At 39.6% G+C, this 72089-nt stretch overlaps 3 protein-coding genes, 1 long non-coding RNA gene and 1 pseudogene across 6 annotated transcripts in view; all 5 read left to right on the forward strand.

Moving 5' to 3' along the window:
- The window catches only part of LOC115991143, a 1296-nt gene extending 438 nt beyond the window's left edge, over positions 1–858 (forward strand). The window contains exon 1 of the mRNA XM_031114886.1: positions 1–858. This exon is cut by the window's left edge and continues 438 nt beyond it. Coding sequence (XP_030970746.1) covers positions 1–858 — 858 coding nt within the window.
- Positions 859–1905: 1047 nt separating this feature from the next.
- LOC115991144 lies at positions 1906–4431 on the forward strand. Its single transcript, XM_031114887.1, has 2 exons — positions 1906–3381; positions 3685–4431. The coding sequence occupies exons 1-2, from the start codon at positions 1906–1908 to the stop codon at positions 4429–4431; spliced, it is 2223 nt and encodes a 740-aa protein (XP_030970747.1).
- Positions 4432–10074: 5643 nt separating this feature from the next.
- Positions 10075–11228, forward strand: LOC115988951. Its single transcript, XR_004091720.1, has 3 exons — positions 10075–10101; positions 10281–10451; positions 10592–11228. It is a non-coding gene; the product is annotated as an uncharacterized LOC115988951 (long non-coding RNA).
- A 6178-nt stretch (positions 11229–17406) lies between these two features.
- Positions 17407–44065, forward strand: LOC115991145 (annotated as a pseudogene).
- Positions 44066–63847: 19782 nt separating this feature from the next.
- Positions 63848–68916, forward strand: LOC115988918 (cysteine-rich receptor-like protein kinase 10). Of its 3 annotated transcripts, none has more exons than XM_031112552.1 (7): positions 63848–64762; positions 66209–66379; positions 66752–66873; positions 67739–67949; positions 68067–68304; positions 68382–68532; positions 68630–68916. In XM_031112552.1, the coding sequence occupies exons 1-7, from the start codon at positions 63904–63906 to the stop codon at positions 68912–68914; spliced, it is 2037 nt and encodes a 678-aa protein (XP_030968412.1). In that variant the 5' UTR covers positions 63848–63903; the 3' UTR covers positions 68915–68916. The 3 variants fall into 3 exon arrangements, with proteins under 3 accessions (XP_030968412.1, XP_030968413.1, XP_030968414.1); XM_031112553.1 differs by lacking the exon at positions 63848–64762 and adding an exon at positions 66083–66133; XM_031112554.1 differs by lacking the exons at positions 63848–64762; positions 66209–66379; positions 66752–66873 and adding an exon at positions 67564–67664.
- Positions 68917–72089: the final 3173 nt, after the last annotated feature.

A 72089-nucleotide genomic window follows, 5' to 3' on the forward strand; every position in this document is an offset into this window, starting at 1 on the left:
GCAGGGTTGAGATCCAGAGACCTTGTGGCCTCTCTTGCAAAAAACCCCCCGAAGACAATGGCTGAGATGCTCCTGAAGGCACAAAACTACATGAACGCGGAAGATGCTCTAGCTGCCATAAAAAATGCTGAGAGACTAGGGGACAAGTCCAAAGGAGAAGACGACCGCAGAGGGCAAAAGAGAGACAAGCCAGAACGTCGGAACAACGACGGGAATAGAAGGAGAGACGACAAAAATCCTCGTCAGGTAAAATTTACTCCATGGGTTATGTCTGTTGACAAGATTTTCACGCAGATCAAGGATGAGCATTATCTCAAATGGCCCAAGCCATTACACTCGTCCCCCAACGCACGTGACAAGAACAAGTATTGCCGGTTCCATAGAGACCACGGCCACAACACAGAAGACTGCAGAGACCTGAAGGAACAAATAGAGGAATTAATACGGAAAGGAAAGTTACAGAAATATGTGAAGAAAGGAGAATATAGCAAGTTCAGAGACGACAACAGGACCCAACATGAATCCTTTACTCGGGATGACGACCATTCGTCCCAGCCTCCACGCAAAGTGATCGGGGAGATAAACACGATCGCGGGCGGACCATCCTCAGGAGGATTATTTAGATCACTCAAAAAAGCATGCCACAGACAGGTGAACAGCGTCCACACCATGCCTCCGTCCAAGCACCGACGAACATACCAAGACATGTCCTTTAATGAAGGAGACGCCAGGGGAGTAAAGCAGCCTCACAACAATCCCCTGGTCATAGTGCTGAATATTGAAGGGTTCAATACCAGAAGGATCCTTATTGATAACGGGAGCTCAGCGGATATCATCTACCTCCCAGCCTTCCAGTAGTTGAGATTAGATCCAAAAAGGCTCCGTCCTTTTGACTCTCCGCTCGTCAGCTTCAGTGGAGACAGGGTCTACCCCAGGGGAATAGTGACTCTGACGGTGACGGCAGGGACCTACCCATTGCAGTTGACCAAACAATTAGACTTCCTGGTGGTAGATTGCCCCTCGTCCTACAATGTCATCATTGGGAGGCCCACCCTAAACAAGTGGAAGGCAGCGACGTCAACCTACTGTTTGAAGGTAAAATTCCCAATAGACAGCGGCGTGGGTGAAGTGAAGGGTGACCAAGTCCTGGCAAGGGAATGCTATCAGGCCGTACTGGCAAAAAAGGAGAACCACACGTGGACGATTGAAGAAAAAGAGGAGGACGGGATGGAGACCCTGGAAGCAGTAGAGCTGGTAGAAGGAAATGCGGACAAGACGACCAGGATAGGGACGATGCTAAGCCCCGAGATGAGAATGAAACTCATAAAATTCCTTAAGGGGAATCTAGATGTCTTTTCATGGAGTCACGAGGACATGCCAGGCATATCTCCAGAAGTCATCCAGCATAGGCTGAATGTGGACCCCAGCAGGAAGCCCGTTCAGCAATGACGAATAACCTTCGCTCCAGAACGAGATCAGGCAGTAGCAGAGGAAGTAACCAAACTCTTGACAGCTGGATTCATCCGGGAGGTATATTATCCAGAATGGCTCGCCAACGTCGTCCTGGTAAAGAAAGCAAACGGAAAGTGGAGAATGTGTGTAGACTTCACCGACCTGAACAAAGCATGCCCAAAGGACAACTTCCCTCTACCAAGGATAGACCAGCTCGTGGACTCCACCGCCGGACACAAGCTACTGACGTTCATGGACGCCTTCTCAGGGTACAACTAGATAAAGATGGCTGAAGAAGACCAGGAGAAGACTGCCTTCATCACAAGCCAAGGACTCTACTGCTACAAGGTGATGCCGTTTGGGTTGAAAAATGCTGGAGCTACGTACCAAAGATTGGTAAACAAAATGTTCAGCCAACAGATTGGCAGGAACATGGAAGTATACGTGGACGATATGCTCGTCAAGAGCAAGGAGGAGCTCGCTCACCTGGACGACCTGGAGGAGACTTTTGCAACCCTGAGAAAACACCAAATGAAGCTGAATCCAAGCAAATGTGTTTTTGGAGTAGCCTCGGGAAAGTTCTTGGGATTCATGGTTTCCCAGAGAGGAATAGAAGCAAATCCAGAGAAAGTACGAGCTATCATCGACATGGCTTCACCCAAGACCGTCAAGGACGTACAAAAACTTACAGGAAGGATAGCAGCCCTGAATAGGTTCGTCTCTAGGGCCACAGACAAATGCCTGCCCTTCTTCAAAACCCTCAAGCAGGCTTTTGCTTGGACTGACGAATGCGAAGCTGCGTTCCAAGAGCTGAAGCAATACCTGAGCAGTCCACCTCTCCTGAGCCCGTCCAAAGGAGGGGAGAACTTATACTTATACCTGGCAGTGTCAGCCTCGGCAGTAAGCGCAGCCTTGATTAGAGAAGAAGGCAAGAAGCAACTCCCGGTGTACTACGTCAGCCAAGCCTTTCAAGGAGCTGAGTTCAGGTACCCAAGGATCGAAAAGATCGTGTTTGCACTTATAGTAGCCTCGCGCAAGCTTAGGCCGTATTTCCAGTCAAATCCTATCCTTGTGATGACGGATCAACCAATTAAGAAATCAATGAACAAACCAGAAGCAGCAGGGAGAATGGTCCAATGGGCAGTCGAACTCAGCCAATTTGATATCGAGTACCATCCAAGAGCAGCTATCAAGGCGCAAGCTCTGGCTGACTTCATCGCTGAATTCACTCTGCCAGACGAAGATGGAATTACAGACGAAGTTGATAGATGGACAATACAGACAGATAGTTCGTCAGCCCAAAAGAGAGGGGGAGTAGGGGTCGTCATAACCACCCCCGACGGAGAAGTGATGAAATATGGGGTTCAACTGAAGTTCCCAGCCACCAATAACGAAGCGGAGTATGAAGGAATATTGACGGGCTTGAGGCTTGGGAAAGCTCTTGGTGCCAAAAACTTGCTGATCCAGAGTGATTCAAGGCTGGTAATCGGACAGATCAGTGGAGAGTACGAGGCAAAGGAAGAAAGGATGCAGAAATACCTTAAACTGACAAGGCAACTAACTCAAGAGTTCGACACAGTGGAGTTCGTCCAAATACCAAGAAGTCAGAATATTGGAGCCGACAAAGTATCAAAACTAGCATCATCAGAAGAAGGGGAGACAAGCACAGATATGGCAATAGATATCCAGAAACACCCGAGTATTGAAGAGGTGGCGGTGTTCTCCATCCAAAGCACAGACACCTGGATGACGCCCATAATATCCTTCCTCCAGGACGGGCACCTACCTCAAGACACTGAAGAAGCCAGAAAGATCAAGAAGAGGGCAGCCGGATTCACGATCCTGAATGATGTCTTGTACAAGAGGGACTTCTCGATGCCCTACTTGAAGTGCGTCGACGAGGAAGAGGCCAGATACATCTTGGAGGAGGTACACGGAAGAATTTGTGGCGACCATGCCGGCTCCAAATCCCTAGTAAACAAAGTGGTAAGAGCAGGATACTTTTGGCCAACCATGTAGGCGGACGCTGCTAACATCGTCAGAAGGTGCGACAAATGCCAACGATACGGGAATGTGCAGCGGCTTCCAGCAGAGAGAATGACGACCATAACTTCCCCATGGCCATTTGCACAATGAGGAATTGACATCGTCGGTCCTCTGCCCCAAGGTAAAGGTCAGGTAAAATTCCTTCTTGTTGCTATTGACTATTTTACAAAATGGGTTGAAGCAGAGGCCCTAGCAACGATCACTGAGGCTCGGATCCAGAACTTTGTGTGGAAAAACATAGTATGCAGGTTCGGGATTCCCTCGACGATCATATCAGACAATGGAAGGCAGTTCGACAGTCAAGGCTTTAGGGGATTCTGCTCAAGCCTTGGGATCAAGAATCAGTTCTCATCCCCAGGGCATCCTCAAGCAAACGGACAGACGAAAGTGACGAACCAGACGCTGCTCAAGATTATCAAGACCAGACTGGACGATGCGAAAGGTGCCTGGCCAGAAGAACTACCAAATGTCCTATGGGCTTACAGAACCACCGCCAGAACCCCAACGAGAGAAACCCCCTTCAGGCTTACCTATGGTACAGAAGTAGTAATCCCAGTCGAAGTAGGGGTCACAAGTATCAGGCGTGGAACCTTCAACAAAGAGATCAATGACGACGAACTACGACTGAACCTAGATTGTCTAGACGAAGTAAGAGTCAACGCATCCAGCAAGATGACGAGGTATCAAAGGAAAATGGCCGAATACTATGAAAAACGGGTCAAACTGAGACGCCTGGACATAGGGGACCTCGTCCTACGCAGGACCACCATGGCAACTAAAGACCCTACCCAGGGAAAGCTAGGTCCTACGTGGGAAGGTCCCTACCGAGTCATTCACTACTCAAGACAAGGAAGTTATCACCTGGAAACCATGGACGGACAAAGGCTCCCTCGACCATGGAATATTGAGCATTTAAAAAAGTACCACCAGTAAATGTAATAGACAAAGGCAGTCGCTCTTGAATTCAATAAAAATTTCTTATCCCTTGATGTCTTTATGCAGACAGGTCCAGTCAATTGTGAGTCAAACTAACAAGAGTCCACCTTGACGAGTGTATGTCACTGACGACAACACCAACGAATAAGATAAAAAAGGCTAAGTGATAAGATTCCGCCAAGACGGATGTAAATCACTGACGAGTCCCGGAGTGACGAAATTCCTTAATAGGATGTAAGTCACCATAAAAAAGGCTAAGTGATAAGATTCCGCCAAGACGGATGTAAATCACTGACGAAGCCCTAAGTGACGAGATTCCTTAATAGGATGTAAGTCACCATAAAAAAGGCTAAGTGATAAGATTCCGCCAAGACGGATGTAAATCACTGACGAAGCCCTAAGTGACGAGATTCCTTAATAGGATGTAAGTCACCATAAAAAAGGCTAAGTGATAAGATTCCGCCAAGACGGATGTAAATCACAGACGAGGGACACGCGAATAGCAAAGTCCCACTGAACGAACCAAGGACACTGGCGAACCAGCAAGGAAAAGAGCAAAAAGAAAAAGAAGAAGGATAGACATCTACAACAAAAGATAAAGGGTGACGAGCAAATCACAAGAAATTTGCACTAAGTACCAGCTCAATACAAGGTACGCTAAGAAGTTTATACTAAATCACGCACATATGCACAAACATAGATAACAGTGTAACAACTGAAGCAGATAAACGTTAAATCATAGAAAGGCCCAAAAACATAGGGCAATTATCCTTGTTCTCATAACAGGACCAAAAAGTATTGTTCTGAAAATGGAAATAAAAACAAAAAATTGTATACATCACCAAAAAAGGGCCTAAAACATAATAGGCAAATATAAGTGATAAATTTCCTAAGGATCAGGCTCGGGCTGCGGGGGCGTCAGTAACAGTATCAGCAGCAGCCGGAGTGTTCTCAGCAATAGGAGCGTCGTCAGCAGCAGGGGCATCACTGTTAGGAGCAGAAGGTTGGGCAGCCTCGTCAGCAGCCATCACTTGATCCACCACTTCTAGATCCAGACTTGGCAGATCAACCCCTGTGGGTTACTTGACGAGGTACCGGCGGAGGAGTTCGAATCCCTTGAAATACCAACTGAAAAGTATAGTGGAATACTCCTCCATCTGCTGAAAGGCCTCGACGGACCTGGCAGCAACTGTCTTCAATTTCTCCTTGGTCGCCTAAAGCTGGTCATCCTTCTCCAGATTCAGCTGACGCTCAACCCTTAAGTCAGAGTTAAGAGCCTTGACCTTCTCCTTCAAGGTAGCAGACTCGTCCATCGACTGTATAAGGTCCTTCTTCAAAGCTGAATTCTCCTTCTCCAGAGCCTCCATCCTAGAGGTCAAGGAGGCCACCCTAGCCTCCTGAGTAAGACACTCAGAAGCCAGATGGAGGCTCTCCCCCAGCACCTGACGAAGCAAGATAAGAACGTCAGTAAAAAAAAAAAAAAAATGAAAGAAAAGACCAAGGAAAAAGATGTGAACAGCCTTACCTGCATTATCTTGTGGACGTGCTGACTCGCGACGACATTGACAGGAACCCCAGAAAAGACCTTCAGGTCCTCAGCTTTCACAATGTTGTGTGCCCGCTCTACAGCCACACCCTCGTCATCAAATATGGACGAGCCTGTTTTCTCCTTCTCTTTGTCCTTGGCTGGCATCCTCGGCCTCTTTGATGATGGAGTGGGGATTTCCTCGACGGAGGTGGCAGGCGAAGCTACTCGGACACCCTCTACCCCCGGGACAATCGGAGTAGCATCCACGGCGGATGAACCCTTCCCCGTCACGTGAACTACTTTCTTGTCGATGCTAGCCAAGGGTTCGTCCTTCTTGGCTCTCATTTTGGCATACATGTCCTTGTTGAATTTGGTAGTCATCTCTAAAAAAAAAAAAAAAAAAAAAAAAAAAAAAAGGAGTTAAGAAATCCAAAAATACGCGATTAAAGGTTGGACGAAGCAAAACGCTTACTCTTCTTCTCCTCGATGCTGATGCTGCGCAAAACGTAGGGAGACGGATCCGGGCCCAAACAATAGAAAGCAAGTGTCCGTGGGTCCAGGAGGTCGTCCCAACTCTCAATCGATTGGGAGTATTTGATTGCCTTTTGAAGACGTTCCTGGTATTTGCTCTTCAACTTGGGACGCCTTTTTGCTGCACACAGAAACGAATAAGTGGTTAATGACGACCAAACATGCAAGACAAAAAATAAACAGACGAGAAGGAACATAGACGCACCTAAATTTGGGGTTCCCCACTGACGAAGTAACCTTGGGATATCACCCCAAGCCTCGCTGGAAGGGGTCTCAAAGTCATCCCCTGACACGAAAACGAAACGGGACTTCCAGTACCTGAATGACGAGGCTAGACCCTTAACGATTCTAGTCCTCCTCGTCCAAGGGACTAGTTCGTAATACCCGAACTCCTTTGATTCTTTCAAACGATAGATATGGACGAGCTCACTCACTTTGATCAAATCCTCGTTGGCAGCCAGCCAAATCTCCATACAATTAATGACTATCCTCCAGGAGTTCGGCATGAGTTGCCCGGGGGCAATGCCAAAGTAATCCAATAGCTCCATCACCAAGGGATGGACGGGAAACCTAAGCTCGGAGGTAAAAGCAGCCTCGTAGAAGCACACTTCACCTGGGAAGAAATGGCAAGCCCGATCCTCAGGACCAGGCCGACGAACCCGGACCCGTGCAGGGAATTGGAACCTATCTCTAAACCTGGCCACTGTATCAACGTCCAGCCCACACTCTTCGTTGAGAGCATAAAAAGCCCTAACTTGACGAGGGGTAGAGACGGCTGTATCACCCTTGATCGGACCACCGCTAGACGACAACCCGGTGTCTAACTCACTAGATCTCACTTCCGACATTCTCCTCGTCTCTCTTTCAAACCAAGCCAATGACCGGCCTAAAATTGGAGACAGCTCCCCCAGAACCACACTCAACCCACTACCTTCGAAAAGAAAATCCCCTATCAAAGGAAAAAAGTCCCCGGAGACACCCAAGGCCGCCCCTAAGCGAGCAAAAAAGAAAGAAACTAAGGGGCAAGCTACCCAAACCTCAGAAGAACTAACCATGAAAAAGGAACCCAATCCTAAAACGCCCAAACCCAAAAACAGCAAAAGTAAAAGACAAAAGAAAAATCAGGAATTTATAAAGAGCTCGTGAAGAAAATAAACCGAGGGATCGAAGAAACAACGTACCTTGGAAAAAGGAACAGTCGAGGGCGAAAAAAATGTGTCACCGGAGAAATTTGTCGCCGGAGCAAAGTCAAAGTCACCGGAAGGAGATCGGAGCGATAGCAGAAACAAAACAAAAGGGAAAAATCAGAATGAAGGAAAGGAAAAGTTTTTTAAAACCCAAAAACCCAAGGATACTGAAAAGCAGCGGGAAACCCAAGAGGCATGCCATTAATACCCCCAATTAGCAGATGCCATGTGGCCACGTTCCATACCACGCCGCCATCCCTCATTAAATTCGAAGCGGAACCCCAAGCGTCACAGACAACTCAATGAACGAAACTTTTCACCTTCTGTGGTCCTCACGACACGTCATTGACGACCACAGAACCTGGGGGGCAATTGATGGGATCGACGAGAACACGTTGTAGTGACGAGGACACAGTAATGACGAGGATATCCCCTGATGACGAACAAACCATCAACGACGAGGAAATGAAAGTCATTCAATGATGCTAGTAAATAACTTGGGCAGTTACGAAACCAGTAAAGCAGACCGTTGAGGACTAATAAAAGCCCCATAATTGGGCTTGAGGCGTTATGAAAGAAGAGCATTTACACTCCAACGGCTAGCAGTCTAGCTCACAGGTATAAAACTCTCACATTTCGCAGCATAAGGTACGAGACTACAATTCTGAAAAGATACTTCTTACTGCTAGTTCTATAAACATCTTGATTGCTCTAACTTTGGCATCGGAGACGTTGTGGCAGGCACCACACCGGTGACCATCCTTCTTGAAGAGAACCAGACGCTAACGGGAAGTTCCATCTGCCTCCTGAGACTGACGAGTTTGCACCTCATCAGGCTTAAATTAAAAAGAAAAAAAAAATCATAAGCCACAAGATTAATAAATAGAAATTGAACTGAACTATATATAAATAAAATAAAATAAAGAAAAATTTTGTACTCTTTATAGCCATTATCCCTAAACTTGAAGTAAGAAAACTCTTTATTAAGAAAAAAAGAAAGCAATTGAATGAGAATGTGAATGTGACTATGAGATCACTAAATGGATAGAAGTCAATGATGAGTGAGACTAAGAGCCCGTTTGGGATGTGATGCAAGTTTTAGTTTATTTGAGTTTTTAGCTTCTTTTTGGTACTATTTATGGGTCTCATTTTACTATTCAGCTAAGTTTTAACCTTTTTTTTTTCCCTACACTTTCAGCAAAAAAAAATTTCAGTTTTAGCTAAATAAGTTATTTCCAAACGAATAAATGTCTGTTTGGGAACAACTTATCTAGCTTTTTATTGAAAACTTTTTATTGAAAGTGTGTTGAAATATACTTATACTTTGAAAAAATTTGAAAAAGTGAGAAAATACGAGAAAAAAATGAGGTTTTAAAAAAATGTACATAAAAATTAAAAGTTAAAAGTCAAAAGTTAAAACTGATGTCGGCCAAACACACCCTTAGAGAGAAATTGCACCAAGATAAGAAACAATTAGAATTGAGTAGTTCATGGCTAGAAAGTAGAGTAATGGTAAGTAGAAATTACTAGAAAGTTGAATGAGAGCTTCAAAAACAAAAACAAAAACAAAAAAAGAACGAATGAAAGAAAGAAAGAAACAAAGAAAGAAAAGGAAGAAGCATTGATTGGCCAGTAGCTAGGGCTTGTTTGGTTTAAGTGATTTTCATCAATCATCACTCGATTCTCATCATTCATAACTCACTTTTTGTGAGTCCCACATCAACTCTATCTGTTTGGCTTGATTTCTTTTCTCAGTTTTAATCACTCATAGCTCAAAAAAATGAGTTAGAGTGATGAGAATTGAGAACAAATTTTGTGTGTTTTCATATTTCAAGTTATGAGTTAAATAACATTTTGGCATGGTTTTAAAAACCGGGGGCAAAATTGGATTTTCCTCTGGTTCCAGTTTAACCCTGTTTTTTATTAGTTTTTGACCCGTTAATGGAGTTTTTTAAAACCGAATTGTGGCCGATTCTAGGTTCAATCAGGACCGGCATGATGAATGTGTGTTACGCTACTCAAATCGATCCTTCTTCTCCGTCATGGAAGACGAGCCGAAAGCGGTTCTGTGGAACTTGTTGGATATAACAGAGACAGAGAGAGATCGCTTCCTTCAGCTAGTGGAAAAAGCATTGAGTGACTTGGTGCCAGTGGCCGCAAATGCTTTGTCCGGTGCTAAAAAGTTCGCTACCAAAGAAACCAAATTTTCTGAATCGCAATCGCTATACAGCCTTGTGGAGTGTACCCCTGACCTATCCAGCTTTGATTGCAATAGGTGTCCTCAGGAAGCCATAGCTAAGTTGTCCAAATCCTATGATGGAAAGGGACCGGGGCGAGTTCTGTCTCCTAGTTGTAACATTAGGTATGAAGTTTTCACGTTTTACCATGTACAAGCTCAAGCTGTTGCCCCACAACCAAAAGGTACATATCCTATCAAGATCATGTTTATTTGAGAGGATCCATTTTATAATTCAAACTAAATATTACTGATTCAAGTTTCAACCCTCATCTTTACTGATGAGATTTAATTACTTTATTAGGATTTAGGCCGCACTTCTTGTAACTGACTATTAACATTGTACATGATACTGTTTTTGCAGGAAAAGGCAAAATCTCAATGGTAATAGCTATCATTATTGGTGTTACAATTGCTGCGTCTGTGGTTCTAGTCATTCTGCTTTACTGTTTCCAAAGGAGGAAAGCAAGAAAGAAGTCCAATGCTACAAACGAAAAGAATTCTGGGAAATCTGACGGCCTCCTAAGTTATCATGGTATGCAAGTGGTTTTAAGTTCACATCATATATTCATGTCACACTCTCCTCGTTTTCATTAAGAATGTGTTTTAAGCCACACGTGAGGGAGTGTTAAAAACTATATAAATTAGAAATAATAAATTCCTTATTATTTGTAGGTTAAAATTCTAGTAGAATTTGGAGGAAGGTCAAGTGTTGGTTCTGCCAAGATTGCTTAAGGCATGATTGGGATGACGTTGTTCGTGGGCAGTAAAACAATGGAAAGGAAAATCCTTGAAATCTTAGTAAATTGGGGGTTAGTGCTGCTGTTTACCACATTTGGAGTCTGTAGAAATGCAATTATAATTCAAGGATTGATTTAAACAAAAGATTAGATTGTGGAGCTTATCAGAAAGTAAGTCAAGATTTGAATAAGGAAGGATATTAATCAGATGCTCTGCTGTAGATGGGGATTCATAGATTCTGTTCTTCAGAGAGCCTCTACTTAGCTTAAGGATGCAGCCTAGGCCTTCCTTCTAGCTTTATAAAGTTGTTTGTTTTTTGGTTTGCTGGCTATCTGTTGTTGAATATTGGTTGCATTTTGTCTTGGTTGTGCTTTAATTTGTTTGTTGGTTTATTCATTTTGGTATTGTAGTTCTGTTATGGTTCAGCAGGTTTGTAGGTGGTGTTGCTTTGAGTGGCTGGAGCTTAGTTGAGGTTCTTGTTGGTTTGTTGTTATTGGCATTGCTTTTTGGGAACCCTGTCTGATTTGTTGCTGGTTTGGGTCGTTTGTGGTTCTGTGTTGTTGCTGGTTCTCCAACTATTTCAATGAAGATTATTGATTAAAAAAAAACTTCTAGTATGGTTGGTAGTTTATCAGAAATGATGAAGATTATATTGATTATGTACAAAGTCTTCACCAAATCATATCTGCAAACAATGCTCTTCGAAGTGTAATCTCTGACGCTTATTTATTTTTTGAAGATTAGCAGATGCAATTGAAATAACGAATGTAGAATCCTTGCAATTTGATTTTGAGACAATTGAAGCTGCCACAAACAAATTCTCAGATGACAACATGATTGGAGAAGGTGGATTTGGTAAAGTTTACAAGGTACGTAGAATCCATATAATCTTTATTATTTGTGACTAGAGCATGAATTTGTGATGGAAAATTAAAGGAAATGTTATAAACTGAGAAATAGTAAAAGATAGTGTAATTAATTCGAGATGATCAATTTTCTGAACTTGAGAGAGAAAATAGACAATTGTATTTAATTTTATAGAGAAGTATTACGTTCACAACGTTTTTACAATATTTTCACAACAAATTACAAGTGGTTAGTTGTTATTAGTTCAAATTTAAATTTAGTACTGAGATTACTTTTTTAACCCAACAATAACAACCAGTAACAACCGGCCACTTAGGATTTGTTATAAAAATCTTGTGAACATATCATTTCTCAATTTTATACTTATTAATTCTCATTAATGCATTCAAAAAAATCCTAAAACATATGGATCAATTTAAATACAAGCAAATAACAATACTAATCTACTACTACCTTATTCAAATAAATATCTATCACCAAGCCTAAATTTGAATACTTCTAAAGCAAATAAAAATTTATCTAGCTTATCTCGGGTCATAACAGGAAAACCTTTCGAAAGGAAAAAGCACTGCATAGAAAACCGTTGAAAACAATGTAAAAACTAAAAAGAAGGATTACATAGTTAGAGACTTACAAAACCTTGGCCTCGTCTAGACCTATGCAACCTTTGCAAACACTCAGCTTGCCTTTTTACCATGGTAATCCCAGAACATTCAGAATTCTAATATAGTGATCTCCTCTAAACCAAAACCTTTGCCACTTCAAGAATCTTGATCTTGACACTTTACTCAGTGAACCTCATTGAATTTTGGCTATGTGGTTTCAACCTCACTCTTGCTTACAATGTTATTAAAATAGAAGCGGAGTAGATAAAGTTGTTTATATGATATTGCCTTAATCAATGTATTGTAAAAGCAAAGCAACATCAAGAACTCAATACAACGATGGTGAGGAGATTTTTCCAGTTTGCTCTTAAATGCTCTTTCTCTCTCACATAAAAATGGCTAGGGGTTGTGTTTTTTTATTATCAAAAATAGCAAACCAAACAATATATACATATAGCAGACCGAACAATATGTATATTAAAAACAATTTAAGTTGGCCAGGATCCTTTGTTATGTTGAATTCCAAAACTGAGTGGTGAAAAAGCTTCCAAGTGCGCTTGGCTTGTACTTATTTGTTTATTAATTTTTCCTTTTTATCACAACTTTTAGGAAAATAACCTAACCTTTAGTTTTTTTTTTTTTTGGGTGGAAATAATTTAGCTTTTAGCTTCTTGTCACACATTTAACATAAAATTTACTAAAAATTATATCTTTCAATAAAAACTACGCAAATAAGATACCACAATAAATAAGCTGTTCCCAAACCCATAAATCAAAGTGGGCTAATATTATTTTTGTTCATGCACACAAAAGGCTTCTAATGGTAATCTAATGCAATCCATACCATTTAACAACTAGGTCCTAAATTTGCCTGTTTAGAGATTATTTCATTTAGGGTGTGCTACTTGAAGGGAAGGAAGTAGCCGTTAAAAGGTTCTCAATGAAGTCATTACAAGGCTTAGAGGAAATCAAAAATGAGGTCCTACTTATTGCAAAACTTCAACACAAAAATCTTGTGAGGCTATTGGGATGTGGCATAGAGGGAGAGGAAAAGCTGCTTATATGAGTTCATGCCTAACAAAAGCCTAGATTTTTTTTTTTTTTTGGTTTGTTTCTTCCTACATTCTATTTTATAAGCTTGATAGGATTTTGGATTTCTTGAAGATTTCTAGAATTCAAATTTATACATGATGTCATAACTTAAAATTAATATTGAATTTTAGATTCAAAAAGACACTCACATCTTGATTGGAAGACTTGCAATAATATTGTTAGTGGGATTGCCAGAGGACTTCTATATCTTCATGAGGACTCCCGACTTAAAATCATTCATAGGGACTTGAAGCCTAGCAATGTGTTGTTGGACCATGACATGGTTGCCAAAATATTGGATTTTGGAATGGCAAGGATCTTTTGTGAAAACTAGAATATAGCTAGCACCAAAAGAGAGCCGTGGGACCTAGAAATGCATGGTTATATGTGTTTTTGCGTTTTTGGCTGGGTCATGAACAGTGCCGTGGGACCTAACCAAAAACACAAACACAAAATAATTTGCACACAAACGCACGCTAAGTATTAAGAACTTTTCCAGCTTAGGTAAGGCTCTCAAAGTGGAAGAAAGCTCCAAGTATATGCCAACAAATATTTTTAAAATAATGATAAAATCCAAAAATATTAGTTGGTACATTCTCTCAAAAAGAAATCCTATGTATTTTTCTAAAAAACAATAAGAGAAAATTTTGGACTATTAATTATCTTCTAGAGTATTAATTTTGGCCCAAAATTTAGCCAATGCATGAAAATCTCCATCTTAATAGGTGTGCAATTTCTCTAACTCTTTTTCAACGGTTGGAATTCCTCTATACATGTGCCACATAATATATACCGAAAACATTTGACTTTTGGTTGACCAAATAAATATTGTGCCTTATAAAAAATTTTGAGATCTCAAAAATTGTACACTTCATTATTTTAATATATATTTTTAATTAAACTTAAATTCTATTTTATATTTAAACTCTCCATTAAAATCTTGATTTCTATAAATGTTAGAATATATAATTCTATATATAAACACAATCATAATTAATGCATAATAAGTATATAGTTTCATATACCAAGACAATCATAATAATAATCTTCTAAAAAAAAACAATCATAATAAATAACTATTAATAACTACCATATTTATTATATTTTATATTTTGAGAATTAAAAAAATTATATAATATTACATTTTTATGCATTTCACGCGTTACATACTAATATTATAATTTGTAAGTCTAAGATTCAAGTGATTGTCGAACACTCAGGGGCAGAACTATGTGTATAACAAATGGGTGTCATGCCCCCATGAAAATTTTACAAAACATTTTATTGTAGGTAAAAACTAGGTAGAAATGTGAAACGATGCCTTTTTTCTTGTATGAACTGACCCCCCACAAGGAAATTTATTGGTCTCCCCACGAGGTGCCCCACCTGTCCATATCCCTTTTATGCCTCAAATTGTTTTCCCAAACACGTTAGGCAATAGCCAATGCCCAATCAACACTTCTTCAATTCTAAATGATTCCTTGGTGCAGTTTCCCTCACGGTCGCATTCTTGATTGACATTCCATCCATTTAGGGGTCTCATTGTCACATTCTTATTCTTTTTTTCTCCTTTCTTACTTGAAGTTAAAGGAAAATGGCTTAAAAATTTTGAGAGGTACAAAATTTTTCTTCTCCTTTTCATTTATATTTCCGTTCAATTTCTATTTATTTATCTTGTTGCTGAATTTCAGTTCAATTTCTATTTATTTGTTTAAGTTCATTATAGCTCTAAAGTGTGAAGATTAGTCCTTTGCATCATTTAGACATCTTATTTTAGAATCAGAGGTCAAATTTTATGCAAAGTTCTTTCAAAGTTTTAGTTTTTCTCATATATGTAGACCAGGGAATTCTGTAGCTCAAAATCTTACTAGATATCCAAGACATATTAGCAGTTTATTAGTGTGGATAAATGATGTTTCTCCAACCCTCAATAATGTTTTGTTAGCCGATTGTGACTGAAATTTTTTTATTGAAAGTTAAGTTTCCTTATCTATATATATAAATAAATATATATATATATATATATCTTGTGCCTTATTATTTTCATTTTTCATAAAGTCCATTGATGAAAAAATTTTCTTGTTAGGTTTGTATGTTTAGTTATTGGATTATTTAAACAGGAGCTAAATATGATCCCAAGTGTTTTAACTTTTATAGCATAATGCCACATGTTTATTATTAAAAAAAAAAGATAATAATGAACATGTAAATTTATAATTCATGAATCACCAATCATGAAAAAGAAGTCTTCAAAGGGTCTGTTTGGATACTGCTTATTGCTAAAAATTGAAAACTTATTGCTAAAACACTGTAGCAAAATAATTTTTAAATGTGTGAATAGTGCCGTAGGATTTAGTTTTAAAGTTATATTTACTAAATTTCATACTTGTGGGTCCTATGAACAATGCACAGGACCCACAGAAATGAAACGCAAAAACACAATGCCAGGAGAAAAACGCTATCCAAACTCACACTTCATTGACAAACTTTAATTTTCCGTACCATATCATTTTGAAAATTGTGCAAGTGTGAGAGTGGCTTGGCTTTATATTCACTTGTCACTTCAACTCAATTTCCAGTTCTTATCATCATTTCATTTCATATTTGTTTTAAGTGTACCACAAAACAACTCATCCTAATTATAGCATTTACACTAGGCATTGTAAATGGTATATTTAGGAAAATTTTAGCATCAAAGCACAAAACAATCTCATTATCTAGTCTTGTACTTGTAAAAAGTTTTACAATTGTGCTTCTACTTGTAAAAAGTTTTACAATAGTGTTATAGCGAATTTCTACATATACAAGTTACTGTTCACTCACATTACTTGTCACTTCAGCTCAATTTTTAGTTCTTATCATCATTTCATTTCGCATTTGCATTAGGTGGACCATACAAAAACTCATCTTTATAGCATTCACATTTGGCATTGTAAATGGTATATGTAGGAAAATTTTAGCATCAAAGTACAAAACAACCCCATTACCTGGTCTTGTACTTGTAAAAAGTTTTACAATAGTGCTATAGTGGACTTCTACATATACAAGATATTGTTCACCCACGTTACTTGTTACTTTAGCTCAATTTCTAGTTCTTATCATCATTTCATTTCACATTTGCATTAGGTGGACCACACAACAACTCATCCTTAGGGCATTCACACTAGGCATTGTAAATGGTATATGTAGAAAAACTTTAGCATCAAAGCACAAAACAACCCCATTACCCAGTCTTGTACTTGTAAAAAGTTTTACAATAGTGCTATAGTGGACTTCTACATATACAAGTTACTGTTCACCCATTGTAAACTTAAATTTTATTTTTTTATTGGGTAGTATATATTATTTTATTGAGAGAGAAATTGGATTATATTATTTTATTGGGTAGTATATATTATTTTAATGAGTTGAGTAGGAAAATAAAATTTGGGATGTTCGGTGTGTTGTAAAATAGTATAGTATAATTGATAAAGTAACTTTTAAAATGGTAAAATAGAATAATACAAAAATTGCCGATGTGAATGCTACCATAAGGTTCTTGCTAACATTTTCTAGTTTATTATTCACGAATTAGAAATTGTGAAAAAAGATGTTGTGGTATTGACAGAATTTAATTTTCCATTACTGTATCACTTGAAAAATAAAAATTCTAGAGTTACAACTATAATCACAATTTTGGTCATAATTTAAAAATAAAAATGCTAGAACTATAGTTATAGTTACAATTTTTGTTACAACTTGTTCATGTGACAAGTTAAGTCGTGGAGCAAGAGTGAGTAACTTGGCTTTTTTTTCATTCGATCTTTGTATAAACAAAATTGTTGTAAAAATAAACTCACTTATGCATAATTAAAGAAGAGAGAAGAAAAATAAACGTAAGGATATTACAATAATAACACATAAACACTCACAAAGCACCCTATTGTATTTGCACTAGTCTTGTAGCTTTCCTCTGTTGTCTATTCAATTCAATTCACAAAGCCATAGCACACATCTAATATATATATATATATATATATATATATATATGATAGGCCGGCTACGAGTCTTAATCAACTAGGACTTGCATTCCTATATTACTATGCAACCAAAACCATTGGTTTTCTACTGCCACTAGGATGAAGCCAAACCGACTTTGGCAATACAAATACAAGCCACATGCACAACAAAAACCTTTTCCATGTTCCCGACTCCTGAGACTTCTGAGTTTGAGCAGGCTGAGCACAACACTGATCATATAAATATGGGCATCCCTTCTTTCAGTGTCTCCATGTACCTAGTGCTCCTTTCCATACTCATCTCCCTAAGCATTAGCGGTGAAGCAGCCGAATACCGCTACCATTTCTGTTCAAACCAAACCACTTTCTTCCCCAACAGCACCTACCAGTCTAACCTCAACAACCTCCTCTCTTTCCTTAACGCAAATTCCACTCGTGAAACCGGTTTCTACAACACCACCGTGGGTCAAACTCAAACCCCAGAGAACACAGTTTACGGCCTCTTCCTCTGCCGCGGTGACCTCGCCACCAATGAGTGCCAAGAGTGCGTGTCAACAGCAACCAAAGAGATTGTTCAGCAGTACTGCCCAGAAGAAAAAGTGGCCGTGGTATGGTATGATGAATGCATGTTACGCTACTCAAATCGATCATTCTTCTCAGTCATGGAGGACGAGCCCAGAATGATTCTGTGGAACTTGTTGGATATAACAGAGCGAGATCGCTTCCTTCAGCTAGTGGAAAAATCATTGAGTGACTTGGTGCCAGTGGCCGCAAATGCTTTGTCTGGTGCTAAAAAGTTTGGTACCAAAGAAACCAAATTTACGGAAATGCAAACGCTATACAGCCTTGTACAGTGCGTCCCTGACCTATCCAGCTTTGCTTGCAATAGGTGTCTTCGCGAAGCAATAACAAACTTGTCCACATCTTACGGTGGAAAGAGAGGGGGTCGAGTTCTGTCTCCTGGTTGTAACATTAGATATGAAGTTTTCGCGTTTTACCATGTACAAGCTTCTGCCGCACCAGGACCTGGACCAAAAGGTACATATCCTATCAAGAAGATGTTTATTTGAAAGGATTTATTTATTTATTTAATTTTTTATTTAGTTCATGAGGCAAATTCTTAATTTTTATTGTATTAAAAATATAAATCTTACAATTATAGACTAAACAATTGTGTCCAATATACAGTGTACAATATGTAGTGTACATTACGCTTTTTGCAAGGGTATACTTTTATTTAGTGTACAATGTAATTAGTGTACAATGTAAGATTTACACCGTTAGTATAATGTAAACCTATTAATGTCCTAAAGGTATTTATTAATGAAACATTTATTATTTATTAATGAAACATTTATTGTTATATCATCTAAACTTTTTATTAATTTTGTATTTTGAAAATTCTATAGTTAGACTATATGTTACAAATGTCGTTAAGAATCACATCAAATTTTGTGTTAATAAGATATTATTTACTATTCAATATATAAACTAATCTTTTATGTATAATTTTAAAATACAAAAACATTAATTTCAAACATTTTATAGATGAGATCGTTATTGGTCTCCAATCACTTAAAAATTTCTCAAACATAGAGGATATTATAATAAAATGTAATTCAACAATGAATTTTTCAAAATGTACATCAAATACTACACTCACAAAAATTTAAAACTCATAAAAATTAATTAAAAATTTATTTGAATGCATTAAATTAAAATTCATAAAACATTTTAAAAAACAAATTCTAACATATCCTATCAAGAAGATGTTTATTTGAAAGGACTTTAAAATTTTTTTATTTTTATTTTTTATTTAGTTCATGAGGCAAATTCTTAATTTTTATTGTATTAAAAATATAAATCGTATAATTATAGACTAAACAATTGTGTCCAATATACAGTGTACAATATGTAGTGTACATTACACTTTTTGCAAGGGTATACTTTTATTTAGTGTACAATGTAATTAGTGTACAATGTAAGATTTACACCGTTAGTATAATGTAAACCTATTAATGTCCTAAAGGTATTTATTAATGAAACATTTATTGTTATATCATCTGAACTTTTTATTAATTTTGTATTTTGAAAATTCTATAGTTAGACTATATGTTACAAATGTCGTTAAGAATCACATCAAATTTTGTGTTAATAAGGTATTATTTACTATTCAATATATAAACTAATCTTTTATGTATAATTTTAAAATACAAAAACATTAATTTCAAACATTTTATAGATGAGATCGTTATTGGTCTCCAATCACTTAAAAATTTCTCAAACATAGAGGATATTATAATAAAATGTAATTCAACAATGAATTTTTCAAAATGTACATCAAATACTAAACTCACAAAAATTTAAAACTCATAAAAATTAATTAAAAATTTATTTGAATGCATTAAATTAAAATTCATAAAACATTTTAAAAAACAAATTCTAACATATCCTATCAAGAAGATGTTTATTTGAAAGGATTTTAAATTTATTTTTATTTTTATTTTTTATTTAGTTCATGAGGCAAATTCTTAATTTTTATTGTATTAAAAATATAAATCGTATAATTATAGACTAAACAATTGTGTCCAATATACAGTGTACAATATGTAGTGTACATTATGCTTTTTGTAAGGGTATACTTTTATTTAGTGTACAATGTAAGATTTACACTGTCAGCATAATGTAAGAAAAAACATACGGTCAAGAGGTGGCGTAAAAGTGTTGATTTACGCCACCAATCAGTGTTTGCCACGTCACACATTTAAAGAAAAACCAATACACTCTAATTCACACAATTTAACTTACTCCGCACACACATATCAGAGAGCAAAACTGGAGAAACAGCACCAACGCCTAACCCATTCCACCTCCTGTTCTCATTGACCACGCAACCCGCCTCACCGCAGCGCCATTGTTAAACCCACCATCCATTTCTGTATACACCATCGGAAGCTCTCGCTCCCCAATTCTCCCTCTCGGCCCAGAAAACTCCCCACCGCAAACCCACTTCTGGAAAGCCTCCAAATCGTCAACCCAATATTCTCAAACCCATTCTGAACCACCGCCGCCGCAGTTGTAGACTCCACCAGCGCTGCCGCTATGGTTTCGGTAACAGTGGGAAGCTTGTGGCGACAAACTGGGCAAGAATTCCAAATTAAAAGCCGAGGGAGTATACAATCAGAGTGGTAAGTATGCTTACACGGCATTTCTCAAGCTTCGGATCTGAATTCGAATTGCTCTTTGATCCTTTTTTATTCTTTGTTTGATCAGTGGGTTTTGGGAATTTTGTGTGGCTTGTTTGGGTTTTGGGATTGTTTGATCAGTGGTGTTGATCTTCTGTGGTTTTGATCAGTAGGCTTCATTGATGGTGGCTGGGTTGTTTTGTGGCTGGGTTGGTTGTGTTGGGTCTGTGAGGGAGAGATGATAGTGTTAAAGAATGAATATTTGATTGAATAAAAAAGGAGCAGAACAAACCTTGAACTTCGGTGCGGTGGCGCCAGCTCTAGAACGACGCCGCGGCGGGGTGGAGCTCCGGTGGTCAGATGAGAGTAGGAGGTGGAATGGGTTAGGCGTTGGTGCTATTTCTCTAGCTTTGCTCTCTAATACGTGTGTGGAGTAAGTTAAAATTGTGTGTGATAGGATGTATTGGTTTTTCTTTAAATGTGTGACATGGCAAACACTGATTGGTGGCGTAAATCAACACTTTTACGCCACCTCCTGACCGTATGTTTTCTCATAATGTAAACCTATTAATGTCCTAAAGGTATTTATTAATGAAACATTTATTGTTATATCATCTAAGCTTTTTATTAATTTTGTATTTTGAAAATTCTATAGTTAGACTATATGTTTCAAATGTCGTTAAGAATCACATCAAATTTTGTGTTAATAAGATATTATTTACTATTCAATATATAAACTAATCTTTTATGTATAATTTTAAAATACAAAAACATTAATTTCAAACATTTTATAGATGAGATCGTTATTGGTCTCCAATCACTTAAAAATTTCTCAAACATAGAAGATATTATAATAAAATGTAATTCAACAATGAATTTTTCAAAATTTACATCAAATACAACACTCACAAAAATTCAAAACTCATAAAAATTAATTAAAAATTTATTTGAATGCATTAAATTAAAATTCATAAAACATTTTAAAAAATAAATTCTAACATTACAAAACCTTTTCAAGCATAACAATACAACAATTCAAGTTATAAGAAGTATAAAAACAATTCAAACATAGCAATACAACAATTAAAAAATATAAACAACATAAATATTAAAACATAAAAGTATAAATTCAATAATATGATAAAAAAATATCATAAATTTATAGTTAGAAGGCTAAAAACATTTATTTATTGTCTTATAAAAAACTTGAAAAAATATTTTTTTAATTATTTAAATATAAACGGACAGGTGCAGGGAAAAATGTTAACCTCCATCCTCACCTCATTTGTTATGCAGGCGGGTAAAACCTTTCCATTTGTTAACTCTGGGATTTCTCGATGGCGTCATTTATTTATTCTTCAGCTTTCTACTTTTCTTCTCTAACTTGTACGATACGCACAAGACGATAGATACATCCTTCAGAAATATGGCTTGACACTTTCGCACATAAAAGCTGACTTCATTTACTTCTGGATAAACATCTCTCACAAACTCATCTAAGGAACTTTGACAAAGAGTGTGGGCTGGACTTGTGGGTATCGGCACCCAACAGTTTTTGTGGGTGTTTAATCATATTCTTAGTAGGTAGTTTGACCAGCTAGACGAGAATGCTCTAAAAAGTCAAGTATACTAGCGAAGCCAATATGGTCCTATGGTATAATAGTGCTTTAAGCACTTCTTATAACTATTCTCAATAAAACATGATATTGTTTTTGCAGGGAAAGGCAAAAGCTCAAAGGTAATAGCTATCGTAATTGCTGTTACAATTGCTGCCTCTGTGCTGCTAGTCATTCTGCTTTACTGTTTCCGAAGGAGGAGAGCAAGAATGAAGTCCAATGATATAAAAGAAGAGAATACTCAAAAATCTGATGGCCTCCTCAATTATCATGGTATGCAAGTTGAATCCTTTCATTAACGATGTATTTCAAGCCGCACGTGAGGGAGTGTTAAAAGTTATATAAATTAGAATGTGAAAAGTTAATAAATATCTTAAGAAAATTGGCTAATGAACTTTTTTTTATATAAAAAAATTATGAAAAAAAAAAAAAAAACTAACATTTTAAAGAGCTTTTATATAAACTAACTTTTTTTTTTTTTAAATAAAAGTGATTTTAAAACTTTTTAAAAATGATCTATTAACAAATATTCTAAGAATATCCATTAACAAAACTCTTTTCCTTGTATAAAGATTATATTGAATATGTATAAACACTCACCTCTGTCATGTCTGCCAACAATGCTCTTTGTAGTGTAATTTCTTACGTTTATTTATTTTTGGATCTTTAGCTGCAAGTGAAATAACAACTGTAGAATCCTTGCAATTTGATTTTGGGACAATTGAAGTTGCAACAAATAAATTCTCAGATGACAACAAGATTGGTGAAGGTGGATTTGGTAAAGTTTACAAGGTACGTAGAATCAAAATTCATTTCTTGCGTTTTTTAGTACTCAAAATTAGCAAACATAGCAAATTTACAGCATATAAATATGAAAAAAAATTTAGAATTTGAAAAGCTTTCAAAGTTGGGATTTTATAAATTCTGCGAAGGGGCTATTCTACAGCCAATCTAAGCATTGGACACATCGTCAAAATTTACTCGAAAGTCTAAACCCCTTGGCGATCAACAATTTAGAAATACTTAATTGAAACAATTAATCACACAATATTGAAAATAATACAGATATAACACAGTAGTATACATATATATATATATATATATATTTTTCACAATATACTCAACATATCATCCAAATATATATATATATATATATATATATATATATATGGGGGTAAGCTACAACAAAGAGGTGCCGTTCAGAGGGCACTGGGGGCGGAAGCATAAATAGGTTACAAATGTAGTTCTGGTACAAGTGTAAACTAAGGGGAAGAAGAGAGCCATTTAGGTTACAAAGTATTTCTGAGTACTAAGTAAGGAGCTCTGGAGGAAGAGAGAAGTGAGGTCTAGTAATTTAGCCTGCTGAAGACTGAGGCCAAGGATGCCTTATATAGAAGGAGAGAGCCTTGGAAGCATTCAGGAGGAGGAGGAAATCACGGAAGGTAATTTGCTTTTACTTCAGGTGAATATCTTTTCAGCCGAAAGCAACAGTAACTTCAATGATTCTGCTGGGGTACTGTTGAGTGAACTGGTCACTGTTTATGAACAGTATCTTGTCCCCTTGCTTTTGCAAATAGTAACTCTGCATAGTGTTCTGGACTGTGCAGTAAATAGTGCTCTGTCGGTCAGCCTTGCAGTGCGGGTACTGTTCTGAATAGTATCCGGATTTGCAAAGGTGGTTCTTGAGCTAATCTGGGGGTCCTGGAGCTGTTCTGGAGCTTCCTGGAGATTCCTTAATCAGTATCATAGCCAGAGGGATACCCTTCGTATGGATCAAATTCAGGGGGATCATCGTCATAGCCATGCTCATGGTATTTTGTTATCCTTAATCTCTTTTGTTGCATTGAGATGAGAATTAACCATCCTTAGGCTGAGCCTCCCGTTCATTCAAACTGTTTATTATCTTGTGATTATCTGTTTAAGCTAATCCTTTGCTTCCCAGTTATCTTCTTTTTCCATTCTTTGCTTCTTCCCCACAATTTGTTGCAGATGAGTATTTTCTCCAGTATTGTGTCAAGCAGTTGCCCAGTAAACCTAGGGATAAGTCCGGTTTTGTGTTAAGTTCTGCTAATCAGTAAGTCTAAGTACCGAAGGTTGAGAAGGAAGCCCGAGTCAATCTGTAATGCCCGTTGAGCCGTTAGCCAGGAAAGCGTTAGGCGTTAGGGTCGGAAACGATAGGGAAAGTACACTCATACTAAGGGAACAGTGTCAGAAGTAGCAGAAGGCACGAAAGGCACCTTAGTCGTAAGTCAGGTAACAAAGATACAGTAGGAGTTCATACACACCCTGTTTCAGATCTAAGGTTAGATCAAGAAATTGGAAGATAAAGGTAGTCTAGGTTGTAATTGATTTCTTAGGCTTATAATCCAGAATGATAAATAGGATGTTTAGAAGGAGTGCCTCTTCCACTTCAATTAGATCTAGCAGTACAAACCCACCTGAGATTCCACAAGAAGATGGAACAATCAACTCAGAGTCGTACCAGCTTTCAGATCTAGATCAGAAGTTAGGAGATTGGAACATACCTAAAGTTCCCACAACCCAGATCTATAAGTCTTCGTCATGGTCCTTGAAAAAGTCTTTCAGAACAGACTACCATGTTAGGACTATAGAACAAGTCTACAGCATTAACAAGGAATATGAAACCTGTTATTTGCTATCCCCTGCAGCCATAAAAGCGCATAGGGAATCTGGTCACAAATACCTCCACATAGGACTTGTCCAAGTCGGAGTTAAACCATTGATCAGAGAAGGTTTGAACAACTCGGTCCTTATGGCCCTCAGAGATACCCGTCTTATCAGATTCAAAGACAGTCTCCTAGGCACCATAGAATCCAGTTTGAGTAACGGTCCAATTCATTTCGACTGTTTTCCAAACCTCACAGTTGCACTTGACGACCCTCATATCTTGAAGGTCCTCACCCTCAACATCAGAACCCATGGAATCTTTGTATTACATGGCACCAAACAGCTTGCTCTTATATACCGAGTGTATTATAAGTGCATGAGGACAAACATGTCCATCCAAGCTTTCGATAAGAGAAAGGCAGGTGAAACCACTCTTATCCAAACATCAGATGTTAGATCCACCGTTCAGGTACCAAGAACCCTGAATTGGTCTGATATAACATTCCCGGCACAGTGGTCTTTAGAGAATGAAAATTATCCTCTACAGATCCAGAATCCTGTTAGGAACCCAGATCCAGATTATGTCCAGCAGTTAGCCGATGGGTCGGTTAGACTAAGCTTTGACCAGTCTAGGTTCAGGTCACCCTTAGAGTATGATGAACCCTTGCCCAGATCCTCATTCGATCTGCACCAGGACACATACCAGGAACCAAGGTCTAGATCCGTAGATCTAAGACAACCCTTTAGGCAGCCAACTATCCTCTTGAAAGATAGACCTGCATCCCAGAGTAGTTCGTCTAGAACACGAGCTCCTACATCTAGAAGAGACTTAGGTCCACAGTTTCAAGGCGTCAAAGACCACTCTCAGGTTAGTACCCCTTGTTACACAGCCAAACAAGACTCAGTTGCTGATCAAGAAGAAGACAGCAACAGTCAGGACAGTCTTAAACCTCCCTCACCATCAGGATCTGATTTCAAAAATCCTATTCAGCAAGAATCTGAATATGACCATCAGCTCCTCGTGTTGACAAAAGAGTTCATTCCTGATATGGACTACCTCGAAAAGGATTTTAATTCCGAAAAGAACCGGATTAAAAGAGAAACCTATCGAGCAAACCATACCAGAGAACAAAAGGTTGAAGTTTTGGAGAAATGGAAGTTGTTCATGAAAGAGGTAAAAGCAGATTATCCTTTCTTTGAATACTTTGAGAAACATTTCAATTGGCATAAAAAGAACTGTGTCATATCCAAAACCAACTGGAAGTTACTCCCCAAGAAGGATGCTCCAAGCTCTAGCAAACCAGAAATTGTTAGGTCTAGCCATCCTCCCCAAGAAGCCATACTCCTTAACCACCGTAGTACAGATGTTATTGCTTCACCCTTCAAGTGTCCAACCCCAGAAGAAAAGGTTGTCAGGAAGGTAATAGAGCAAAACAACTATACCAACCAGTGTTTAGGAGTCATAGGACAACAGCTTGATAGGATAGAAGATAGGATTGAAAACAAAGTTCTCCTCCAACCAGGAAACCTTTCTAAACCAGTCCAACCTCTAGAAAATCCTTTAGTCAAGCTTCCCACAACCAGACAAGCTAGCCTCAAACCAAAGGAGCAAACAGCCCTAAAGGAAATGGCTCAAAAGCTTGATGATCTCGTGAAAAAGGAACCAGTCTCCCCTTCACCAGACCACACCACAACCGGTAGGGACCCTAGGCTTGAACCCCAGGCAAACACCCTACATGCACATACAGCTTCTAGCAGTTCTAGCAGAACCTCCTCAGAAACTGAAAATGAGATAGAACAAATAGAAGACCAATTTCGAGGTTTACAGGTAAATAAGCTTTACCAACCCAAAGTAACGCCAACCAGCCTTACCAAGAATTGGTATCCCAGACCAACACCCCCTGACCTCCAATTTGAGGAAAGGACCATGCAATTCACAGTGTCCAGTGGTAAACTCTATGAATGGAACATAGATGGTTTATCCGAACAAGAAATCCAAAACAAAATCCAGCATATAACCATGGTAGCCAACAACTATCTAAATGATGGTATTCCAAACACCGAGGTTGTAGAGCTCATTGTTTTAGGATTTACTGGAAAGTTGTTGAATTGGTGGAACCACTGTATGACAACCACTTCTAAGGAAGACATTAAGCATGCTGTTCAAAAAGATGAGGATGAGAACCCTATCTTTGACGAACGCATAGGCAGAGGGATTCCCGATGGAGTCAATACCTTGATCTATACGATCATGAAACACTTCATAGGAAAACCCAGCAATGTCACATCTAGGATTTACGATCAGTTGAGTAATCTTAGATGCAAAAACCTTGGAGAATACCGGTGGTATGAAGATGTGTTCACCACCCGTGTCATGCATAGAAGCGATTGTAACTCTCCATTTTGGAAGGAGAAGTTTATCAATGGCTTACCCACACTGTTTGGACAGAAGGTTAAAGAAACTCTTGCTAGCTCTTTAGGTATCATAGATTATGATAACCTGACCTATGGAGACATCTCTAGCACAATCCGAAATGAAGGGATGAAGATGTGCAGGGATCTCAAAATCCAGAGCCAAGCCAGTAAGAGCAAAGCCAAGTACGAAATAGGGAATTTCTGTACCCAGTATGGCTTACCTTCCATCATTTCCAAAAGGAAATCCAAACACAGAGGCGAAGAACCCTCTGAGAAACCCCATAGGAAGAAACCTACCTCCAAACATTATAGAAAGCAGAAGTTCAAAACTAATGATTTCTATAAGAAAGGTAGATCCAAATCCACAGGTAAATTTGGACCTAAAGCATCAGGAACATGCTATCAGTGTGGAAACAAAGGTCATTTCCAAAGAGATTGTAAAGCTAAGGCCAAAACCCTTATCAATACCCTCATTAGTGACCAAACCAACAGGCAAGAAATCTTCAAACTCTTAGAACTCGATCACCTAAGCAGTGAGTCTAGTGACCAAGAGAAACATCAGTTGTTTAGAACATCCTCTGAAACCTCTAGAGTATCCTCTAGTTCCTCTAGTGACTCAGATGAAATCCTAGCTTGCCAGGATAGTTGTTGTAGATACAAAACTGTCCATGTCCTGACTAAGCAAGAAGAGCTACTCCTCGATCTCATAGAACAGATCAAGGATCCTGAAGAAAAAGCTCAAAGACTTAGTGAGTTCCACAAAACCCTAGTCAAGGAAACCAGTACATCCAAACCTAGGTTTCAGGAACCCAAAGTTGATTTGGAAAAAATCTACAGCAGGTTTACCAAATCAAAGAAAGAGGTAACCATCCAAGATCTCCAGAAAGAGATTAAGGATAACAAAATTGAGATGAGAAACCTTAAGCAGGAATTAACCATCCTTAGGGTTGATCATGGTCTCATGGACCTTAGAGTCAAAAATCTGGAGTTTACTTCACAGCAAGGCAATGAGGAAAGAATCTCATTACAGAACCCTTCTGATAACGAAGTAGATGAAACAGTTAACCCTACTGCAGAAATGGAACCTGGAACGTTCTTGTCAACCATCAGTAGTATTAACTTCCAGAAATGGCATTCCAAAGTCAGGATTGTCATAAGCAAAGATTTTGAATTTGAGGTTGTTGCCCTAATAGATTCGGGTGCTGATCTCAACTGCATTCAAGAAGGTATTATCCCCCCTAAATACTTCCAGAAAACCAAAGAAAGGTTAACTTCTGCAAGTGGTGGAAATATGCAGATTGAATTCAAAATTCCAGATGCACAGGTTTGCCAAGACAATGTGTGCTTTAGAACCACCTTTGTTCTTGTCAAAAATATAACAGATAGGGTCATCTTAGGAAACCCATTCATGTGTTTGTTATATCCTTTCATCACGGATAGTGAAGGAATCACTACCCATCCTTTTGGCCAACCAGTAAAGTTTAAGTTTCTTAGGAATCCAGAACCCAAAGAGATTGAGAGTCTCCAACAAGTTTCTGTTTCCAAAAATCTTAACCTCACCATTGCCAAAACATCTTCATATGGTCCAAATCAAGCCCAGAACCTTGATCAAATTGCACCATCCATCATATTTGATAATTCTTTGAGTCTTCTTCAATCTCATAAATTATCATCTCATCACATTGCATACAAAAGAATTTGTTCCATGACATCTCATGATTTTAACAAAAATGTTTTTGAAAACAACCATTTTGTTAATACAGGTATGTCTTCTTCAAATTCAAAGAAAGACGGAAAGTCACCTGTTCAGGGATTTCCTCAAATGCATGAAGGCGCTTCTTCTGGCCATAAACCCAGAAAAGCAACATCCCTTCAACCTATGTACCCCTCTGCGGTTACATATTCCAGTGGTCATATGGCTATCACTCTTCAAGAAGTTAAAAACAAGGCTTTGCAATTTAGCAATGGAGTGTATAAAGATCTCCCTCCTTCCACTAAATTCATCCTTGATAACCTTCAGAGAGCATTTACCCAAAATCACTACAGCCTTTTCCAAAGAACCCTTAAGGCACTAGAATTACACCTAGTAGAACTTGAGGCAGGAAATGCAAGACTCACTAGTCAACTCTTTGGCAAAGAGGATATCCATTCCATGGATAAAACGACTATCATGGGTACAGACTACGCTAGGTTAAGTCTTAAGACCCAAAACCAGCTTAGAAGTACCGTCGCTAACTTGCCTTCTGATATACAAACACGTATATTCCGAAGCAAGGCTATGTCTGAATCATGCGACCAATGGTTCACGCATTTTCAAATTATGGTCACCACTCATTTCCCGGTTTTAGGTGAAGACGCAGATGCCATTGAAACTGCCTCTATCCGAGACACCTGGAACCAGTACTTTGGAAGCAGTCACAGGGTTTATGAAAAACAACATCCTTTTCCTGGTCTAATAGTCAACTATGAAGACGGGGCAGACGATGAAGACAGAAACCCAAGCTGGCTTTCAAGAATTTTTGAATATGGTTTCCTTAGACTCATTAAGCTAACGAGCCATAGTCAAATCAGCCAATTCCCTTTGATAGTCCAACAGGTCGTAGCAAAGATCAAAAGTCCTTTTGTATCCATCAGATGCTGGAGTACTCTCCCACAATGGGACGGTAACAATTGGATGACTGTTCAACCTGCTCACCACCTTGTACTCATCAACGGGTACACTCACAATGGTCCTTGGTATGATGGTGATTCCTACCTTTCCTACGCTGATCCTTTGGCCCTCGCAGAATGTTGGAATAACTACTTCAACAATGAACTCCGAGACGTCACTGGAGTATTATGGGAAAATTACTATTTTGTTGGTCATACAGGAAGAATTACAGTATTCACCACCAGACCATACTCAGAAGCCTTCACCACTCAAAGGCTTGATTATACTTTTCCTGATCAACTCATGACCCGGAAAGCAGACTACGAACCTCTCCTTTATTGTGGGCTTTGTAATCTGTTTGACAAATACCATGAGCATGGCTATGACGATGATCCCCCTGAATTTGATCCATACGAAGGGTATCCCTCTGGCTATGATACTGATTAAGGAATCTCCAGGAAGCTCCAGAACAGCTCCAGGACCCCCAGATTAGCTCAAGAACCACCTTTGCAAATCCGGATACTATTCAGAACAGTACCCGCACTGCAAGGCTGACCGACAGAGCACTATTTACTGCACAGTCCAGAACACTATGCAGAGTTACTATTTGCAAAAGCAAGGGGACAAGATACTGTTCATAAACAGTGACCAGTTCACTCAACAGTACCCCAGCAGAATCATTGAAGTTACTGTTGCTTTCGGCTGAAAAGATATTCACCTGAAGTAAAAGCAAATTACCTTCCGTGATTTCCTCCTCCTCCTGAATGCTTCCAAGGCTCTCTCCTTCTATATAAGGCATCCTTGGCCTCAGTCTTCAGCAGGCTAAATTACTAGACCTCACTTCTCTCTTCCTCCAGAGCTCCTTACTTAGTACTCAGAAATACTTTGTAACCTAAATGGCTCTCTTCTTCCCCTTAGTTTACACTTGTACCAGAACTACATTTGTAACCTATTTATGCTTCCGCCCCCAGTGCCCTCTGAACGGCACCTCTTTGTTGTAGCTTACCCCCATTTGTTAAGGGGCTTGTAATTAATGACAAGTCTAGGGACACCTCTTTCTATCTCAGCGTTTTTCTGGACATAAAAGGCTGGACAAGACCATGGTGACCTAGAGTTTCTGATGATTCCCTTTTTAAGAAGATCCTCTATTTTTGCCTTACAAGTATCCATAAGTTCTTGACTCATTTGGATAGGTCTGGCTTTGGTAGGGATGTTCTTTTCATGGAAATCTTTGACATAAGGTAGTGCAACTTCGTGCCTTTTCCTATGCCAAAAGGCTGTGGGAAGATCAGAGCATACTTCGTGCTTGAGTTCCTCTTCAAACTTTCTGATGTCTGATTGGTAACTCTTGCAGGATAATTGCTCATCAGTCCTTTTGTAACTTAGTTCATGACCGAGGTACTTAAGGTGTTGAGTTTTGGCTTTGATAAGGTTAAGGGTCTTGGAGATGGTAACCTCTTGGAGACTATTGATGTCTTTAGGTTCAGGACTCCTAAGAAACTTAAACCTGACTGGCTGGCCAAAAGGATGGGTAGTGATTCCTTCACTATCCGTAGTGAAAGGATATAACAGACACATGAACGGGTTTCCTAAGATGACCCTATCTGTCATATTTTTGACAAGAACAAAGGTGGTTTTGAAACACGTATTGTTTTGGCAAACATGTACATTTGGGATTTTGAATTTAATCTGCATTTTCCCACCGCTTGCGGAAGTTAACCTTTCTCTGGTTTTCCGGAAGTATTTAGAGGGAATGATTCCTTCTTGAATGCAGTTGAGATCAGCGCCTGAGTCTATTAAGGCAACTACCTCAAATTCAAAATCTTTGTTAATGACAATCCTGACTTTGGAATGCCATTTCTGAGAGTTAATCCGACTGATGGTTTGTAAGAACGATCTATTAGATGATCTTATTTCCATATCTGCAGTAGGGTTAACTGTTTCATCAACTTCATCATCAGAAGGGTTCTGTAATGAGAGTCTGTCCTCATTGCCTTGATGGGAAGTATACTCAAGGTTTTTGATTCTTTGATCCATAAGACCATGATCAACCTTAAGGATGATTAATTCTTGCCTAAGGGTTCTAGCCTCAGACTTGGTATCCTTAATCTCTTTTTGGAGATCTTGGATGGTTATCCCTTTCTTGGATTTGGCAAATCTATTGTAGATTTTTTCCAAGTCAACTATAGGTTCCTGAATCCTAGGTTTGGATGTACTAGTTTCTTTGGCTAGGGTTCTGTGGAAATCACTAAGTCTTTGGGATTTCTCTTCTGGGTCCTTGATCTGTTCTATGAGATCTAGGAGCAGTTCTTCTTGTTTAGAAAGAACTTCAACAGTGTTGTTCCTGCAACAACTGTTTGTACATGAGATGGCTTCATCTGGGCTACTAGAGGTGTTATCTGGAACTCTAGGAGAGGATGAATCTTGGTAAATCTGGCAGATTTCACGCCTAATAGAACTATTGGAAGGCTCACTTTCTGGGTGATCTAGTTCTAGGGCTTTGGAAATATCTTCAGATATTAAGGAATGGGTTGGGGATTTGCCTGGACATTCTTTCTTGAAATGTCCCTTCTTTCCACATTTAAAGCATTTTCCTTTTGCTTTAGGTTTGAGGTTCAGGATAGTTTTTGCATGATCCTTATAGAGGCCTCTAGCTAAAAGCTTTTGGCGTCTGTATTCTCTGGAAACAATCCTTTCCCTGTGGAAGTCCTTAAAGGCTGGGTTTCCTCTGTATTTGGATTTCCATATCCTTGGAGGAGGCTCGGATGAATCACCAATCTGGTCGTCTAGTGGTTCTTTCTCCTTTTCATCAGAGGAGGGTTCACTAGAACTACTAGAAGATATGTGGCTTTTTAGGACATTAACTTCTGGTGAAGGAGAGACTGGTTTCTCTGCTTTCCGCGCTGAATGTCTAGCCTTTGGTGGTGGAATGGTTTTTTGTGGAAGTTTGGATTTGACACAACTCTTCTTATGCCATTTGAAATGTTTCTCAAAGTATTCAAAGAAAGGATAATCTGCTTTTACCTCTTTCATGAACAACTTCCATTTCTCCAAAACTTCAACCTTTTGTTCTCTGGTATGGTTTGCTCGATAGGTTTCTCTTTTAATCCGGTTCTTTTCGGAATTAAAATCCTTTTCGAGGTAGTCCATATCAGGAATGAACTCTTTTGTCAACACGAGGAGCTGATGGTCATATTCAAATTCTTGCTGAATAGGATTTTTGAAATCAGATCCTGATGGTGAGGGGGGTTTAAGACTGTCCTGACTGTTGCTGTCTTCTTCTTGATCAGCAACTGAGTCTTGTTTGGCTGTGTAACAAGGGGTACTAACCTGAGAGTGGTCTTTGACGCCTTGAAACTGTGGACCTAAGTCTCTTCTAGATGTAGGAGCTCGTGTTCTAGACGAACTACTCTGGGATGCAGGTCTATCTTTCAAGAGGATAGTTGGCTGCCTAAAGGGTTGTCTTAGATCTACGGATCTAGACCTTGGTTCCTGGTATGTGTCCTGGTGCAGATCGAATGAGGATCTGGGCAAGGGTTCATCATACTCTAAGGGTGACCTGAACCTAGACTGGTCAAAGCTTAGTCTAACCGACCCATCGGCTAACTGCTGGACATAATCTGGATCTGGGTTCCTAACAGGATTCTGGATCTGTAGAGGATAATTTTCATTCTCTAAAGACCACTGTGCCGGGAATGTTATATCAGACCAATTCAGGGTTCTTGGTACCTGAACGGTGGATCTAACATCTGATGTTTGGATAAGAGTGGTTTCACCTGCCTTTCTCTTATCGAAAGCTTGGATGGACATGTTTGTCCTCATGCACTTATAATACACTCGGTATATAAGAGCAAGCTGTTTGGTGCCATGTAATACAAAGATTCCATGGGTTCTGATGTTGAGGGTGAGGACCTTCAAGATATGAAGGTCGTCAAGTGCAACTGTGAGGTTTGGAAAACAGTCGAAATGAATTGGACCGTTACTCAAACTGGATTCTATGGTGCCTAGGAGACTGTCTTTGAATCTGATAAGACGGGTATCTCTGAGGGCCATAAGGACCGAGTTGTTCAAACCTTCTCTGATCAATGGTTTAACTCCGATTTGGACAAGTCCTATGTGGAGGTATTTGTGACCAGATTCCCTATGCGCTTTTATGGCTGCAGGGGATAGCAAATAACAGGTTTCATATTCCTTGTTAATGCTGTAGACTTGTTCTATAGTCCTAACATGGTAGTCTGTTCTGAAAGACTTTTTCAAGGACCATGACGAAGACTTATAGATCTGGGTTGTGGGAACTTTAGGTATGTTCCAATCTCCTAACTTCTGATCTAGATCTGAAAGCTGGTACGACTCTGAGTTGATTGTTCCATCTTCTTGTGGAATCTCAGGTGGGTTTGTACTGCTAGATCTAATTGAAGTGGAAGAGGCACTCCTTCTAAACATCCTATTTATCATTCTGGATTATAAGCCTAAGAAATCAATTACAACCTAGACTACCTTTATCTTCCAATTTCTTGATCTAACCTTAGATCTGAAACAGGGTGTGTATGAACTCCTACTGTATCTTTGTTACCTGACTTACGACTAAGGTGCCTTTCGTGCCTTCTGCTACTTCTGACACTGTTCCCTTAGTATGAGTGTACTTTCCCTATCGTTTCCGACCCTAACGCCTAACGCTTTCCTGGCTAACGGCTCAACGGGCATTACAGATTGACTCGGGCTTCCTTCTCAACCTTCGGTACTTAGACTTACTGATTAGCAGAACTTAACACAAAACCGGACTTATCCCTAGGTTTACTGGGCAACTGCTTGACACAATACTGGAGAAAATACTCATCTGCAACAAATTGTGGGGAAGAAGCAAAGAATGGAAAAAGAAGATAACTGGGAAGCAAAGGATTAGCTTAAACAGATAATCACAAGATAATAAACAGTTTGAATGAACAGGAGGCTCAGCCTACCACAAAAAGAAAGAACAGTATAAACTGGCTAAGATGAAGTAGTAGATGAAAAATGCAACATATGGGAGTGGAAGTGCTATCAGAAAATAGATGTAAAACAAAATAATGTTTGTTAGAGATAACATACTTCAAAGTAATACACAAAGTAATGGATAACTATGGCGGTTGTACCGGCCAACTTGATTTAAAATCAAAATTTACAGTAACTTACAAACACTTACGATCGAGCACAAATGGCTCTGATACCACAAATGGGGGTAAGCTACAACAAAGAGGTGCCGTTCAGAGGGCACTGGGGGCGGAAGCATAAATAGGTTACAAATGTAGTTCTGGTACAAGTGTAAACTAAGGGGAAGAAGAGAGCCATTTAGGTTACAAAGTATTTCTGAGTACTAAGTAAGGAGCTCTGGAGGAAGAGAGAAGTGAGGTCTAGTAATTTAGCCTGCTGAAGACTGAGGCCAAGGATGCCTTATATAGAAGGAGAGAGCCTTGGAAGCATTCAGGAGGAGGAGGAAATCACGGAAGGTAATTTGCTTTTACTTCAGGTGAATATCTTTTCAGCCGAAAGCAACAGTAACTTCAATGATTCTGCTGGGGTACTGTTGAGTGAACTGGTCACTGTTTATGAACAGTATCTTGTCCCCTTGCTTTTGCAAATAGTAACTCTGCATAGTGTTCTGGACTGTGCAGTGAATAGTGCTCTGTCGGTCAACTCTGCAGTGCGGGTACTGTTCTGAATAGTACATGCATTTGCAAAGGTGGTTCTTGAGCTGGGCATCAGAAGCTGTTCTGGAGCGTCTGGGGGCTATTCTGGAGATGGCATTACTCGCTGTCCAAGTTGTAACCATCATAAGGATCTTGATCATCCTGAAATGGGTCAAATGTGACACGATTGCAGGAGGCTTCAGAAGAGGCAGGAGACTTCTGTTCTGCTGACTCTAACTGGGCTGACTGGAGGAGTAGCTGTTGGGCAAGATCTTTTAATTCTTTGCTAGATTTTCCGGATATTTGGACGGAGTCTAGACTTGATTGGGATCTTGTGCAATGAGCTATAGTCTTCTGTACTGGAAGGGGAAAGTCTTTGTACATTTTGTTGATGGTATCAGTTGGTCTGAACTTATCCCACCATTTTGTAAAGAATTCCCTATCGAGTAGGTTTTGGTTGATTGCATAATTCCACATACTTATCCAGTGGATCTTGTACTGAATTGTCATGTGCAAGATGGCCGGAAACTGGGAAGAATGCTTATCAGTCTGGAATCTGGTACTGAAATACCTTAGTGCGTCCTGTAAGGGTTCTGGGAAGTTTTGTGGAGTTGAACCAAACATTTCCCACCATTTGAGGAACCACGAAGGGATTTGACCTTTAAAATTCTTTTCAAACTGGATGAACCATGAATGATCATAGGTCTCGTTTTGAAAGAACAGTACCTTTTCAAATGCGTCCATATAGTCGTAATAGTTGTACAGGGGTTCGGAGCCCTTGAGTACTGTAAGTTTTCTGAGAGTGGAGGGGTGTCCCCAATCTTTGCTGCTTACAAAACTCTGTATTACAAACTTATGGTACAGGACAACTGAGGGATTGCTCCTGTCTCTGATGTCTTCTATTCGGGCAGACTTTTCTTGTGTGAGAATGCCTTTATAGAATTTGATGCTTTTTTCTGGGCTTTTGGGAAGGAAATGCCATTCATGCGGCAGTACTTCCATAGCTAATGCCAAGGGATCCGTTATGTGGGCTAAGTGTGGCTCAACATAAGAGATGTGCTGGACAAAAGGTTTCTTGAGGTAAGAGGCTCTACCTGTTCTGGGAGGGAGAGTATAAGAAGGTGTCTTAGGCACAATCGGGCCAAAGGGTTCGTCTACCATATATGGAGAGGATACAACTTTGGGAGGTAATGTGGCTAAAGCAGAACTGTAACTGTGTTGTCTTTGGGGCCTATGGTAGTTAGGTTTCGGAATTGTGGAAACCAGATAACGATTGGCAACAACGGATGGTGACACAGGTAAGTTTTTTTGGACATTGGAAAAGGGTACTAATGGGCCAGGGTTCTGTGCCTGACTGGTACTCCTAGTGTTATGCTGTTTAGGCAATTTAGGAGGTTGGGGTTGTACGGGTTTCTTCCCGGACATTTTGTTCTGGATTCTGCAAAAATTCACGGGTTAGGAAATCAGGTATACTGTTTTGAGTTCCTGCAATGAATTCAATGTCAAAATCGAAAACTGAAAGAATGGCTTGCCAACGTGCAAAAATCTGTTTTGATGCAATGTTTTGAACATCTTTTTCTAAAACATGTTTTGCAGATTTACAATCAATTCTTACTAAAAACTTTTGATTTAAAAGATCACTTTGAAATTTTGAAATGCATAGTACTATAGATAAAATCTCTTTTTTAATAGTACTATAATTCAGTTGAGTGGGAGTCCAAATTCCTGAATGGAAACAGACAATCTGTTCTGGGGAAGTGGGACTAACACGCTGAAGGAGAATGCCACCATAACCAATGTTAGAGGCATCTGTCTGAACTACCTTGAAGGAATTTTCATAGGGGATACCAAGGCAAGGGAGTGTCTTGACATATTTCTTGACCTGTTGAACAACCAATGTATGATTAGGTGTCCAAGGGGGGGGATTGGTTCTGAGTCTGTCAAAAAGAGGCTTGCATTGTTGCCTAAGGTTTTGATAGAAATCAGAAATGTAATTGAGGGATCCTAAGAACCTTTGGAGTTGGGTCTTTTCAAGGATCTCATCTGGAAACTTCTCAGCAAACTGGATGGCTCTATCTATGGGTTTGATGACTCCATGTCTGATATCAAAACCTAAGAACCTAACACTGGTCTGGAAAAGTTTAATCTTCGGGGCCGAGACAACAAGACCATTTTTCTTGATGGTTTGGAAGAATGTTCTGAGATGCTTCCAATGTTTGTCTAGGGATTCAGAGAAGATTAGTACATCATCGATGTACACAATGGTATGACTGGAGAATGGATTGAAAATCTCATTCATGATATTCTGGAATTCAGAAGGTGCATTTTTAAGACCAAAGGGCATTACATTCCATTCGTAATGACCAAAGGGTGTGGTGAAGGCTGTCTTGTACCTATCAGACTCACTGATTTGTATCTGCCAAAAACCACTCTTCATGTCAAACTTACTGAAGACCACTGCTTTACTAAGCCTGTTAACTAAGTCTCTTTTGTTGGGAATAGGGTACCTAATCCATTCTAAGACTTTGTTAAGGGGCTTGTAATTAATGACAAGTCTAGGGACACCTCTTTCTATCTCAGCGTTTTTCTGGACATAAAAGGCTGGACAAGACCATGGTGACCTAGAGTTTCTGATGATTCCCTTTTTAAGAAGATCCTCTATTTCTGCCTTACAAGTATCCATAAGTTCTTGACTCATTTGGATAGGTCTGGCTTTGGTAGGGATGTTTTTTTCATGGAAATCTTTGACATAAGGTAGTGCAACTTTGTGCCTTTTCCTATGCCAAAAGGCTGTGGGAAGATCAGAGCATACTTCGTGCTTGAGTTCCTCTTCAAACTTTCTGATGTCTGATTGGTAACTCTTGCAGGATAATTGCTCATCAGTCCTTTTGTAACTTAGTTCATGACCGAGGTACTTAAGGTGTTGAGTTTTGGCTTTGATAAGGTTAAGGGTCTTGGAGATGGTAACCTCTTGGAGACTATTGATGTCTTTAGGTTCAGGACTCCTAAGAAACTTAAACCTGACTGGCTGGCCAAAAGGATGGGTAGTGATTCCTTCACTATCCGTAGTGAAAGGATATAACAGACACATGAACGGGTTTCCTAAGATGACCCTATCTGTCATATTTTTGACAAGAACAAAGGTGGTTTTGAAACACGTATTGTTTTGGCAAACATGTACATTTGGGATTTTGAATTTAATCTGCATTTTCCCACCGCTTGCGGAAGTTAACCTTTCTCTGGTTTTCCGGAAGTATTTAGAGGGAATGATTCCTTCTTGAATGCAGTTGAGATCAGCGCCTGAGTCTATTAAGGCAACTACCTCAAATTCAAAATCTTTGTTAATGACAATCCTGACTTTGGAATGCCATTTCTGAGAGTTAATCCGACTGATGGTTTGTAAGAACGATCTATTAGATGATCTTATTTCCATATCTGCAGTAGGGTTAACTGTTTCATCAACTTCATCATCAGAAGGGTTCTGTAATGAGAGTCTGTCCTCATTGCCTTGATGGGAAGTATACTCAAGGTTTTTGATTCTTTGATCCATAAGACCATGATCAACCTTAAGGATGATTAATTCTTGCCTAAGGGTTCTAGCCTCAGACTTGGTATCCTTAATCTCTTTTTGGAGATCTTGGATGGTTATCCCTTTCTTGGATTTGGCAAATCTATTGTAGATTTTTTCCAAGTCAACTATAGGTTCCTGAATCCTAGGTTTGGATGTACTAGTTTCTTTGGCTAGGGTTCTGTGGAAATCACTAAGTCTTTGGGATTTCTCTTCTGGGTCCTTGATCTGTTCTATGAGATCTAGGAGCAGTTCTTCTTGTTTAGAAAGAACTTCAACAGTGTTGTTCCTGCAACAACTGTTTGTACATGAGATGGCTTCATCTGGGCTACTAGAGGTGTTATCTGGAACTCTAGGAGAGGATGAATCTTGGTAAATCTGGCAGATTTCACGCCTAATAGAACTATTGGAAGGCTCACTTTCTGGGTGATCTAGTTCTAGGGCTTTGGAAATATCTTCAGATATTAAGGAATGGGTTGGGGATTTGCCTGGACATTCTTTCTTGAAATGTCCCTTCTTTCCACATTTAAAGCATTTTCCTTTTGCTTTAGGTTTGAGGTTCAAGATAGTTTTTGCATGATCCTTATAGAGGCCTCTAGCTAAAAGCTTTTGGCGTCTGTATTCTCTGGAAACAATCCTTTCCCTGTGGAAGTCCTTAAAGGCTGGGTTTCCTCTGTATTTGGATTTCCATATCCTTGGAGGAGGCTCGGATGAATCACCAATCTGGTCGTCTAGTGGTTCTTTCTCCTTTTCATCAGAGGAGGGTTCACTAGAACTACTAGAAGATATGTGGCTTTTTAGGACATTAACTTCTGGTGAAGGAGAGACTGGTTTCTCTGCTTTCCGCGCTGAATGTCTAGCCTTTGGTGGTGGAATGGTTTTTTGTGGAAGTTTGGATTTGACACAACTCTTCTTATGCCATTTGAAATGTTTCTCAAAGTATTCAAAGAAAGGATAATCTGCTTTTACCTCTTTCATGAACAACTTCCATTTCTCCAAAACTTCAACCTTTTGTTCTCTGGTATGGTTTGCTCGATAGGTTTCTCTTTTAATCCGGTTCTTTTCGGAATTAAAATCCTTTTCGAGGTAGTCCATATCAGGAATGAACTCTTTTGTCAACACGAGGAGCTGATGGTCATATTCAGATTCTTGCTGAATAGGATTTTTGAAATCAGATCCTGATGGTGAGGGGGGTTTAAGACTGTCCTGACTGTTGCTGTCTTCTTCTTGATCAGCAACTGAGTCTTGTTTGGCTGTGTAACAAGGGGTACTAACCTGAGAGTGGTCTTTGACGCCTTGAAACTGTGGACCTAAGTCTCTTCTAGATGTAGGAGCTCGTGTTCTAGACGAACTACTCTGGGATGCAGGTCTATCTTTCAAGAGGATAGTTGGCTGCCTAAAGGGTTGTCTTAGATCTACGGATCTAAACCTTGGTTCCTGGTATGTGTCCTGGTGCAGATCGAATGAGGATCTGGGCAAGGGTTCATCATACTCTAAGGGTGACCTGAACCTAGACTGGTCAAAGCTTAGTCTAACCGACCCATCGGCTAACTGCTGGACATAATCTGGATCTGGGTTCCTAACAGGATTCTGGATCTGTAGAGGATAATTTTCATTCTCTAAAGACCACTGTGCCGGGAATGTTATATCAGACCAATTCAGGGTTCTTGGTACCTGAACGGTGGATCTAACATCTGATGTTTGGATAAGAGTGGTTTCACCTGCCTTTCTCTTATCGAAAGCTTGGATGGACATGTTTGTCCTCATGCACTTATAATACACTCGGTATATAAGAGCAAGCTGTTTGGTGCCATGTAATACAAAGATTCCATGGGTTCTGATGTTGAGGGTGAGGACCTTCAAGATATGAAGGTCGTCAAGTGCAACTGTGAGGTTTGGAAAACAGTCGAAATGAATTGGACCGTTACTCAAACTGGATTCTATGGTGCCTAGGAGACTGTCTTTGAATCTGATAAGACGGGTATCTCTGAGGGCCATAAGGACCGAGTTGTTCAAACCTTCTCTGATCAATGGTTTAACTCCGATTTGGACAAGTCCTATGTGGAGGTATTTGTGACCAGATTCCCTATGCGCTTTTATGGCTGCAGGGGATAGCAAATAACAGGTTTCATATTCCTTGTTAATGCTGTAGACTTGTTCTATAGTCCTAACATGGTAGTCTGTTCTGAAAGACTTTTTCAAGGACCATGACGAAGACTTATAGATCTGGGTTGTGGGAACTTTAGGTATGTTCCAATCTCCTAACTTCTGATCTAGATCTGAAAGCTGGTACGACTCTGAGTTGATTGTTCCATCTTCTTGTGGAATCTCAGGTGGGTTTGTACTGCTAGATCTAATTGAAGTGGAAGAGGCACTCCTTCTAAACATCCTATTTATCATTCTGGATTATAAGCCTAAGAAATCAATTACAACCTAGACTACCTTTATCTTCCAATTTCTTGATCTAACCTTAGATCTGAAACAGGGTGTGTATGAACTCCTACTGTATCTTTGTTACCTGACTTACGACTAAGGTGCCTTTCGTGCCTTCTGCTACTTCTGACACTGTTCCCTTAGTATGAGTGTACTTTCCCTATCGTTTCCGACCCTAACGCCTAACGCTTTCCTGGCTAACGGCTCAACGGGCATTACAGATTGACTCGGGCTTCCTTCTCAACCTTCGGTACTTAGACTTACTGATTAGCAGAACTTAACACAAAACCGGACTTATCCCTAGGTTTACTGGGCAACTGCTTGACACAATACTGGAGAAAATACTCATCTGCAACAAATTGTGGGGAAGAAGCAAAGAATGGAAAAAGAAGATAACTGGGAAGCAAAGGATTAGCTTAAACAGATAATCACAAGATAATAAACAGTTTGAATGAACGGGAGGCTCAGCCTACCACAAAAAGAAAGAACAGTATAAACTGGCTAAGATGAAGTAGTAGATGAAAAATGCAACATATGGGAGTGGAAGTGCTATCAGAAAATAGATGTAAAACAAAATAATGTTTGTTAGAGATAACATACTTCAAAGTAATACACAAAGTAATGGATAACTATGGCGGTTGTACCGGCCAACTTGATTTAAAATCAAAATTTACAGTAACTTACAAACACTTACGATCGAGCACAAATGGCTCTGATACCACAAATGGGGGTAAGCTAAGCCGGTGGTAGGTCAGGTTATCATAATCTATGATACCTAAAGAGCTAGCAAGAGTTTCTTTAACCTTCTGTCCAAACAGTGTGGGTAAGCCATTGATAAACTTCTCCTTCCAAAATGGAGAGTTACAATCGCTTCTATGCATGACACGGGTGGTGAACACATCTTCATACCACCGGTATTCTCCAAGGTTTTTGCATCTAAGATTATATATATATATATATATATATATATATATATATATATAAAATAAGTAATAAAAATATGTTGACATAGAGAATGGAAAACCATACTACATAGAAAACCGTTGAAAACACTAAACAGCCGTTGAAAACACTAAAAAGATTCTTTGTCATGCTAAGTCGGCTAGGATTCTTTGTTATGTTGTTTGCGATTCCGAAGGATTCTTTGTCATGTTAAACTCCAAACTGAGTAGAAAAAGAGGTTCCGAAAGTGTTTGGCATTAGCTTATTGTTTTCTACTTTTTGCTTTTTGTTTCAATTTTTTTGCAAATAATTTAAATTTTAGCCTATTAAAAATAAGCTAGCTTTTATAGATTTTATCACACATTTAACATAAAAGTCACCAAAAGCTATATATTTTGATAAAGACAATGCAAATAAGTTGTCCCAAACATATGAATCAAAGTGTGCTTATAATATTTTTTTCATGCAGGCCTAAGGCTTCTAATTAATGGTAATCTAATACAATCCATGCATACCAATTAACAACTAGGTCCTGAATTTTGTCTGATTGGAGGTTATTTTCACTCAGGGTGTGCTACCTGAAGGGAAGGAAGTGGCAGTTAAAAGGTTCTCAATGAAGTCATTGCAAGGCTTAGAGGAGTTCAAAAATGAGGTCATACTTATAGCAAAACTTCAGCACAAAAATCTTGTGAGGCTATTGGGATGTGGCATAGAGGGAGAGGAAAAGTTGCTTGTATACGAGTTTATGCACAACAAAAGCCTTGATAATTTTATTTTTGGTTTGTTTCTTCCTACATTCTATTTTTTAAAGTCTGATAGTATTTTGGATTTCTTGCAGACTCCTACAATTCATATTTATACACTATTTCATAACTTAACATTTATATTGAATTTTAGATTAAAAAAGGAGGTTGCAACTCGATTGGAAGACTTACTATGACATAATTAATGGGATTGCTAGAGGACTTCTATATCTTCATGAGGACTCTAGGCTTAAAATCATTCACAGAGACTTGAAGCCTAGCAATGTGTTGTTGGACCATAACGTGGTTGCCAAAATATCGGATTTTGGAATGGCGAGGATCTTTTCTGAAAACCAAAATATAGCTAACACCAAAAGAATTGCAGGAACATAGTAAGCCACTCCTTCTTTTATTTCTCTTCTTCTTGGTTTTTTAAATAATAATAATGATGTTGGTATCCAAAAAGTGGGTACATGGCTCCAGAATATGCAATGGAAGGAGTATTCTCTGTTAAGTCAGATGTCTTCAGCTTTGGTGTAATTTTGCTTGAGATTATTAGTGGAAAAAGGAGTAGTGGCTTCTATCTCACTGAACATTCGCAGACACTCCTTGCATATGTATGTTAACTTTTGTCAGATTGAATTAGAATTAGACAAAAAATGGAAATGGGATAGCATATATGAAATATAACTCCATTTGCAATCAAAATTCATAGGCATGGAGACTATGGAATGAAGATAAAGTGCTAGAGTTCATGGACAACTTCTTGATGGAATCAGGTTCGACATCAGAAATTGTAAAGTGCGTACATATCGGACTTTTGTGTGTTGAGGAAAATCCACAAGACAGACCCACCATGTCGACTGTGGTAGTTATGTTGAGAAGTGAATCAATAGCCCTTCCTGAACCAAAACACCCTGCATTTTTTGTGGCTAAATTCATGCCGATGGATGAAATCTCTATAAATGAGCTAAGTTTTTCTACTATTGTACCAAAATGAACGCTTACAATTGTACAAGATTGCCATTGGTTTTGCAAGATGGTGAACTTAATATTGTACCCTAAATTTCTATAAAATAGGATAGGATATGTATTGGAATTTGGGAAGGAAGATCTAGTTAATTGAGCAAATGATTGTACTGTAAAAACTAATAAGTTATTAAATAATAATGTATTTTGTATAAAAATGTTTTTCAATTTTCAAATTGAAAAAGGAAATTTCAATTGTAATCAATAAAAAACTGATTTTTTGTGTTGAATTTTCTTTTGTAGCTACAAGGAAAATGACATTTATTATTATCTTTTCGATGTCTGTTCCTTTGTGGGCTGGGCTTCTCAATAGCGCATTTGATACATAGGCCGTTGATGAACTGGGGGACATTTGTACAAAATAAACAAGAGACTTGGACATTTTGAGCCACTATTATTTTCTAGTCATATCTCATAGGTGGGCCTGCAGAATGAATTTGACAGTCCAGAATTTGGATTCAATCAATTACTCACAGCCGTTACCCACAAGAAGAGCAAATAGATCTCATAGGCTTTGCCATGTTGTAATGAACTAATAATTTGAGGCCCGTTAGCTCATGAATCCTTTAGGGTTTCAGTCCAAACTTATTAGGTATATAAGGAAAGCCTAAAACTTGTTTTCCAAGTCTTGAAGACCTACTTTTGTGTGATTTGTGAGGTTATTGTACCTTCTAATTCTTTCAAGCATCTACCAGAGATCACAGAAATATTATTTGTACCGGTGGAGTAAAAGTTGCAGCAAGTTTCAGCTATCATGTGTATTGAAGATCAAAACATGAACCGGAGATTCATGTTGGAGCAAGCTCACATCGGGTTCATAGCTCAGTTTGGTAACTGTAATTAGATTTACTACAAATTGGTATTCTTGATTGTGAATCTCAATTTGATATAGTGGATTGTTCTCTTGAGATCATTCCCCCCCAATTGTTTACCTTGAAACTAGTTTGTTTCATTAGTTTTTGTAGGTCATCACATTTTGTATTATTTTGATTTTTGCTGTGCACATTTTCTTGTGATGAATGTTTAACCTATATCTGAATAATTAACCTAAGTAAGAACTTGGCTAATAAATTAGGTTAAACATTATGTTTTCCAGAGGTCTAAAACTTACAGTAACCCTTTAGCAACTCTTGTGTGGGAGCAAATATTGTCTAAGGATAACATTCAATTGTACCTCCAAGCCAATCAAAATTTCTGTTTTTCTACTGGATCATTTTGTTATTTTATTATATTACTCTTCTAAATTCCCAATGGTGAGTGGATATTGAAACTTAATGGGTAAAATGAAAAAGACACAACTGCTCGGAGTTTTTAAATGTATACATGTCATAAATTTATACAGTCAGGTGGCACGATAGGAAGTGATCAACAAAAAGTCAAACGTTCCGCTTTTACCCTATGTGAAACTGTGAGAAGATACTGAAACTTAATGAATAAAATGAAAAAGACATAACTATTCGGTGTTTTTAAATGTATACATGGCTTGGATTTATATAGTCAGGTGGTGCAATAAGAAATTGTCAACAAAAAGTCAAATGTTTCACTTTATATATATATGTGTGTGTGTGTATTCTATTTTTTAAAGATCAAGGTGTTCAAATATACACAACCTAACCATTACGTGGCACCACCACTGATGATGTTTTTTTGGAGGGCCATGATTCCATTTTATTTGGTGTTTTCTGCAACTAAAAGTCTATTTAAAAGCCAAAAGTATTGTATCTTAATTGGCACCTCCTCTTCCATTTGTGCTTGGGGGTTTATGTGGGGGGGGGGGGGGGGGGGGTGGACCTTTTTTTCAATGGGTGGAATTCCTTACATGTGCCACATAATACATAGCAAGGACATTTGACTTTTGGTTAACCAAATAAATATTGTATCTCATAAAAAATTTTGAGGTCTCAAAAATAGTACACTTTATTATTTTAATATGAGATAGGTTCAAGTTACGCCTGATGTAATTTCACAAAAGTTACACCTTTTTATAACCATAGATCTTCATAAGATCTAAGGGTGAAAAACACAAATGCCATATCATTAATATTATGTCTAAAAATTAGTGAGTTACTTGCTCCCACATTAATTTCCCTAAATTCAATGCTTTTCTCTCTAAAGACTAAACCTAAACATCTTCTCTCTCTAAACTCACATTGTTCTCCATAGCTACACACTCTCCATGGGTCAGGTCACTGTATAAGAAGAAGCCATGAATAAGAGACGAAAATCACAAACACAGACAAGTTAATTATTTGCTATTGACTAGTACTTACTTTTCTTTAAGATACGGCTAGTTCACCGGTTCTGGTGGCAGAGACGCAGAGTGCCCAGGAGATTTTGTCCTTTCAAAACTCTGTATTTCTAACATTGGAAAAATGGGCATTTTTCTAAAAATTTTATTTTTGGCCTTAAAAAATTAAATTTAAAATTCATACAAATAAAAGAAGACACAAATAAATATGGTTAGCCTGAGCCATACCGATACATTGGTTCCTTTCTTCTTTCTTAAAATGTTGGAATATTTGCGATTCATGATCAAAATGTACAAGGGAAAGGGGAGAATAGATTTGAGGAAATGAAAATTATCACTCTCGTTTTGTAGCATTATTATTTGTCTCTTGATCAATCAATAAACCAAATTTACAATATGACAATAAAAGAACCAAATTATTTCTTTTACTTTACTCTCCAAAAAAAAAAAAAAAACCTCTCTCTTCTACAAGGGAAATTGAAACCTGATTTTAGCAATTGCAGGTTCATCAAATACAAAACTTGGACTTTAACTGCAAAAAAATTCTATCAGCTGTCAGCAGGGCGGAGGAGAGTCTGGAGCTGTGGAAAAGAAGCTGAGTTTAGAGGGAGAAGTTGTTCAGGTTTAGTCTATAGAGGGAGAAGCATCGAATTTAGGGTTGAATTTAGGGAAATAATTAATGTGAGGGCAAGTAACTCATTAATTTTTAGACTTTTTTTTTTTTTTTTTTTGAGAATCTTTTAGACATAATATTAATGATATGGGCAAAATCAACCCAAACTCATTTGCCAACCCAAACTCACCCAATTATTAATTGGGTTAAATGAGTGTTGAGGCCATTTGTAGAGGCCCAGGCAAACAGAAAAGCCCAATAATGAGGGCTACAAAGAATTGACAAAATAGATAGCAAAAAAACCATTAGGCCCAAGCGGTAGGAATAATGGATCACAGGTCCAACAAATAAATAAATAGGTCTTGAAGAGGCAAGCGGGCTCAAAGAAGCCAGGAAAGAAAGAAATAGCATCCCATGGGCAATGTATGAGGTAGAAAAGTGAGAAAGGGCCACCGCAGGTCCAAAGTAATGCAAACTAAGAGAGTAAGGGGTTTATGGCAGGCCCATGAACCCCAAAGATAAAAATAAGGTTATTAGGCCGGGGAAGCCCAATGAAGTTAATAAAAAGCCCATGGGAGTGTGGAATTAGCAAACGGGCCGAAGAAGCCCAAAGAAAGCAATCGGGCCGTGGATGCCCAAAGGAAAGCCCAAAGGGACATAGGAGCCCAGGAGTAAAAGCAAAAATAGTGCCCATGACAAGCCACTGAGAAAAGGGATAAATGGCTGGCCCAAAAAGAGGTCTAGCATGATCAAGTTATTACGGTAGGAATAACAGTTCAACGTTGCAAGTAATAAAGAAAATCAAGAGTGGGCCAAAGAAATGTAAGGCCCATCATCATACGAAGCCCAGCTCCTGAATGGAGCGAGAAACCAAAGAAAAGCCCACATGAAGGGTCAGGAAACGTAGACGGAGAGTCTCCAGATCACGGCAGACGCATGAGCAGCAGACAGGCTCTTGGACATATCCGAAAGGAAAGCATGTGCAAGGCCCAGGCACCACCAGCTTGTACCCAGCCAATATAGGACGTGGTGGGGCTATGGGCCAGAGGTAAGAGGTAAAAGGGGTATGGTTTGGTGGTGGGGAGAGGGGAAAAGATCTATTTTGCGGCTCCTGCCCAAGCCCTTTTGGGAGGTACGTCCTGTTGGGATGATAGACCACCCAAAAGAGGCAAGTTTAAGGGGGAACCGTTGGGTGCATGCCTTGAGAGTAGAGAGAGAAAGCATTTATACCGTGGCAGGAAGAAGTGTTACAGTATACAGAGGAAAGAAACAAACCTGCCTCTGTCTGGCAAGGGTGGATGTCGCACAGACCTGGTGGTCGGCAAGTATGCCCAGACCAGACAAAAGCGGTTAAAGGGCAAAACGGTAAAACATTGGTCACGACAGACACTATAAAAGGGCCCTTGCCGTGCCCTGAAAAGAGGATCGAAAAACAAAGCATTTTACGTTGTAGAAAGAAAAACAGAGTAAAAGGAATAGAAAAAAAGATAAGAAAGAAAATAGAAAAGAAAAGAGAGAAAATTAAGGAAGAATGAGAGGTAATACAGTGGGCATGCACCGGTAGATCAGTTTCCCTCTCTCCCCCCTTCAAATCTTGCTCTCTTCCAAAACGTAAACAAGGACTACTTTCTTTTTGGGCAATAACCATTAAGGTCCGACTCCCTCAAAGCCATTAATCCCCACAACAGGATCTTTTTCCTAGGAGATTATTTGCATTGAAAAGAGGCATTCTCCCCTCTTTGACTTTGCTTCGGCAGACTAAACTTAAAACTTGATTTATGCCTGTACGGCACCAAAATCCCTGGCCCATACAGGCCCTGGGCCCAGTCCCAATGGTACAGCGCCGAGATCCCAGGCCCATACAGGCCTTGGGCCTAGTCCCATACTGGCCTTGGCACAGGCCTAGTAGAAAGGTCAAGTTATCCTGTGCCCTCCTTGGAGCTTCCTTAAATACACTGACAAGTGTAGGGCATTGAGTTCCAAGAGGTGATCGGTCAAACGTTCCCGGTCAAGTATACGAATCATTCCCAGGAAAATGTGGTATGCACGGGAGACCGGGTTGCCGAGCATAATCGGTCCAGAAGAAATCAAGTTCCAAGACCATAAATGCAGCACCGCCCTCTCACCTAAACATCCACTTAAATCAAATAATATTGGACCTTCAATAGCACAAACGGTGACTGTAATCATAATCTCCCCACTAACCTTGGCTATAAATAGAAGAAAGTTGGGAGAAGAAGGGGGGAGAAAATTTGAGAGAATATAGTCAAGTAAGTGAATACCAACTGAGCGTTATTTTGAGTCTCTCTGCCGAGAACGACCCATAGTAGGAAATCCTCAAGCCCACTACAAATAAATTGTAAGCCCAAGTGTTTTAAGGCCCAGAAGTCTTATACCTGGTTCTTACAATTGGCGCCCACCGTGGGGCCCTCCTACAAAGCTGTGGTTCGACTGAGACTCAAACGACAAGAATGTCTGAGGAGCGTTCAGGAGAGCGTGCACCGAGCGGCTCCATAGGATCTTCTCGGGGATCAACATGGAGGGAGAGAAGGCAGAAACGGCGGGAAGATAGGGAGCACCCAAGAGGGGAGGAAATGTCCGGATTGGGAGAGGGGTCAGCTCAGACACACTGGACGGTTTCAGACGTCTCGGCACATCGGCAGTATGATGAAAGGGACCGAGAGCTGGAGCGGTTACGCAGACTGGTGATGGATTTAGAGCTGGAAGCAAGGGGTCGGCGACATGAAAGGAATCGCAACCCCCAGCAAAGGAGAAACCATGGCGAGGGCTCTAGCCGATCTAGTACGCAGCGACCTCGAGACCGATCGCGTTCCCAAGAGTCACACCGGTAACCACGGGAACCACGTCATCGGCGGAACCGTTCACGGTCACATGGTTACGATCACCAAGGATCAGAATCGCCGGAGGAACGACTGCACCACAATGCCGCCATGGACGCCATGAGCCGAGCCTTGCGGATGGCGGCCCGGTCACCATTCTCCGATGAAATTGAACGGGCCCCAATGCCGAGCAGATTCACACGACCACCATTCAATTCGTACGAGGGGAAGACAGACCCCGTGGAGCATGTTAGCCATTACATCCACATGATGTCTTTGCATGCGCACAACGATGCATTGATGTGTAAAGTATTCCCCTCTAGTCTCGGCTCTACTGCACTGAGATGGTTCAATGGGCTGCGGAAGGGTTCTATACACAGCTTTGCCGAGCTGATTCAAGAATTCGGCAGCAGGTTCGTGACATGCAGCCGAGTGCAGCAACCGGTTGACGCACTACTTTCCATGAAGATGAGGGTCGGGGAAACTCTTCGGAGTTATGCTGGCCGATACTGGGAACTCTACAACGAGATTGGGGGAGGAAACGAGAAAATTGCAGCAAGCACCTTCAGGATGGGGCTCCCTGAAGATTCCGAATTACGGGAGTCACTGACGAGAAGACCCCCTGAGGATATGAGACAACTGATGAGATGCATAGAGGAGTACAAACGCCTGGAGGATGACCGGCTGCAAAGCAGGGGGAAAGCTCCTTTAGTGGGGAGATCTCGGCAAAGCATTCTGCCGACGAAACCGAAAAGAGACTTCAGAATGCAGGAACCAGAGGTGCAGATCGACGGGGTTAATGTAGTGTTTAAGGAGCCTGTGCACAAGATCTTGGAACGGATCAAAAATGAGCCATTCTTCAGGTGGCCGAACAAAATGGGAGGCGACCCATCTCGGAGGAACCAAAACCTATACTGCACCTATCACAGAGACAAGGGGCACACCACCGAGCAGTGTCGGGTGCTAAAAGATCATCTCGGACAGCTAGTAAGGTCCGGGTACCTGAAAGAATTTGTAGCAGATTCTATTGACCGAGAAACCGGGCAGGGCGCCCAACAGAAAAGGAATCCCTTCCCACCACCCCTTGGGATAATCGAAGTCATCCATGCCGCACCAAGAAGGGCAGCAGTAGCGAAAAGGGTGTTGACAGTGGCCTGCGCGGAGGGAGAATCATCCAAGAAGAAAAAAGGTGGACGGCTATCCATCTCGTTCGGAGAAGACGATTTTGAAGGGACGGTCCAACCCCACGACGATGCTTTGGTGGTGACAGCCCGGATAGGCGGATTCCTAGTGAAAAGGGTAATGATTGATCAAGGAAGTGGGGCTGACGTCATGTACCCGGACCTCTTTGAAGGGCTCGGGTTAAAGACCCAGGATTTGGCAAAGTATGACACGCCGTTGGTCTCGTTCGACGGGAGAGTTGTAATTCCCGAGGGGCAAATCTCTCTCCCAGTGGACATGGAAGGCAAGGGAGTTATGGTTACATTCATAGTAGTCCGATCATTCGCACCATACACTGCAATCCTGGGAAGGCCATGGATTCACGCCATGGGGGCTGTTCCGTCCACCCTTCGCGTGAAAGTAAAATTTCCTACTGAGAATGGAGTTGCCGTGGTAAGGGGGAACCAACAGGTGGCGAGGCAGTGCCTTGTCGCCGCGGTCAGGTGGGAGAAGGAGCAGCTCGGTCGAGCTGATGAAAACGAGAAAGACAATTCATAGCAATTACAGAAACCCCGAGGGGAAACTGGGGCGGACGTTGCCGAAAAGGTGCTGAAGGTAAGAATTCTCCCAGATACTGACAGATATTTCCAGATAGGTATAAGCATGAATGACCGGGAAAGGGTAGAGATGTTGTTGTTCTTGTTACAGAACATAGATGTTTTCGCATGGAGCCCGTACGAAGTGCCCGGCGTAGATCCCGAGTTCATTGTCCACAGACTCAACGTGGATCCATTATTCCCCCCGAAGAAGCAAAAATCGAGAAGAGCGTCAAAAGAACACGTCGATGCAGTAAACCTGGAGGTACAGCGGCTGAAGGAGGCCGGGGCCATAAAGGAGATATTCTTCCCGAAGTGGTTGGCAAACACTGTCGTGGTGAAGAAGAAGAACGGGAAATGGAGAGTTTGTGTGGATTTCACAGACTTGAACAAGGCATGTCCCAAGGACCCATTCCCGATGCCCAAGATTGACCAGCTAGTAGATGCAACATACGGGCACCCGAGGATGAGCTTCCTAGATGCCTTCCAGGGCTACCACCAGATTGCCTTGGCACCCGAAGACCGAGAAAAGACGGCATTTATCTCCCCAAATGCAAACTATCACTACGAGGTCATGCCGTTCGGATTGAAGAATGCCGGGGCTACGTATCAGCGAATGATGACGAGAATGTTCCGAGAAAAAATTGGATGCACGGTTGAAGTTTATATCGACGACATGGTGGTAAAAAGCAGAATCGAGTCACAGCATACCGAAGATCTCCGGGGAGTGTTCGAGATACTTCGTCGGCACAAATTGCGCCTGAATGCCGAGAAGTGCACTTTCGGAGTGGGGGCTGGTAAGTTCCTGGGATATCTGATCTCTACTCGGGGAATAGAAGCTAACCCCGACCAAATAGAAGCCGTGAACCGCCTCAAACCACCATGCAATCCCAAAGAGGTGCAAGTGCTCACTGGAATGTTAGCCGCCCTGAACCGATTTATCTCCAAGTTTGCCGATCGCTGCCGACCATTTTATCAACTTCTGAAAAAATGGAAGGGGTTTCGATGGGACGAGAGTTGTGATGAAGCTTTTCGAGAACTAAAGGAATATTTGGCAAAGGCGCCGAGGTTAACGGCCCCGGAACCCGGGGAGGATCTGTTTATGTATCTTGCAGTCACCGATCATGCCGTAAGTGCTGTATTGCTGAGGGACCGGGGAGTGCAAATGCCGGTGTATTACGTGCGCAAAACCTTGGTCGATGCCGAGACAAGGTACCTGCCTCTTGAGAAGTTAGTTTTGGCTCTGGTGCACGCCACGAGGAAGTTACCACATTACTTCCAGGCACACACAGTGTTCGTCCTCACCGAGTATCCGTTGCAGACACTGTTGAAAAGATCCGACTTCACAGGGCAGATTGCCAAATGGGGGACTCGGTTAGGTTCATTTGATATAAGATACCGACCTAGAAGCTCGGTGAAGGGACAGGTTCTCGCTGATTTCATCGCAGAATTTACACCCAAGAATGAAGGCAAAATGATCTGTAGTACGGAGATTCGCCCGTGGAGATTATTTGTGGACGACGCGTCAAATGCTATGGGGGCCGGGGCTGGCATTGTCATAATCACCCCTGAGGGTATACGGCTGGAACACTCCTTCAGATTGGGGTTCAAAGCCTCGAACAACGAAGCCGAATATGAAGCCCTACTAGCCGGGTTGAGGGCAGTGTTACATCTGGGCGCGAAGGACGTAGAGATCTACTCGGACTCTCGGCTGGTTGTCTATCAGATCACAGGGGACTTCGAGGCTCGGGATCCCCGAATGAAAGCTTATCTAAGTACGGCAAAGCAGATTATCGGCCGGTTTGGAACGGTAAAGATATCCCAGGTATCCCGGTCACAAAACAAGCACGCTGACTCTCTTGCCACGTTAGCCTCATCGGCTATCGAGGACACACCGAGGCTTATCACGATAGAACTTGTAAGGGAGCCAAGCATCTCTGTGAAGAGTGCTCACGACCAGGCCGGAGTAGAGGTTGTGCAGGTGGTAGTGGCTGGTCCATGTTGGATGAACCCGACCATAGACTTCCTTGCCGAAGATAAAGTCCCAGAGGATGAGGCCGAGGCCAACAAGATTCGACGAATGGCTCCTAGGTATTGGCTGTCTTCGGACCGAAAGTTGTACCGAAGGTCCTTCGCAGGCCCTTACCTCTTGTGCCTACATCCCGAGAAAGTCAAAGAGCTTCTGACCGAGCTGCATGAGGGAGTGTGCGGCGGGCATGCTGGAGGACGATCTTTAGCACACAGAGCGATGACACAAGGGTTTTGGTGGCCACAGATGCAGAAGGATGCCGCCGAATACGTTCGGAGTTGTGAACAGTGTCAAAAACACGCCCCAATGATCCATCAGCCTGCAGGACGTCTAAATCCTGTCAGCAGCCCGTGGCCATTTGCACAATGGGGGCTTGACATCCTCGGGCCATTCCCCCGAGCAACGGGGAACCACCGTTTTGTGTTGGTGGCTGTAGATTACTTCACAAAGTGGGCTGAAGCTGAAGCCTTGGCTAATATCCGGGATACTGACGTGAAAAAATTTGTATGGAAAAACATAGTCACAAGGTTTGGGGTGCCGAATTCGCTAGTGACAGACAATGGGCTACAGTTCGACAGCAACGCTTTTCGGACTTTTTGCAGCGAGCTCGGCATCAAGAACAAGTATTCAACCCCGGCATACCCACAAAGCAACGGCCAAGCTGAAGCAGTAAACAAGACTATTTTGAACGGGCTCAAGAGAAGGTTGGATGGAGCGAAAGGAAGATGGGCAGACGAGCTACCCAGTGTATTATGGGCCTACCGAACAACCCCCAGGAGATCCACGGGGGAAACCCCGTTTTCTCTGACATACGGAGCGGAAGCAGTGATACCAACCGAGGTGAGTTTATGCAGTGCACGGGTCGTCGGGTTTGACCCCGTACAGAACGCCGACCTGATGATGGAGCATTTGGATTGGCTAGAAGAATGCAGAGAGGCCGCGACCGTACGGCTTGCCGAGTATCAGCAGAAGCTGGCCCAAAGGTACAACCGAAATGTAAAGAGCAGGGAATTCAGTGCCGGGGAGCTAGTGTTAAGAAGGGTAGTGGGGAACATGCGGGACATGGCTGCAGGGAAGCTTGCTCAGAGTTGGGAAGGACCATACAGAGTCACAGCCATCGCGGGTGCAGGGGCCTACTACTTGGAAGACCTTGACGAGAGGCCGCTCCCCCGACCATGGAACGCCAACAACTTGAAGAAATTCTACGCATAATCATCGGTGTAAGCCAGAACTTGTATTCCATTGAAATTAAGAGCATGATGAACTTTTTTGTATATGCTGTTTTTGACTCTGTAACCGCACACCAAGAGAATTACAAATAAGGACAGAAACCTGACCCTCGGCTCGATCAATATCGCCGAGCAGGTGGAAACCTTACAAACAAATCACTAAGGACAGAAACCTGACCCTCGGCTCGATCAATATCGCCGAGCAGGTGGAAACCTTACAAATAAATCTCTAAGGACAGAAACCTGACCCTCGGCTCGATCAATATCACCGAGCAGGTGGAAACCTTACAAACAAATCTCTAAGGACAGAAACCTGACCCTCGGCTCGATCAATATCGCCGAGCAGGTGGAAACCTTACAAATAAATCACTAAGGACAGAAACCTGACCCTCGGCTCGATCAATATCGCCGAGCAGGTGGAAACCTTACAAATAAATCACTAAGGACAGAAACCTGACCCTCGGCTCGATCAATATCGCCGAGCAGGTGGAAACCTTACAAATAAATCCCTAAGGACAGAAACCTGACCCTCGGCTCGATCAATATCGCCGAGCAGGTGGAAACCTTACAAAAAATCTCTAAGGACAGAAACCTGATTTTCGGTTAAACTCAAATCTCCGAACAGGTGGAAACCTAACAAGCGAATACTCCAAGGACGAAAACACGATTCTCGGTTAAACCAAAGCCTGATGAAAATCTAACCCTTTTACAAATACTAAATCAATTAGTGCTCTCAAAATTACACAAAGCGCCGCGCAAACAGGTTTCCGGGGGTACCATTCTATTAAGCGGCCATAGCACTGGCATGATTCAAGCAAAACACATAAATAGATATAAATTCATTCAACAAATTGAAGCGGAAAAAGAAAACGGATTATTAATTAAGCAAATAAAGGCAATTGTTCAGTCACCACATCCCGGTGACGTGGGCAAATAAAACCAACAAATTAAGGCAATTATTCGGTCACCACATCCCGGTGACATAGGCAGATAAAACTGACAAAATAAAAATAAGCTAGCAAAGAAAAATGAAATTAGCTGGGAGGTTGAGTTGGCGGTGTCACTTCTTGCTGGACGGTCAGTTGGAAAGGCGGATCCCCACCGAGAAGCTCCTGCACAGTCGGGATACTAGTGGCTTCCATTTCTTCGGGCTCGGCGTGGGCATCGATTTGTTCGACCAGCTCCCTCATACTTGCCGTCTCCTCCTCATCAATAGCAACCGGGGCATCCTGGGCGGCAGGAGCAGGGCTCGGGAAAGGAATTTGGCCGGGGTCTCTCAGTTGTGAATCCTCGGGAACTCCCATTGCTTGGAGAGTGGCAAACCAACCGGCCTCGAAACCCATATGCCGAGCCCGAGCCACCACCGGCTCTGCGGAATTTTCGGCATCAGCAAAACCGACATCGTACCATTTTTGCTCCGCGGCCGCCAAGCCTGCCCGGAGGTCCGCAATCTCCTCGGCGTTGGAGGTGTTAAGGCTGATGGCTTTGGCTAGCTTGACCTCCATCTCATTCTGCTGAGTCAGGAGCTCCGCATACCTTTTCTCGGCCAATGCCCGGTTCTTCTCCGCGGCAGCAGCCTTTTTTCTCAGCAGACTCAGCAGCCTTCAGCTTTTCCTTAGCCGTTTTCACCGCTGACTCCCGCGCCTCCTTCTCGCGCTCGTTCTCCTCGGCAAGCTCCCGCGCCCTGGCAGCCACAATGTGGGCCATTTGAGCGGCCTAGCAAGCACAAAGGTTAGAAAAGAAACAAAAGGAAATCTATATGAAGAAGTAGATAGACAAAAGAATTACCGCAATGGCGTGCCACTCTAACCGGCGCCCCACAGACTCCTCGGATCCATCCTCAAAGGCATGCACATCCTCGGGAAGTTGGAGGGCTTCAGCCAAAGATTGGGCAATACGGCCGCCCTCACACTTATCCCACATCCGAATACAGGCGGTTAAGGGCAATGGCTTGCCATCCAGAAGGAGCTTTGGCTCCCACGCTGGAGCCACTTGTGAGGAGGACGCGCCCCCCGTGCCAGCTTCGGTTGGCGGCTCGCGGATAACGATTCCACCTGTTGGTCGGGGAGGAGTCTGGACAGCGGCATCTCCCGGGACCGTGGAAGGTTGATCGGTGACTTTTTGCTTCTTTCGGGCATGTCCGGCCTGCGTGGAGGGTGAGGGCTGAGGCGCTTGTCCCCGGCCCTGGGAAAGCGGAGGCTGATTGGGTTGCCGGGTACTGGGCACGAACCGTTCTATCATCATCACCTTCCTTGACACCATCCTTCCGCTAGGTTGGATAGCTTCAGCTAGCAGGGCAGCCGCTTCTGTCACTTGTTGTTGAGGCACGGCGGCAGGATTCTCGGGAATAGGCTGCTCTTGCGCTTGGCCTTCTTGCTGTATGGCTTCGTGGGCTATCTCCCTGAGGCGCCGGGATGCTCGTTCTGTGGATTCGTCTCGCAAAGGGGCTAGCTCGTCCGCGCAGGTAAACTGCCGACCAAATTCCCTCGCTTCCCCGGTTATTAGCTTTGGCGGCAAAAAGTTCACGTACCGGACGTCTATATACGATAGCAGGGGGCTGTCAACTATGAGTGCCTGCTTGAAAGCCTGCCAGGTAGAATAAACCGGCTCCACTCCGAGGATCAAGTGCGAGGCCCGGAGTTGCCCGTCCCAATGCACGTATATCTCGGAATGGAGGACGAAGTTTAAGTCCTTGACGTGGACGGGTCTGAGGTCCTGCACAAACACTTTGCCGTCTGCAAAAGAACAGGTGACAAATTAGTCTCTAACAATAAAAATTATTTTACTCCAACAAGAAGAAAAGAAGAGATGGAGGAAAGCAATTATGCGAGGTGGAGGGTACGAACCCACTTCACGCCGTGTAAGAGGGTAAGGGATCTCCCCGGCAAACCAATTGCCGCGCACCCTAACGAACTCCCCGGCGGAGTTCCTTTTCGAATCAGGTAGGCATGATATCAGCCGTACCCGAGCGTCTCTTGTCTTTAGGTAATAATTGGTGGCTTTGCTCCCACAGAGACTATACATTTGGTTAATATCATGGTGGTCTAGCTGTAAGTTAAAGGTGTGGTTCAACTTACTGACACAACTGACTACCCGGTAAAAATTGGGGGGAAGCTGGTCGGGGCACAGCCCATAGTAAGTGAGTGTGTTTATCAAGAGGGGGTCTACGGGGAACCTGACCCCACCTTCCAAAATGGACATCAAAGGAAAGAAGGCTGTACCCTGCCCTCGGTGGAGTTCAATGTCACTCTCATGACAGTAAGCCACATCCACGTCATTGGGAATGTTAAATTTATTCCTAAAGGTGGCCAAAGCGGCCGGGGATTCTATAAGGTAAGAGTAACCCATCTCTAATGCCTAAAACTACGAAAGTGAACTCAAAGAAATAAAGCTGAAGGAACAGGAAGGGGAAGAAAAACTTACTTTGGGTTCTAAGGAGGAAAAGAACACTGAGCAAGCAAGCACACAGAAATGTGGTCGGCAGAGAGTAAGCACTAAAGATCAGAGGCGAAGAAAAAATGGAATAGTGTTCAGAGGGGGACTATTTATAGAGCCAAAAAGAAATGGGGGAAGAAGAAACGCCTAATCAAGCAATAAATGGGCACAGTGTATGAACGACCCAGCGAACGCCAAGCGTAACCGATTTGCGTGCCGCTTCGGTTCGCGAACCGTCAGGCAATAATGACGACTGCGCCTGGCGCCACGAAACGGCGCATCTTTTGAGATGAATATTAATGAAAAGTAACAGTCATAAGTCCCAGGCTAAAAGATTCCCGAGGTCAAAAGGCCCAGGCAGCTCCTTGATTCTTCTCGGCGACCGAGTATGAATCAAGGGGGGGCTATTGTACGGCACCAAGATCCCTGGCCCATACAAGCCCTGGGCCCAGTCCCAATGGTACAGCGCCGAGATCCCAGGCCCATACAGGCCTTGGGCCTAGTCTCATACTGGCCTTGGCACAAGCCTAGTAGAAAGGTCAAGTTATCCTGTGCCCTCCTTGGAGCTTCCTTAAATACACTGACAAGTGTAGGGCATTGAGTTCCAAGAGGTGATCGGTCAAACGTTCCCGATCAAGTATACGAATCATTCCCAGGAAAATGTGGTATGCACGGGAGACCGGGTTGCCGAGCATAATCGGTCCAGAAGAAATCAAGTTCCAAGACCATAAATGCAGCACCGCCCTCTCACCTAAACATCCACTTAAATCAAATAATATTGGACCTTCAATAGCACAAACGGTGACTGTAATCATAATCTCCCCACTAACCTTGGCTATAAATAGAAGAAAGTTGGGAGAAGAAGGGGGGAGAAAATTTGAGAGAATATAGTCAAGTAAGTGAATACCAACTAAGCGTTGTTTTGAGTCTCTCTGCCGAGAACGACCCATAGTAGGAAATCCTCAAGCCCACTACAAATAAATTGTAAGTCCAAGTGTTTTAAGGCCCAGAAGTCTTATACCTGGTTCTTACAATGCCCATTTGATTAGTTCGTATTATTTTCTTTACTTTCTCTCTGATTGACATTATCATGACTGTAATCATGCTTTATAAGTAGGGATTACATAGCCATTTATTTAAATAGTCAGAATACTTTATTTTGGTTATTATTATTATATCTGTCTGCCGTAACTCGTCTGCAACAGTTCTGCTTGCCGTAAGTTTACTCCTGGCAGACAAGGCATAAGTTTGTGCACAAACTGGCCCAAGTTGAGTTACAATTGGACCGGCCCCAACTCCCTTACTCAGAAATATTCGGGCCCATCATCGCAGGAGGCAGCCCAATACACCATACACAAAAAAGGCCCCCACAATGAGTATTAACTCAATTAAACCCAATTAACATTAATATTTGTTGGGTTTTAATTGGGTACCTAATTAGACCCAATTATGATTCAACTATCATTTCTACAAATCACCCAACTCTAAAATAACCCAAAACCACTAAAATTACCAAAATACCCCCTAACCTAAAAAAAGACCAAAATAACACCTAAACCTAAAAAAGACCAAAATACCCCTAAAACCTAAAAAAAGACCAAAATACCCCTTAAACCGAAAAAATAATCAAAATACCCCAAAACCTAGAAATTACCAAAATACCCCCAAAACCCAAAAAATGACCAAAATAACCCCCCGAAACCTGAAAATTACCAAAATACCCCCCAAAACCCAAAAAATAACCAAAATACCCCCGAACCCCAAAAAATGACCAAAATACCCTCGAAACTAAAAATTACCAAAATACCCCTAAAACCTAAAAAATTACCAAAAATACCCCCAAAACCTAAATATTACCAAAAACTCCAAAACCTAAAATGACAAAAATACCAAACCCAAAAAATGACCCCCCCCAAAACCTAAAATTTAATAAAAATAAATATACCCCTAAAACCCAAAAAATTACCAAAATACCCCTGAAACCCAAAAAATTACCAAAATACCCCCGACACCCAAAAAGTGACCAAAATACCCCCAAAAACTAAAAATGACCAAAATACCCCTAAAATCCAAAAAATGACCAAAATACCCCGGAAACCTAAAAATTACCGAAATCCCTCTGAAACCTAAAAAATGGGCAAAATAACCCCAAAGTGTAAAAAAAAAAACCAAAATAATCTAGAAACCTAGTAGTGACCAAAATACCCCCCTAAAACTATAAAATGACCAAAATACCCCCTAAACCTAAAAAATTACCAGAATATCCATGAAACCTAATAAATGACCAAAATACCCTCAAACCTATAATGGGACGAAAATACCCCTAAACCTTTGAAATGACCCAAATAAACCCAAAATCTCTAAAATGGCCACAAACAACCTGAAACCTCTAAAATTACTAAACATACCCTAAAACCCCTAAAGCAACCAAAATACCTCTATACCTATAAAACGACCAAAATACCCCTCAAAATATCTAAAATGACCAACATACCACTAATCCTATAAGATGAAAAAAAATACACCCGAAGCCTCTAAAATTACCAAAATAGGGGTTTGGGGTATTTTGGATGTTTCGAGGGTATTTTCATTAAATTAAAGGTTCTGAGAGTATTTCAATCATTTTGTAGGTTTTGAGGGAATGTCACTAAGATAATGACCCAAACCCTAAACCTAAAAAAATTACCCAAATCCCTCCTAAAACTAAATAATGACCAAAATACTCCCTAAACATAAAAAATGACCAAAATACCCCCTAAACCTAAAAATGACTAAGATAGCTCGGAAACCTAAAGAATGATTGAAATATCCTCAAAACCTAAAAATTTATTAAATGACCTCCAAAACCTAGAAAATTACAAAAAATGGCCCCAAAATCTAAAAGTTAATGAAACACCCCTAAAACCTAAAAAATTAGTGACATTCCCTCAAAACCTACGAAATGACTGAAATACTCTTAGAACCTTTAATTTAACAAAAATACCCTCGAAACATCCAAAATACCCCAAACCCCTATTTTGGTAATTTTAGAGGCTTCGGGTGAATTTTGTTCATCTTATAGGATTAGTGGTATGTTGGTCATTTTAGATATTTTGAGGGGTATTTTGGTCGTTTTATAGGTTTAGAGATATTTTGGTCGTTTTAGGGGTTTCAGGGTATTTTTGGTAGTTTTAGAGGTTTCAGGTTGTTTGTAGCCATTTTAGAGGTTTTAGGTTTATTTGGATCATTTCAAAGGTTTAGGGGTATTTTTGTCACTTTATAGGTTTGAGGGTATTTTGGTCATTTTTTAAGTTTCATGGGTATTTTAGTAATTTTTTAGGTTTAGGGGGTATTTTGGTCATTTTATAGTTTTAGGGGGTTATTTTGGTCATTTTTAGGTTTCTATATTATTTTGATCAATTTTTAGGCTTCGGGGTTATTTTGGCCATTTTTAAGGTTTCGAGGGTATTTTTGTCATTTTTTAGATTTCGGGGGTATTTTAATCATTTTTTAGGTTTTGGGGTTATTTTGGTCATTTTTTAGGCTTTGGGGGTATTTTGCCCATTTTTTTAGGTTTCAGAGGGATTTTGGTAATTTTTAGGTTTTGGGGGTATTTTGGTCATTTTTAGGTTTTAGGGTATTTTGGTCAATTTTTTTGGATTTTAGGGGTATTTTGGTAATTTTTAGGTTTCGGGGGTATTTTGGTAACTTTTTGGGTGTCGGGGGTATTTTAGTCATTTTTTGGGTTTCAGGGTATTTTGGTAATTTTTAGGTTTCGGGGGTATTTTGGTAATTTTTGGGTGTTGGGGGTATTTTGGTCATTTTTTGGTTTTCAAGGGTATTTTGGTAATTTTTTGGGTTTTGGGGGTATTTTGGTCATTTTTTGGGTTGAGGGGGTATTTTGGTCATTTTGTAGGTTTTGTGGTTATTTTGGTAATTTTTAGGTTTTGAGGGTATTTTGGTCATTTTTTGGGTTTTGGGGGTATTTTGGTAATTTTTAGGTTTTTAGGGTATTTTGGTCATTTTTTAGGGATTCGTATTTTGGTCATTTTTTCCTCCGGGTCATTTTTCATTTTTAGGTTTCGAGAGTATTTTGGTCATTTTTTAGGGTTCGGGGGTATTTTGGTCATTGTTTGGGTTTTGGGGGGTATTTTGGTAATTTTTAGGTTTTGGGGGTATTTTGGTCATTTTTTAAGTTTTAGGGGTATTTTGGTCTTTTTTTAAGTTTTAGGGGTATTTTGGTCATTTTTAGGTTTATGTGTTATTTTGGTTATTTTTTAGGTTGATGGGGTATTTTGGTAATTTTAGTGGTTTTGGGGCATTTTAGAGTTGGGTGATTTGTAGAAATGATAGTTGGATCATAATTGGGTCAATTGGGTACCCAATTAAAACCCAATAAACATTAATGTTAATTGGGTTTAATTGGGTTAATACCCATTTAACCCAATTAATAATTGGGTGGGTTTGGGTCTAATTTAAGTGGGTGAGTTTGGGTGGGCAAATGGGTTTGGGTTGATTTTGCCACCCCTACTTCAGAGGTCAAACTTTATGCAGAGTCCTTTCAGAATTTTAGTTTTTCTTATATCCATAAACAATGATATTTTGTAGCTCATAACTTTGTTAAATATGCAAGACATGTTAGCAATTTATCTGTGTGGATGAAGGACGTTCCTCAACACTCAATAATGTTTTGTTAACCAATTGTGGCTGAATTTTTTTATTTTATTTAAGTCTAATTTTTCTTATAAAAATAAAAAATAAAAAATCATGTGGCTTATTATTTTCGTTTTTTTATAAAGTCGTGATGAATAAATTTTCTTGTTATATTTGTATGTTTAGTCATTTGCTTATTTAAACAGTAGCTAAATTTGATGCCAAATGTTTTACTTATAGCATAATGCTACATATATTGCCACTTTAAGGTCAAGATGCTGAGTCCTTTAAAATTTAAAAAAAAAAAAAAAAATTATACATATGTATTGCAAACTATAAATTTTGGTATGCTCAGAAGGATTTAGAAAGATATAATGCTCTCACAATATTTTGAGTTTTTACTTGAATGTTGATTCAAAATCATAGTTTAGTCTTGTCCCTCAAACAAAAATTTCTAATTCTACCCCGCAAATGCTAATATATTTTGTGGTAGCTCTTGTTTAAATCTCACATTCCCCTCCCGCTATTTACCTATCAAAAAGGAAAATAATAAACACGTAAATTTGTAATTCATGAATCAACAATCATGAAAAAGGAAGTCTTCGTTGACAAACTTTAATTTTCCATACGTTATTTGAATAGTGCAGGGGTGAGTGGCTTTGCTTTATTCACTTATCACATTAGCCCATATCTAGTCCCTATCATCATTTCATTAATTCCACATTTTTATTAGATGGACCACACAACAACTAATCTTTAAAGAGACTCTAAGGTTCCCGCTAACATCTGCTACTTTGTTATTCACGAATCACAAATTGTGGAAAAAGAAGTTGCGGTTGATAGACTTTTAATTTTCTATTTCCGTATTACTTGAAAAATAAAAATGCTAAGACTAAAACTATAATCACAATTTTTGCCACAGTTTAATGACCATGGCAAGTTGTAAATCATGGAGCAAGCATTAATAGCTTGGCTTTCTTTCATTGGATCTCAGTGCTACTGTATTATATAAACAAATCATTTTCCATGTTCCTGACTCCTGAGACTTCTGAGTCTGAGCAGGCCGAGCACAAGACTGATCATATAAATATGGGCATCCCTTCTTTCAGTGTCTCCATGCACCTAGTGCTCTTTTCCATACTCATCTACCTAAGCATTTGGGGTGAAGCAGCTGAATACCGCTACCATTTCTGTTCAAACCAAACCACTTTCTCCCCCAATAGCACCTACCAGTCTAACCTCAACAACCTCCTCTCTTTCCTTAACACAAATTCCACGCGTGAAGCCGGTTTCTACAACACCACCGTGGGTCAAACTCAAACCCCAGAGAACACAGTTTACGGCCTCTTCCTCTGCCGCGGTGACCTCGCCACCATTGAGTGCCAAGACTGCGTCTCAACATCAACCAAAGAGATTGTTCAGCAGTACTGCCCAGAAGAAAAAGTGGCCGTGGTATGGTATGATGAATGCATGTTACGCTACTCAAATCGATCATTCTTCTCCGTCATGGAAGACGAGCCTAGTAAGATTCTGTGGAACTTGTTGGATATAACAGAGCCGGATCGATTCATTCAGCTAGCGGAAAAAACATTGAGTGACTTGGTGCCGGGGGCGGCAGCAAATGCTTCGTCCGGTGCTAAAAGATTTGGTACCAAAGAAACCAAATTTACTGACTCGCAAACACTATACAACCTTGTACAGTGCCTCCCTGACCTATCCAGCTTTGATTGCAATAGGTGTCTTCGGGAAGCCATAACAAACTTGTCCAAATCTTTTGGTGGAAAGAGAGGGGGTCGAGTTCTGAATCCTAGTTGTAACGTTAGGTATGAAGTTTTCGCGTTTTACCATGTACAAGCTGCTGCCGCACCGGGACCTGGACCAAAAGGTACATATTCTATCAAGATGATGTTTATTGGAAAGGATTTTTTTTTTTATTTTTATTTAGTTCATGAGGCAAATTCTTAATTTTATTGTATTAAAAATATAATCTTACAATTATAGACTAAACAGTTGTGTCCAATATACAATGTACAATATGTAGTGTACATTAGGCTTTTTGCAAGGGTATACTTTTATTTAGGGTATAATGTAAGATTTACACTGTTAGTACAATGTAAACCTATTAATGTCCTAAAGGTATTTATTAATTAAACATTTATTATTACATTATCTAAACTTTTTATTAATTTTGTATTTTGAAAATTCCATAGTTAGACTATATGTTTCAAATGTTGTTAAGAATCACATCAAATTTTGTATTAATAAGATATTATTTACTATTCAATATATAAACTAATATTTTATGTATAATTTTAAAACACAAAAACATTAATTTCAAACATTTTATAGATGAGATTGTTATTGGTCTCTGATCACTTAAAAATTTCTCAAACATAGAGGATATTATAATAAAATGTAATTCAACAATGAATTTTTCAAAATTTACATCAAATACAACACTCATAAAAATTTAAAACTCATAAAAATTAATTAAAAATTTATTTGAATGCATTAAGTTAAAATTCATAAAACATTTTAAAAAACAAATTCTAACATTAAAAAACCTTTTCAAGCATAACAATCCAACAATTCAAGTTATAAGAAGTATAAAAACAATTCAAACATAACAATACAACAATTAAAAAATATAAACAACATAAATATAAGAACATAAAAGTATAAATTCAATAATACGATAAAAAAAAATCATAAATTTATAATTAGAAGGCTAAAAACATTTGTTTATTGTCTTATAAAAAACTTGTAAAAATATTGTTTTAATTATTTAAATATAAATGCGGCAGGTGCGGGAAAAAACGTTAATCCCCCATCCTCGTCCCATTTGTCATGCAGGGCGGGTAAAACCCTCCCATTAAGGGCGAGTGAGGCGGGTAATTGCAACTACGGAATTATATTGCCATTCCTAACTCTGGGATTTCTCGATGGCGTCATTTATTTATTCTTTCAGCTTTCTACTTTTCTTCTCTAGCTTGTACGACACGCACAAGACGATAGATACATCCTTCAGAAATTTGGCTTGACTTTTGCACATAAAAGCTGACTTCATTTACTTGACAAACTTCTCTCACAAGCTCATCGAAGGTGCTTTGACAAAGAGTGTGGGCTGGACTTGTGGGCATCGGCACCCAACAGTTTTTGTGGGTGTTTAATCATATTCTTAGTAGGCTAGTTTAACTAGCTAGACGAGAATGCTCTAAAAAGTCAAGTATACTAGCGAAGCCAATATGGTCCTATGGTATAATAGTGCTTTAAGCATTTCTTATAACTGACTATTAACTATTCTCGATAAAACATGATATTGTTTTTGCAGGGAAAGGCAAAAGCTCAAAGGTAATAGCTATCGTAATTGCTGTTACAATTGCTGCCTCTGTGCTGCTAGTCATTCTGCTTTACTGTTTCCGAAGGAGGAGAGCAAGAATGAAGTCCAATGATATAAAAGAAGAGAATACTCAAAAATCTGATGGCCTCCTCAATTATCATGGTATGCAAGTGGAATCCTTTCATTAACGATGTATTTCAAGCCGCACGTGAGGGAGTGTTAAAAGCTATATAAATTAGAATGTGAAAAGTTAATAAATATCTTAAGAAAATTGGCTAATGAACTTTTTTTTTAAAAAAAAATTATGGAAATAGAAAAAAAAAAATTAAAGAGCTTTTATATTTTTTATAAAAGTGATATTAAAATTTTAAAAAAATGATTTATTAACAAATATTCTAAGAATACCCATTAACAAAACTCTTTTTCTTGTATAAAGATTATATTGAATATATATAAACACTCACCTCTATCATGTCTGCAAACAATGCTCTTTGTAGTGTAATCTCTTACGTTTATTTATTTTTGGATCTTTAGCTGCAAGTGAAATAACAACTGTAGAATCCTTGCAATTTGATTTTGGGACAATTGAAGTTGCAACAAATAAATTCTCAGATGACAACAAGATTGGTGAAGGTGGATTTGGTAAAGTTTACAAGGTACGTAGAATCAAAATTCATTTCTTGTGTTTTTTAGTACTCAAAATTAGCAAACATTGCAAATTTACTGCATATAAATATGAAAAAAAAAATTAGAATTTGAAAAGCTTTCAAAGTTGGGATTTTATAAATTCTGCGAAGGGAACTATTCTACAGCCATTCTAAGCATTGGACACATCGTCAAAATTTACTCTAAAGTCCAAACCCCTTGGCGATCAACAATTTAGAAATACTTAATTGAAACGATTAATCACACAATATTGAAAATAATACAGATATAACACAGTAGTATACATATATATATATATATATATATTTTTTTTTTCACAATATACTCTACATATCATCCAATATATATATATATATATATATATATAAATATGTTGACATAGAGAATGGAAAACCATACTACATAGAAAACCGTTGAAAACACTAAAAAGATTCTTTGTCATGTTAAGTCGGCTAGGATTCTTTTTTATGTTGTTTGCGATTCCGAAGGATTCTTTGTCATGTTAAACTCCAAACTGAGTAGAAAAAGAGGTTCCGAAAGTGTTTGGCATTAGCTTATTGTTTTTACTTTTTGCTTTTTGTTTCAATTTTTTTGCAAATAATTTAAATTTTAGCCTATTAAAAATAAGCAAGCTTTTATAGATTTTATCACACATTTAACATAAAAGTCACCAAAAGCTATACATTTTGATAAAGACTATGCAAATAAGTTGTCCCAAACATATGAATCAAAGTGTGCTTATAATATTTTTGTCATGCAGGCCAAAGGCTTCTAATTAATGGTAATCTAATACAATCCATACCAATTAACAACTAGGTCCTGAATTTTGTCTGATTGGAGGTTATTTTCACTCAGGGTGTGCTACCTGAAGGGAAGGAAGTGGCAGTTAAAAGGTTCTCAATGAAGTCATTGCAAGGCTTAGAGGAGTTCAAAAATGAGGTCATACTTATTGCAAAACTTCAGCACAAAAATCTTGTGAGGCTATTGGGATGTGGCATAGAGGGAGAGGAAAAGTTGCTTGTATACGAGTTTATGCACAACAAAAGCCTTGATAATTTTATTTTTGGTTTGTTTCTTCCTACATTCTATTTTTTAAGTCTGACAATATTTTGGATTTCTTGTAGACTCCTACAATTCATATTTATACACTATTTCATAACTTAACATTAATATTGAATTTTAGATTCAAAAAGGAGGTTGCAACTTGATTGGAAGACTTACTATGACATAATTAATGGGATTGCTAGAGGACTTCTATATCTTCATGAGGACTCCAGGCTTAAAATCATTCACAGAGACTTGAAGCCTAGTAATGTGTTGTTGGACCATAACATGGTTGCCAAAATATCAGATTTTGGAATGGCGAGGATCTTTTCTGAAAACCAAAATATAGCTAACACCAAAAGAATTGCAGGAACATAGTAAGCCACTTCTTCTTTTATTTCTCTTCTTCTTGGTTTTTTAAATAATAATAATAATAATGTTGGTATCCAAAAAGTGGGTACATGGCTCCAGAATATGCAATGGAAGGAATATTCTCTGTTAAGTCCGATGTCTTCAGCTTTGGTGTAATCTTGCTTGAGATTATTAGTGGAAAAAGGAGTAGTGGGTTCTATCTCACTGAACATTCGCAGACACTCCTTGCATATGTATGTTAACTTTTGTTGGATTGAATTAGAATTAGACAAAAATGGAAATGGGATAGCATATATGAAATATAACTCCATTTGCAATCTAAATTCATAGGCATGGAGACTATGGAATGAAGATAAAGTGTTAGAGTTCGTGGACAACTTCTTGATAGAATCAGGTTCGACATCAGAAATTGTAAAGTGCATACATATCGGACTTTTGTGTGTTGAGGAAAATCCACAAGACAGACCCACCATGTCAACTGTGATAGTTATGCTGAGAAGTGAATCAATAGCCCTTCCTGAACCAAAACACCCTGCATTTTCGGTGGCTAAATTCATGCCAATGGATGAAATCTCTGTAAATGAGCTAAGTTTTTCTACTATTGTACCAAAATGAACGCTTACAATTGTACAAGATTGCCATTGGTTTTGCAAGATGGTGAACTTAATATTGTACCCTAAATTTCTATGAAATAGGATAGGATATGTATTGGAATTTGTGAAGGAAGATCCAGTTAACTGAGCAAATGATTGTACTGTAAAAACTAAATGGTTATTAAATAATAATGTATTATGTATAAAAATGTTTTTCAATTTTCAAATTGAAAAAGGAAATTTCAATTATAATCAACAAAAAAGTGATTTTTTGTGTTGAAATTTCTTTTGTCGCTACGAGGAAAATGCCATTTATTATTATTATTTTGATGTCTGTTCCTTTGTGGGCTGGGCTTCTCAATAGCGCATTTGATACGTAGGCCGTTGATGAACTGGGGGACATTTGTACAAAATAAACAAGAGACTTGGATATTTTGAGCCGCTATTATTTTCTTGTCATATCTCATAGGTGGGCCTGCAGAATGAATTTGGCAATCTAGAATTTGGATTCAATCAATTACTCACAGTCGTTACCCACAAGAAAAAGTGCAAATAGATCTCATAGGCTTTGCCATGTGGTAATGAGCTTATAATTTGAGGCCCGTTAGCTCGCAAAACATTTAGGGTTTCAGTCCAAACTTATTAGGCATATAAGGAAAGCCTAAAACACGTTTTCCAAGTCTTGAAGACCTACTCTTGTGTGATTTGTGAGGTTATTGTACCTTCTAACTCTTTCAAGAACCTACTGGAAATTATACAAATATTATTTGTACTGGTGGAGTAAAAGTTGCAGCAAGCTTCAACTATCAAGTGTATTGAAGATCAAAACATAAACTAGAGATTCATGTTGGAGCAAGCTCACATCAAATAAGTCTGAGGGGTTCATAGCTCTTTGGTAACTGTAGTTAGATTTACTACAAATTGGTATTATTGACTGTGAATCTTAATTTGATATAGTGGATTGTTCTCTTGAGATCATTCCCCCCAATTGTTTACCTTGAAATTAGTTTGTTTCATTAGTTTTCGTAGGTCATCACATTTTGTATTATTTCAATTTTCACTGTGCACGTTTTCTTGTGATGAATCTTTAACCTAGATCTGAATAATTAACCTAAGTAAGAACTTGGCTAATAAATTAGGTTAAACACTATGTTTTCCAGAGGTCCAAAACTTACAGTAACCCTTTAGCAACTCTTGTGTGGGGGCAAATATTGTCTAAAGATAATATTCAATTGTGCCTCCAAGCCAATCAAAATTTTTGATTTTCTACTAGATCATTTTGTTATTTCATTATATTACTCTTCTAAATTCCCAACGGTGAGTAGATACTGAAACTTAATGGGTAAAATGAAAAACACACAACTGTTCGAAGTTTTTAAATGTGACATAAATTTATGTAGTCAGGTGGCACAATAAGAAGTGATCAACAAAAAGTCAAACGTTCCGCTTTTATCCTATGTGAAACGGTGAGAAGATATTGAAACTTAACGGGTAAAATGAAAAAGACATAACTCTCCGGTGTTTTTAAATGTATATGTGGCTTGGATTTATATAGTCAGGTGGCGCAATAAGAAGTTGTCAACAAAAAGTCAAACGTTTCGCTTTATATATATGTGTGTGTGTGTATTCTATTTTTTAAAGGTTAGGATGTTCAAATATATATATATATATATATATATATATATATATATACACGTGGCACCGCCACTGATGATGTTTTTTTGGAGGGCCATGATTCCATCGTATTTGGTGTTTTTTGCAACTAAAAATCTATTTAAAAGCTAAGAGCATTGTATCTTAATTGGCACCTCCTCTTCCATTTGTGCTTGGGGGTTTAGGGGGGGGGGGGGGTAAAATGTGCAATTTTTTTACCTTTTTTTCAATGGGTGGAATTCCTTACATGTGCTACATAATACATAGCGAAGACATTTGACTTTTGGTTGACCAAATGAATATTGTACCTCATAAAAAATTTTGAGGTCTCAAAAATTGTACACTTCATTATTTTAATATGAGATGGGTTTCAGTTAACTCAACTGGTGAAGTTTCTGATGGTTGTATAAAAGATCTGGGGTTCAATCCCCACTTACACCAAAAACTGATTGGTGTCTTAGTCTGATGATAAAGAGCTATCATCAGGAGCGGACGTCATAGATTAAAACTCTCTTTCAAAAAAAAAAAAAAATTTGAGATGAGTTCAAGTTACACATAGTGTAACTTCACAAAAGTTATACCTTTTTATAACCATAGATCTTCATAAGATCTAAGGGTGAAAAACACAAATGCCATATCATTAATATTATGTCTAAAAATTAATGAGTTACTTGCTCCCACATTAATTTCCCTAAATTCAATGCTTCTCTCTCTAAAGACTAAACCTAAACCTCTTCTCTCTCTAAACTCACATTCTTCTCCATAGCTACACACTCTCCATGGATCAGGTCACTGTATAAGAAAAAGCCATGAATAAGAGACGAAAATCACAAACACAGACAAGTTAATTATTTGCCATTGACTAGTACTTACTTTTCTTTAAGATACGGCTAGTTCACCGGTTTTGGTGGCAGAGACGCATAGTGCCCAGGAGATTTTGTCCTTTCAAAACTCTGTATTTCCAACATTGGAAAAATGGGCATTTTTAAAAAAAAAATTTATTTTTGGCCTTAAAAATTTAAATTTAAAATTCATACAAATAAAAGAAGACACAAATAAATATGGTTAGCCTGAGCCATACCGATACATTGGTTCCTTTCTTCTCTCTTAAAATGTTGGAATATTCTTTCAAAAAAAAAAATGTTGGAGTATTTGCGATTCATGATCAACATGTACAAGGGATAGGGAAGAATAGATTTGAGGAAATGAAAATTATTACTCTCGTTTTGTAGCATTATTATTTGTCTCTTGATCAATCAATAAACCAAATTTACAATGTGACAATAAAAGAACCAAATTATTTCTTTTACTTAAAAAAAAAAAAAAAAAAAAAAAAACCTCTCTCTTCTACAAGGGAAATTGAAACCTGATTTTAGCAATTGCAGGTTCATCAAATACAAAACTTGGACTTTAACTGCAAAGAAAATTCTATCAGCTGTCAGCAGGGCGGAGGAGAGTCTGGAGCCGTGGAAAAGAAGTTGAGTTTAGAGGGAGAAGTTGTTCAGGTTTAGTCTTTAGAGGGAGAAGCTTTGAATTTAGGGAAA

The sequence above is a fragment of the Quercus lobata genome, chromosome 5 (genome assembly GCF_001633185.2).
Source record: "Quercus lobata isolate SW786 chromosome 5, ValleyOak3.0 Primary Assembly, whole genome shotgun sequence".
Lineage (NCBI taxonomy): Eukaryota > Viridiplantae > Streptophyta > Magnoliopsida > Fagales > Fagaceae > Quercus > Quercus lobata.

Excerpts from the sequence above, each read along its gene's own strand:
- LOC115991144 (XM_031114887.1), top strand. The coding sequence starts at position 1,906 with ATGCTCGTCAAGAGCAAGGAGGAGCTCGCTCACCTGGACGACCTGGAG. Across the intron at positions 3,382-3,684 it reads CCAGATACATCTTGGAGGAG|GCCCTAGCAACGATCACTGA; the intron begins GTACACGGAAGA and ends GTTGAAGCAGAG.
- LOC115988918 (XM_031112552.1), top strand. The coding sequence starts at position 63,904 with ATGTTCCTGACTCCTGAGACTTCTGAGTCTGAGCAGGCCGAGCACAAG. Across the intron at positions 68,305-68,381 it reads AAAAGAATTGCAGGAACATA|TGGGTACATGGCTCCAGAAT; the intron begins GTAAGCCACTTC and ends GTATCCAAAAAG. Across the intron at positions 68,533-68,629 it reads CGCAGACACTCCTTGCATAT|GCATGGAGACTATGGAATGA; the intron begins GTATGTTAACTT and ends CTAAATTCATAG.